Raw genomic sequence first — 72,089 nt, forward strand, 5'->3', positions numbered from 1 at the left:
CTTTGGAGACGTGAATGTAGAGGCCATGTAGACATCTGGGAGAAGAGCTCTTTGGGAGGAGTAGGCAGCACGGTCTTAAGACATGAACATGTCTAGAGTGCTTGGGGAGTAGCAGTGAGGCCAGGGTTGCTGAAGTGAGGGAAGGAAAGAACAGGACGTGAGACCAGAGAGTTAAACGGGGGCCAGATCATACTGAACCTTGAAAACTACTGTGTCAGTTTTTACCCAGAGAACAATGGAAGTTTGGTGGGATTGTGAGTTGAGGAATTGTGTGATCTGACTTAGCATTTTACCTGGGTTCCCCTGACCTGTGGGGTAAGAATAGACTGGAAGGGACTGAGGGTGGAATCACAGAGATGTTAGGAGGCTATGACAATCCAGGTAAGAAATGACGGTGGCTGGTTACCAGAATAGAATTAGAGGTGATCCTACCAACTTAGGCTGAGTTGTCTCAAAAAAGCAGAACCTCAGACAAGGGTTTACTGTGGCAGCTTATTTTGGGAAGTCATCCCAGGGAACAGGAAAGATCTTGGAAAAGGGAAAGGGGGAAGGAAGGTATATCAGTGGTGCATTCCAGAAAAACAAAATCAATCAATCAATCAATCAAACTATCCATAAAACACTAGATCTATTTACATCTATCTATAAAATATTAAGAGATTTATTTTAAAGGATTGGCTCATGCAATGATAGGAACTGGCAAGTCTGAAATCCACAGGACAGGCCAGCAGACTGGACACCCAAGGGTGAATTGATACTGTAGCCTCGAGGCAGAATTTCTTCTTCTTTGATAAATCTCAGTTCTTACTCTTAAGGTCTTTCAAATGATGGGATGAGGCCCAGCTGTTACAGGAAAGGGACCCTGTTCCAGACCCCAAGAGAGGGTTCTTGGATCTTTGCAAGAAAGAATTCAGGGCGAGTCCATAGAGTAAAGTGAAGGCAAGTTTATTAGGAAAGTAAAGGAATAAAGAATCACTACTCCATAAACAGAGCAGCCCCAAGGGTCACTGGTCGTCCATTTTTATGATTATTTCTTGATGATATGCTAAACAAGGGGTGGATTATTCATGCCTCCCCTTTTTAGACCATATAAGGTAACTTCCTGATGTTATCATGGCATCTGTAAACTGTCATGGCGCTGGTGGGAGTGTAGCAGTGAGGACGACCAGAGGTCACTCTTGTTGCATCTTGCTTCTGGTGGGTTTTGGCTGACTTCTTTATTGCAACCTGTTTTTTCAGCAAGGTCTTTATGACCTGTATCTTGTGCTGACCTCCTATCTCATCCTATGACTTAGAATGCCTTAACCGTCTGGGAATGCAGCCCAGTAGGTCTCAGCCTCATTTTACCCAGCTCCTATTCAAGATGGAGTTACTCTGGTTTACACACCTCTGGCAAAGTCACATTACTAAGGGTAATCCCCCTTACTTAAAGTGCAGTGGTTACAACTGTTAACCACATCTACAAAATACCTTCCCAGCAACACCTAGATTCCTCTTTGATTAAATAGCTGGGTGCAATAGCCTACCCAAGTTGACACATCACACTCACAGTCACAGAAAGTGTAGCCCAATATTGCAAAAACGGTTGCCATTATTCCCTTCACTGTGTAGAAGATTTTCTGCAGTGCAGCCTTGTGGCTCCTTTCATCCAGAGATAGAGTGTATTTGAACCCGGGCTAAACTTGTGATTTTCTGGGACAAATAGAATGTGTCAGAAGTGACATTGTTCCAGTTTCAGCCAAGACATCCACAGGCTTTGCACACTTCCTTTTGTTTGCTTGGGACTCTGCAACCTTCAATGTGAGGAAGCCCAGGCTACCCTGATGAAGAACAAGAAACCACAATGACATCCCTGCAGAGGCTGCCCTAGCCTATCCTGTGCCTATCTGACTCAGCACCTGCTCACAGAATGCATGAGCCAGCCCAGCTGAGATCAGCTAAGACTGGAATAGATAAGCAGAATGCCCATCTATCTGATGCACACATTTATGAGCAAATAAATGGTTGTTATGTTAAGCAACTAAGATTTGGAATGGTTTGTTATATAGCAAAAGCTATCTAATACAGAAGCAAAAATCAATACAAGGATGATTTATCAAGCTAGTCATTGCCAAGGGAAATTGGGGCTGGGCTATGAGCTTTAGGACTGTTCACCTGAGAGTCAGAAGAGAAAAGCATTAATTAACTGGTCCACTTCTTAGTTGGTCCAGGATTGCCCATGGGATGTTAATGTTTTCATACCTCCAGAATAAGCATGTGTAAGTGTCCACAGGATTCCTGTATGGGTCCCATGCTGCAACATCAAAGAAGCTCTTGATGGAAAATCAAGACCCCTGTAGTGCACCTGACTCAAAGTACTGTCAATTGATACATTGACAAATAAAACAAAAAGTGAACTAAGGGGATGTAACGTGGGGCACATGGAATACCCAGTATAGTTGAGTGACTATGAACTGCTCAAGCTCACCACTAAGTTCAGTCTGTCTCAGACCTTTTCAGGGTGGCAGGCAGCTGGCAGCAATCTGTATAAAACATTTAAAATAATGGGTTAATGGACTAAGCTACAATTCCTGCGACTGCAACTGGTCTTGAGAGTGCAATAGATCTATGTCTTCAATCGACCGTTCTTTGAGACCCTCTTCACTTCGGCCAGCAGCTCAGTAGGTCCTGAATACTTATTAAATGGGATGGCCTACAAGATCTTTTTGTGCAAAGGGTCTGAGACCTTCTTTGCTTTGCTCTTCCTGAACTGAGTTTGCTACAGTTGCACATTTCCAGCTATCTCTGAGCATAGAAGCACCAAGAGGAAACTTATTGCTTATTTTCTGCGCCCCTAGTGTGTAGCCATAGCCTCATTTCCTCATGGTAATCAGGAAAGTATTAATACAATATTTCTTCTAAAATCCAGATTTTTTTCTTTGCCTCCTGGTCCACACAAATGAAGAGCCCAGCATGCCCAGGTGAGAGCCGTGGTTTCAAGATTAGTGGAATTCTTACTGTGACCCCTAGTGGAAGAATTTCCTCCTTAGAAACCGGAACTTCTATTCCGGCAAGGACTAAGGTTTCAGGAAGAAGAGTCATAAACATTTTAAATGTGTCATTAAGAGTGATAGTGAGAGGATCTAAACCCAGTTTGTTTTGTTTTGTTTTGCTTTTGCTTTTGAGACAGAATTTTGCTCTTGTTGCCCAGGCTGGAGTGCAGTGGTGCGATCTCAGCTCACGGCAATCTCCTCTTTCCAGGTTCAAGTGATTATCCTGCCTCAGCCTCCCAAGTAGCAGGGACTATAGGCACATGCCACCATGATCAGCTAATTTTTGTATTTTTTAGTAGAGACAGGGTTTCACCCTTTTGGCCAGGATGGTCTTGATCTCTTGATCTGCCTGCCTCGGCTTCCCAAAGTGCTGGGATTACAGGCGTGGGCTACTGCACTGGGTCCCAAACCGCCCTTTACTGCTGGGTTTCTGAACCCTGGCATTGGAGTTTCTTGGGGACATAGCACCACATATTGGCTTCGCTGCATATTCTGCATTCTGGAGGACAAGTCTCCAACCCAACGGGATTTTTTTCCCTTGAGCCGGCATCTTCACCAAGACTTTAACAGATCATTTATGTATTGTATTAGAGTGGCTGCTTCAGGATGATGTCATTTATGATAGGAGCAGGGGATCCCATGGTCATGCACTCTTTGTCACAACTCCAAAAAATATTAGGTTGGTGCAAAAGTAATTGCTGTTTTTGCCATTAAAAATAGTAACCTGGGCCAGGTGCGGTGGCTCACATCTGTAATCCCAGCACTTTGGGAGGCTGAGGCAGGTGGATCATGAGGTCAGGAGTTTGAGACCAACCTGGCCAACATGGGGAAACGCCATCTCTACTAAAAATACAAAAAATTATCCAGGCGTGGTGGTCCACACCTGTAATCCCAACTACTCGAGAGGCTGAGGCAGGCGAATGGCTTGAACCCAGGAGGTGGAGGTTGCAGTGAGCGGAGATCACACCACCTTACTCCAGCCTGGGTGACAGAGCAAGACTCTGTCTCAAAAAATAAAAACAAAAATAAAAAATAGAAAAGTAGTGACCCATGTACTGCACCTGAGTCAAGGTACTGTCAATTTATACATTGGCAAATCAGACAAAAGATAAAATAAGGGAATGTAAAGTGGGGCACATGGAATACTTGAAAAGTAATGGCAAAACCTGCAGTTACCTTTGCTCAAACCTAATGGGTCTCTTGCTTTGAAGCAATGTGGTTGGTAATTCTGTATCAGTAAATCAGGCATTCCCTAGCCTTTGTATGGCAGTGTCAGCAGAGGCACCAAGGGCAGGGAAGACAGACCACGTTTGGAATAGGTAATAATTCAAGTAAACGCAAAAAGCTATCATCTCTAGGGTGGAGGAAGATCAGTTTAATCAACTTGCCACCTAATAACCACCTAGAGGGGTTTCTCATGGATGGCACTGTAATACATGCTCAGAGCCAATCTCGGCTGCTAGCAAGGTAAATATTCAGCAATAGCAACAACTAGATCAATCTTGGACTCATGTGTAACCTACCCCATGACCAACTCTTTAGCCAAGTGTAGAAGCACCAACATAGCCTATGAGAGAGAATGACTAACACCCATCATCACTGAGTCATCCCATCCATCTGGTCACTAACTAACCATCGTGGGGAAGATGTTCTCTGGTGAGCATTAAAATGAGGCATCGACCGGGCACGGTGGCTCATGCCTGTAATCCCAGTACTTTGGGAGACCGAGGTGGGCAGATCACAAGGTCAGGAGTTTGAGACCAGCCTGGCCAATGTAGTGAAACCCCGTCTCTACTAAAAATACGAAAAAATTAGCCGGGCATGGTGGCGCATGACTGTAATCCCAGCTACCTGAGTGGCTGAGACAGGAGAATTACTTGAATCCGGGAGGCGGAGGTTGCAGTGAGCGGAGATCATGCCACTGCGCTCTAGCCTGGGCGACACAGTAAGACTCCGTCTCAAAAAAACAAAAGAGGCGTAAAGATTAGCACACGTGTTCCCACCTCTGCCTTCCACTTTCTTTTCTCTGATCTTTCAGTCTTGCTTTTTTATCCCTCCAACCAGTCAGATAAACCATGAACCTCTGCCAGGAGTACAAGAACAGTTACAAAGTACACTGTTCAGCGTTTTCCCCACTGGTGGTAGCCTCTTCACCCTTGTCCTTCAGGGAAACTCAGCTGTCGAACTGTAGTACAGCAACAGTCCATTTTCATGAGGGGAAACATATTTAATATTATAATTAAATTATATATCAATTGCAATATTTATTATACTTATATATACATACGTAACTATTTAATAATACATAATTATATAAAATAATAATATATAATTGTAGGTTGGGTGCAATTATGCCTGCAGTCCTAGCACTTTGAGAGGCGGAGGCGGGCAGATCACTTGAGGTCAGGAGTTTGAGACCAGCGTGGCCAACATGGTGAAACCCTGTCTCTGCTAAAAGTACAAAAATTAGCTGGGCCTGGTGGCATGCACCTGTAATTCCAGCTTCTTGGGAGGCTGAGGCAGGAGAATCACTTGAGCTTGGGAGGCGGAGGTTGCACTGAGCTGAGATTGTGCCACTGCACTCCAGCCTGTCACTCTCCAGTGACAGATACTCCATCTCAAAAAATAATAATAATAAGATAATAATACACAATTATACATATGATTATATATGTTATAGTAACATGATTATATTATATATGCATATGTTACTATATATTACATTACACTATAATTATATTAACTATAATTATTAATTTATATAATTTATAATTACACAAATATAAATTGCATTATAATATAATATATTATAATATATAATTATAAATATACTAATATAAATATAGTGATATGATTATAATGTATTATATACATTTATGTTAATATGTAATACACAAGTATATACATAATATAACTGCTTCACAGTTCCCCCTTCCTCTTGGTCCCATTCAAACTGGCAGCCTTATGAGTTATTCTATAAACGGATCAGAGTGGTGTTTTCCCCTGCCCTATATGCTGCCTAATATTAAATAATACTGAGTATATGAACCTATCTGTGAGCCATGTCTCAATGTCTCCTCTGTCAGCTGATGGGATGGAATATCCACAATGCCATAAGCATAAGCTCAAGGAGAGGTACTTAGCATGGAAGTCTAGGCCATCAGTTCATGCTTCCTACGTGTGCTTTCTGGCCTTGTTCAGATCCAACTCTAAATGGACCATTTCCATCATACAATAAATTGTTGCTGTGCCTACCCAGGCTTATGACTCCAATGTGTTTCATAGTTTTTAGCTAATGATGGGCAACATTTTTCTGAGGTCCTGTGGTTGTTCAGTCTCTACTAAGGCACAATAACATGGCTGGAGGTGATTTTTTCAAACAGCAAGCAGTTCTCTGCCACAGAGTGCATGACCTTGCTCCAGAATGCTTCAGGATCCTAGGGGTCTACACTGTGACTCTCCCATGGGGATCTGTGGGGTACCTCTGGTACTATGACATCTGCTGGGGCATATGGCCTTCACAGCAGGATGTCTTTCATCATAGCTTCTGTCTGCTGCAGAGCTCCTGCTTCCTCTTGGCCCCACCCAAACTTTCAGCCTTATGAATTATCCTATAAATGTGTCACGGCAGTGCGTTCCCGTGTAGTACATGCTGCCTCCGCAATCTGTGGATGAACTACGCACAGTGCCTCTTTCTTAATGGTAGGAGCTACGTTGCTTGCTAACTTCACCCTTTATGCTCCAGACCCCTGATTGTATCCATAAATGCTTTACTAATATGGCAGAACTCTGAATGTCATAGAACTTATCTTCTGTCTTTTGGCAACATGTGTCATCTTAGTGAACCCAGAGTACTTGACATTTCCTGCTCAACAAATCCAGTGATCACAATGTCATTGATATAGTGGACCACTGTAATGTTCTGTGGAATGTCAGGAGGACCAGGGTCCCTATGGAAAATGTTATCACAAAGAGTAGGTAAGTTAACATAGGGCAAGTGGTATGTGTATTACTGTCCTTGCTCTGTAAAAGTTAATTGCCTTTGGCCTTCCTTAATGATAGGGATTGAAAAGAATGTATTAGCTATATTGAGTATCACATATCAAGTGTCAGATGCAGTTGTAATTGGGGCTATTACCTGGTGAAGGTGATAAAACAGCCCGTTGTCATCTGTCATAATCCAGATGATCCTTGTTGATGAGCTGATGGGATCTGGCAGGGATCACCGCACTTGCATCATTTAACTTCTTGAAAGTGGCATTTATTGTTTTAGTTCCTCTTGGAATACACTATTGCCTTGGTCTTTGTGGAGGAAAAGTTAAACGTTAAATTTGAACTCAATTGAACATGGACACAAACAATGGTCACCAAGTCCCAGAACAGGTTGCATGACCCCCTTGAGGTGTTCATCCAGCACTGTTTTGGAGAAATTTCTATTTCAATCTATTCCCACACATTAGTTCTTGAAAAACAACAGACAATCACAAAAAACAAGTTGACCTTCTTGTGTTCCTTGAGCCCAGCTGTGAAGGGCCCTTGTGACTGGGCCTCATGCCAAACAACTCGTTACAAAAAAAGCTTGGGCCCCAGACCGCAGCAAAGCTTCATGAGACCTCTCCTCAACTGTGCATGGATGGGTGGCCAACTCTGGAGCCCAGGCTGTTGCTTCCCGGTTTGGTGATGAATCCTCCATAGTCTAGTGAGTGTAAATACACACACACACACACACACACACACCACACACACACATATATATCCCTTCTCCTTTTCCCATTGCAATTTCCTTATTATATAATTCACTTACTGTATCTGCATTCCCATTACGTGGGATAAGGGTTGTTTATCCTTAAAAGTATTGTGTGTGCCTTTTCTTTTCACCTCATGCGTCTCCCGCACAGAATAGGCTTTTACTTCTTTTTTTTTTTTTTTTTTTTTTTTTGAGATGGAGTCTCGCACTGTTGCCCAAGTTGGAGTGCAGTGGTATGATCTCTGCTCACTGTAACCTCTGCCTCCTGGGTTCAAGCGATTCTCCTGCCTCAGGCTCCCGAGTAGCTGGGACTACAGGCACCTGCCACCAAGCCCAGCTAATTTTTTGAATTTTTAGCAGAGATGGAGTTTTACTGTGTTAGCCAGGATGGTCTCGTACTCCCGACCTCTTGATCCACCCACCTTGGCCTCCCAATACTAGTTTTTTTTTAAATAGAGGGCCTTACCATATGGGGCAGAAAACCAATGTGAGTATTCCATGTATCCATTAGATGACGCACTTGGAGATTAGGAGGATACCTACAGGGTAGTTCTGTCAATCCTTTGAACCCTCTGTGACACAGACTTGGGTCAAAGCTCTGTCACTCGGTTTCCATAAGCCACGGTACTAAACAAGGGATCTTGCGAATGTTTCAGGTCCTCTGCTATCAGTGTCACTTCACACTTCACACTACATCCCATAGCTCTTAAAAGGTCTAGCTACTTCCAGTGTACAATTACTCTGACTGAAGTTTCCTTTGGGAGCTCACATACTCTACATACTTGTGATGGGGTTGCAAAATCCTCTTGTCTTCCTCTTTAATAGAGCATCTAGCTTTGTTCTGAAAATTTAATCATCATTACTTCCATCATAGCAGCTGGCATCAGCTTTCTGGTTCACCAGCTACCAACTTTTTTCCTGGTTATCCACATCACATAACACCCTAGACAACTTTCTATCTTGTCTCTAGGAATGCCACGGTCATTGTGATGGATCCCTGTGGGTCAGGGTACACTGGCTGCCATGCCAGCTTTATTGCCCACTATATTAATTATCTCTGCCTTGCCCTGTCAGTTAAATGCCACCATCAGGCCTTTGCAGTTCTGAGATTCTATTACCCTTGCTCATACTAGGAAGCTCAGCTTCACAGCAGCATCTCCTAGTACCAACCCAAGCCAATAGAAAACAGCTAGCACTGAGCCTCTCAAGGAAGTCTGTGCTTCCTTTACCAGCATATTTCTTTACTGTCTTGGTGAAGACAGTGAGGTAAGAGAGAGTTTTTAGTAAAAGGATGGATTTTCTGGTTTTACATAATGAATCTTTCTAACATTCTCACCTCTCGCAGTCTTTTGACTGCTCACTCAATACTCGGCCAACACAAAGTTGGCAAAGCCACCTTATTTACTTCTATGGTTTGGCTGTGTCCCCACCCAAATCTCATCTTGAATTGTAGCTCCCATAATCCCCACATGTCATGGGAGGGACCCAGTGTGAAGTAATTAAATCACAAGTTTAGGTCTTTCCCATGCTGTTTTCATGATAGTGAGTAAGTCTCATGAGATCTCTCAGTTTTATAAATGGGAGTTCCCCTGCACACGCTCTTTCTTGCCTGCTGCCATGTAACATGTCCGTTTGCTGTTCCTTCTTCCACCATGATTGTGAGGCCTCCCCAGCCTTGTGGAACTGTGAGTCAGTTAAACCTCTTTCCAGTCTTTGATATGTCTTTATTAGCAGCATGAGAACAGACTAATCCATTTACTAAGAACCATCATCATGTGTAAGCTTCAAGGAGCCCATCCAGCAGGATAGGAGGACTGGCTCCACGTGACCTCGCCAAGATATTAACCCCTAAGTTATGGGAAAGTGTGCTTGTATTAATAAATTTTCCTTATTTACCTGTATATTCTGTCCCACCACTAGCAGAAGCACTCTTGGCCTAACACTACAAGTTTCTCTCCCATAAGTCCTCTAAACGTATATTTGCTGAGTCTTGCAATTCTTTTATCCTTTGTTCTTTTTTTTTTTTTTTCTTTTTTGAGATGGAGTTTCACTCTGTCATCCAGGCTGAAGTACAGTGGCATGATCTCAGCTCACTGCAGCCTCCACCTCCTTGGTTCAAGCGATTCTTCTGCCTCAGCCTCCCGAGTAGCTGGGACTACAGGTGCCCACCACCACACCTGGCTAATTTTTTGTGTTTTTAATAGAGACAGGGTTTCCCCATGTTGACCAGGCTGGTCTCGAACTCCTGACGTCAGGTGACCCGCCCACCTCGGCCTCCCAAAGTGCTGGGATTACAGGCGTGTGGCACCACCCCTGGCCAAGTCTTGCAATTCTTTGGGTGAGTACATTATTTTCTTCCAAAGCCCAAAGTGGCTGGGTTTGGCTATAGCCTGGCCATGTGAAGACAGAGGAATGGGTGATACGGTGAGCAAATATCGTCTTCCAGGGTGTCTTCATGTGAGCTTTTTGCAGACTTCCAGGCAAAGAGAAGCTGCTCTTCTCTATCAAGGGAGAGCACTGCTTCTGCTGGACTGAAGGATTCAGAAGAATCCAGGTTTCAGTACTCTCACGCTATCCAACAAATATCCTCATCTCTGTCTCAGGGTCTCAATCTTTTGACAAAGGATACCTATCAAGGCTATGCAATTAGTGTTCTTTTTCTGCTCTTACCATAAACTGCTGTGCCAAATTTTCAGCATGGTTTGTCCTAGAGCTAAGAGAGATGAAAGTCTCGGTAAATGTGTCCATGAAGGCTTTCTGAGTTGATGACTGACTAACCTGAGTCTTTTCATTTTATTTCTTCAACTCTTCCAAAGCTGTTGACAGAAGCCAGCCAACTCCAGAAGCGTTATCATGACCAACAACCTCATACTCATCAAATGTGCATGCTTGAAGTAAGCCGAAGCTTTGCCTTCTATTCAAATCTCAGCTTGATCCACCATCTATGAGAGGCTTAATTACTATGAGCCTTCTGCAGGCCAGAGGTTATCACTACCCCACTTTCCCAGTCAACGGGATCCAGGTTGCACCTAATTGAGGAGTGAGGGATCAGGTCTCTGAACCCCATCCCGAAGATCTGCTTTCTAGAGACTCTTCTATTGTAGCCGACATTCCTCCGGAGAGCACAACCTAAGAGAAAGACTGTGCCCAGGTAGTTTTTCATTGTTGTTTTATTTTTTGTTTAAGGGGATGAGGATTAGAGATCCAGGAAAAGTGTATCCAGAAAGGAGGGAAAAGCCAGGTGTGATGCTCACATCTGTAAGCCCAGTGCCTTGGGAGGCTGAAGTGGGAGAATCACTTGAGCCCAGGAGTTTGAGACCAGCCTGGACAACATAATAAGACCCTCTTTCTACATTTTTTAATAAATTAGCTGGGTTTGGTGGTGCACGCCTGTAAGATCAGATACTCAGGAGACTGAGGCAGGAGGATCACTTGAGCCCAGGAAGTCAAGGCTGCTGTGAGCTATGATCACGCCACTGCATTCTGGCCTGGGTGACAGAGCAAGACTCTGTCTGAAAAGATAATAAATAAATAAATAAATAAACAAATAAATAAATAAATAAGAAGGCGCAAAGGCAGACATAGGAGTATGCCTGTGGGCTGGTCCTCCCTTCAGCAGGCACCTGAGTCTTGGTCCCTCTGAGATCCTCTTAGTCAGTATGATGGTTAATAAAAGGTGTCAGCTTGATGGGACTGAGGGATATCTAGATGGCTGGTGAAGCATTGTTTCTGGATGTGTCTGTAAGAGTGGTTCCAGTGGAGACTGACATTTGAGTAGGCGGAATGGAAGAGGAAGACTTATCCACAATGTGGGTAGGGACTATCCAATTGGCTGCTGGAGAGGCTAGAACAAAGTATGCAGAAGAAGCTGAGCAGCTCAGGAAGTCTCTTGCTCTCTCTCTCTCTCTTCCCCTTCCAGACACTTTGCTTCCTTTCCTCTTGCCCTTGGACATCAGACTCCAGGTTCTTTGGCCTTTGGGCTCTGGGACTAGCACCAGCAGTCTCCCGGGGGTTCTCAGGCCTTCAGCCTCACCCTGGGGGTTGCCCTGTCAGCTTCCTTGCTTTTGCGGCTTTCAGGCTTGGACTGAGCCATGCTACTGGCTTCTCTCTTTCCCCAGCTTGCACAAGACCCATTGTGAGACTTTGCCCTGTAATCATGTAAGCCAATTCTCCCTAATAAACTCCTTTTTTTTTCTTTTTCTTTTTTTTTTTTTTTTTTTTTGAGATGGAGTTTCGCTCTTGTTGCCCAGGCTGGAGTGCAATGGTGCAATGGAGTGAACTCGGCTCACCACAACCTCTGCCTCCTGGATTCAAGCAATTCTCCTGCCTCAGCCTCCCGAGTAGCTGGGATTACAGGCATGTGCCACCACACCTAGCTAACTTTTTTGTATTTTTGGTAGAGACGAGGTTTCACCATATTGGTCAGGCTGGTCTCAAACTCCTGACCTTAGGTGATCCACCCGCCTCAGTCTCCCAAAGTTCTGGGATTACAGGTGTGAGCCACTGTGCCTGATCTAAACTCCCTTTTACATATACCTATAGCCTATTGGTTCTGTCCCTCTAGAGAAGCCTGATGAATACAGGCAGGTAGAATGTCCACGGTAGTGCAGAAAAGGGTAACATTTACCTCTAAAGCTTGGGCCAAGGGGCAATCGTTTCCCCACCTTTGGGATCTGGGCATGTTAGGTGCTAGGGGTTCCCACTCTGTAGACTCTCAGAAACTCTAAGACAGAATGAGAGCAATTCATGGTGCAGACTAAGGCAAATCTCATCAGAGAAGTGAAGACACTGGCGTGTTTACTCACCAGCTTCTGTCACTCATAGGTGGAAGGTCACTCCTGTGGAGTTAAATCCAGGCACATCCAACTTGTGCCCAACTCAAGAGGCAAGCACAGTTCTTTGACTAAAGAACCCCATTGGAGACTTAGGAGACCACCAACAGGTATGGAACTTGACAGGGTTTAACTGTGTCTCACCCAAATTTCATCTTGAATTGTAGCTCCCATAATTCCCACGTATTGTGGGAGGGACCTGGTGGGAGGTAATTGAATCATGGGGGCAGTTTCCTCCATACTGTTCTCTTGGTAGTGAATAAGTCTCATGAGATCTGATGGTTTGATAAGAGGAAACCCCTTTCACTTGGTTCTCATTCTCTCTCTTGCCTGCCACCATGTAAGACATGCCTTTCGCCTTCTGCCACGATTGTGAGGCCTCCCCAGTCACGTGGAACTGTGAGTCCATTAAACCTCTTTTTCTTTCTAAATTACCCAGTCTCGGGTATGTGTTTATCAGCAGTGTGAAATGGACTAATACAGAACTTCTGCAGGTGACTTCCATGGTAGGCCATGGGCACAAGAACTGGGCACCAATAAGGTTCCTACAATTACTTCTGCCTCTTCAACCAGTATTGGGCAGGGCAAGAGGCCAGGTCAATTGGAGACGTTGGTTCCAATAACTGAACATATCTCCCAAATCCTTTTTGTCATCCTCTACATTAGCAAGCTTCTGGCAAAACTCCCTTCCCATAAAAGGCACCTCCAAAGCACCCCTCTGATGTGTCAGAATTTTCTTTCTGAATAAATGCATGCATTTTTCATTTTCACATTCCCAGAGTTGTCAGTAGTTTTGAAATTCTCTTGTAAAACTACCGCTTTGAACCTTTGTGCAGGGAACAGCAAAATAAATGCTCTGATTACTGCAAAAGATCAGACATGCATGCCGTACAAGACATTATCTTAAAGCCACCACAAAAGACCTCTTCTCGTTTTATTAAAATTGGCAGGCAATGCCGGAGTGCTGGAGCGCAGGGCCAAGGAGCTTGCAAGGGCAATCCACACGCCGTTCAGCACTAATAGGCGACAAGTTCTGATATTCCAAGAAATTCTAATTCGTGGCTGCTTTCACTTTCCCAGAGCCGATATCCAAATTGATTCTGCCTACTTCAGTCTCAATGTGTGAAAACGCTGACAGACAGAAACACCTAAGGGTAAGACGTCTGCCGAGTGATTGGTTAAACAGCTATTCATTTTGAAATATATCTTCGAGAAGCAGAATAACAGAGGGCCACGGTAGCGTGCGGCCCATTAATTATACAGTTGACAAGAAAATTACCCTTCGGATCAACGTTAGTGGAGACTTGGCTGGAAGGGGGGTGTGAGGACGACTGGGGGAGAAACATTCAACAGGTTTATCTGCACAGCCTACAGTAAGCGAGGCCCTCCTAGCTCAGGAAGGAGTGAATTGGTGTATATGTCACCTATAACATGCTACCAAACCGCAGGACAAGCCAATACCCACCTAACAGATGTCCTTACCCTAAAACTCTAGCAAAGGATGCCCTGGTGTGCTTTCAAGGACTAGCTTAGTCCAGTGGAAACAGCACATGAGTGAGAATCATTCTGCACAAGGAACGAGTTCCTGTTCGTGTGATCTGGGGATATTTCGCGGCCTGTCATAAGCCTCGTGTCTCTTATTCATAAAACAGGGATGGAAAAAGCAGCCTTAAGGGTAGTTATGAAGAATAAACGGGAACACGGGTAAAGCACCTGTCACATATAGATGCATGTTCAATGCACACGTGCCTGTGTTCCACTTTGGGGTTTTCCTGTGCTCTGTGGCAAAATCCTGGGCACCTGGTTGTAACGATGAGAACTCCTGGCTGTGTATCTGCTCCTACAGCCCTCTCCAGTAGGTCGGAGTGCCTGCCTCTCTAGAAAAGGAGGAGGGGAGTCTAGACGTGGTGTGCTGCTTCTCAGCCCAGGTCTAAATTTCTGGAGGGGCCAGGTGCAGTGGCTCATGCCTGTAATCCCAGCACTTTGGGAGGCTGAGGTGGGTGGATTGCTTGAGGTCAGGAGTTTGAGACCAGCCTGGTCAAAGTAGTGAAATTCCATCTTTACTGAAAACATAAAAATTATCCAGGTGTGGTGGTGCATCCCTGTAATCCCAACTATTTGGGAGTTTGAGGCACAAGAATCACTGGAACCCGGGAGGTGGAGGTTGCAGTGAGCTGAGATCACACCACTGCATCTAGCCTGGGCAACAGAGAGAGACTCTGACTTAAATAAATAAATAAATAAATAAATAAATAAATAAATAAATAAATTTCTGGAGGAAACGAAGCCTCCAATGCTTCTCTGACATCAGGTTGCAACCTCCTTATCTCCCCCTGCTGAGGACAGCCCCTCAGGCTGGCTGGTTCCCCCAAGTGCACTGCTGCGTCTTGGATCCCACCTCAACTCTCCCCCAGAATTGATCCTGATTGAGAAACCTAGTCCATCCCACAGAGGCCCTGGATCTAGATGGCACGTTCCAACTGGGTCATTGCAGGAAAGTTGAAAAGAGGAGCCATAGACACAGCTGTGGCCTTCAGGGACACAAGGGAGGGAGGGCTTAGCGGAGCTCAGAGAGGAAGGGTTTACTCAGCTGTAGCGTTTCATGGAGGGATGCAGCCAGGCCATGGCAGTCTTGCAGGAGTGGAGACTGGAGGATAAAGCCCCTGACTCCGCTCTGCCTTCTCCCATGGCCTGTGTCCAAATCAGAAGCTGGAGAATGAAGAAGCCCATTGCTGTGGCCCGAGCCCAGGTCACTCTTCTGGGGCACAGACAGAGAACAGAGAATAGGGAAGGAGTCAATATACAGCAACAAATACTCAGCCCCACACCAGCCCTGGTGGTACTGTTGAACTGGAACTAGGTGGCAATGAAATGAAACGGACTGGCCTCACAGAACATGAGACTCTCAGGACTCCTTGAAAACACTGGACCAATCTTAGGTGTAAGTTTTTTCAGCTCCATCTCTGACTCCAGTGGCTAATCTTTTTTTTTTTTTTTTTTTTTTTTTTGAGACAGAGTCTTGCTCTGTTACACAGGTTAAAGTGCAGTGGCTCACCGCATCTCAGCTCACCACAATCTCCACCTCCTGGGTTCAAGCGATTTTCCTGCCTCAGCCTCCTGAGTAGCTGGGATTACAGGTGCCTGCCACCTCGCCTGGCTTATTTTTGTATTTTTAGTAGAGACGGGGTTTTACCATCTTGGCCAGGCTGGTCTCAAACTCCTGACCTCGTGATCTGCCTGCCTCAGCCTCCCAAAGTGCTGGGATTACAGGCATGAGCCATCACACCCAGCCTCTGGTGAGCTATTTTAAGCAGCCTTCCTCCAGCTTTAAGTGGGTGACACGGCAACTCTTTGCCCTAGACCAGTCCAAGGACACAGCAGATATTCCTACAGAAATCTCCTCATCTTTTATCCATACACAACCTGAAGTGTGGGGAGTTCATGGTGTGGGGCTACACTTGACTCACAGGCGCCAGGAGCCAGGGACCCCCATCAGTAGTTCAGAAGTGTATTTCATAAGCTGCCTTAAAAGGTCTGAATTCGGCCAGGCACAGCGGCTCACGCTTGTAATCCCAGCACTTTGGGAGGCATAGGCAGGTGGATCACCTGAGGTCAGGAGTTCGAGATCAGCGTGACCAACATGGAGAAACCCCGTCTCTACTAAAAATACAAAATTAGCCGGGCGTGGTGGCGCATGCCTGTAATCCCAGCTAATCGGGAGGCTGAGGAAGAAGAATCACTAGAACTCAGAAAGCAGGCGTTGTGGTGAGCCAAGATCATGCCATTGCACTCCAGCCTGGGCAACAAGAGCAAAACTCCATCTCAGAAAAAACAAAGGTCTGAATTCTTTTTTTATTTTATTTTTAAAAATCTGTATAAAGTGGCCAGGCACGGTGGCTCATGCCTATAGTCCCAACATGTTGGGAGGCTGAGGCTGGAGGGTTGCTTGAGACCAAGAGTTTGAGACCAGCCTGGACAACAGAGTGAGACCTCATCTCTTCCAATAAAAATATAAATTAAAAAATTAGCAGAGCAAGGTGACCTGTGCTTGTATTCCCCACTACTCCAGAGGCTGAGACAGGAGAATTGCTTCAGCCCAGGAGTTTGAGGCTACAGTGAGCTACGATCATGCCACTGCACTCCAACCTGGGCTACAGAGTAAGACCCTGTCTCAAAAAAAAAAAAAAAAAATGTCTGGGGTACAAGTGTAATTTATGGATAGATTGCATAATGGTGAATCCAGGCTTTTAGAGTATCCATCACTCAAATAACGTATGTTGTACTCATTAGGTAAATTTTTATTATCCACCTCCCTCTTACCCACTCTCACGCTTCTAAGTCTCCATTTTGTATCATTCCACAGTCTACATTCAAAAGGTCTGAATTCTGCTTTTTGACTTTAACACTCTGGGACCTGAACCCATTAATTTTCACCTAGTTCCTACAATCCCTTTGCCTGAGCAGGTGATATTGTTTCCAGAATCTCTCTCATTGACCTGGATTTAACTCCCTGCTCTAGATTTCAGACTCTTAGGAAGCTAAATTTCCTGCCCAATCCACTGAATCATACCCAGGATCCTGGCTGCAAACAGATGAAAAACTAAACCTGGGGTATTTGAGAATTACATACAAGGTTTATTTACACGGTACAAGTTGTTATTGGTTCTAGGCCCAGGGAGAAAGCTCCAGTCTTCCACAGTGGTAGGTGACTCTGTCACTTATCTTTGTTTTCTTTTTTTTTCTTCATGAGATGGAGTTTCACTCTGTCACGCAGGCAGGAGTGTAGTGGTGCAATCTTGGCCCACTGCAACCTCCACCTCCAGGGTTCAAGCAATTCTCCTGGCTTAGCCTCCTGGGTAGCTGGGATTACAGGCAAGCGCCACCACGCCCTCTGTATTTTTAGTAGACACAGGGTTTCACCATTGTGGTCAGGCTGGTCTCGAACTCCTGACCTCATGATCTGCCAGCCTCAGCCTCCCAAAGTGCTGGGATTACAGGTGTGAGCCACCACGCCTGGCCTCTGTGACTTATCTTTGAGTTGGTTTTCCATCCTTCTCCTCTGGTCCCTCACTCTAATTCCCTGCCACCATTTTGCAGATAAACTCCCTGCACTCCTCCAGCCTCTGTCTCAATACCTGCTTCCCAGGTGCCTGGCTACCTAAACTAAAAGGGATTCTTTCTCAAGTACAATTTTAGGACTTCTGGAAGGTCCAGCCATTTCAGAGCCAATTTGTTCCTTCTAATTCACACTCAAAGCCCATCTCTCTCTTCCTCCATGCTGTTGAGAGCACCTAGGATGTCTGGCCATTCTCTGACCACTGTGCTCTGGGAATGGCTTCTCCGTCCCTTTCTGTCTTCTCTCCAGCCCTTAGATCCATCCTTCTGAACAGGCCCCTGGAGACCTCCATGCATATGGTTTCTTTGTACCTTGGAACAAGAGAGGATCTCTCTAGATTGGAGGCATCAGAAGCAGTTAGGAAACTGTGGACCTGACAAAAGACCATATAGCAGGGGAGATGAAGAGAGGTGGATGGAGCTGAGAAAATCAAGGGATGTGTAAGATTTAATGTGGAAGTATAGGATTTAATGGCTGTGGGAAGGCATGGGAAAAAACAAAGGCAAGGCTAGGTCCAAGCTTCTCCCTTGGGTGCTGTTGGTTAGACCACAGTCTCTGAGAATATTTGCTAGTGGAAAGATCATAGTAATTCCAGTCATCCTAGCTTCTCTCCCTACCAAATGTTGACCTCTTCTACACATGTTCAGCCAGGTTCCATCTGATACTTTGGGTCTAGAACTCTACATGTCTCTAAAAGGCATTATTTTTTGGTTGAACTAACACAAGGTAGAATTTTTAAAATTCAATTTTGCCAAGAAATCTGAAGAAAACCAAATTATGCTAAAGATGTGGTGGCTCATGCCTGTAATCCTAGCACTTTGGGAGGCCGAGGCGGGTGGATAGCTTGAGGTCAGAAGTTTGAGACCAGCCTGGACAACACGGTGAAACCCTGTCACTCTAAAAATACAAAAATTAGCCAGGCATGGTGGTGCGCACCTGTAGTCCCAGCTACTAGGCAGGCTGAGACAAGAGAAACACATGAATCCAGGAGGTAGAGGTTGTAGTGAGCTGAGATCATGCCACTGCACTCCAGCCTAGGCAACAGAGCAAGACTCTGTCTCAAAAAAAAGAAAAAAAAAAAGACTTGGAGGGGTGACACACTAGTTTGCCTGGCAATTTGCAAGGCATGGAGTTTCTTACTTCCTGTTCTCAGTGCTACAGAGGACTTCCTCTGTCCTTTCCTGGCCTTAGCAATTACCCCATCATCTGCATGCTATTTCCTAAGGAGATGGAGGACATCTTTTTTATTCATAGCCCTGCTTGAGCCACGGAGAGTGCTTGCACTGAGACCTGTTGCGACAGCCAGAGTCTGGGAGGGAGAAAAGTCAGTCTGGCTACATAAGAATATACAGTCCAAAACCACTTATGGGGAAGACTCAGGTCAAAAAGGGACAGGGGACAGGGGCCAAACCACAAAGACAAAATTCTAGATAATCATTCCAAACAATGGTGACATGACACAGAAGCACCACCCCACCCCTGCCCAGCCCCCACTGCGAGGCTGGAAAAGCAAGATCTCAATGCTAGTCAGAAAACTGAGGCTGGACAATTTGCAAGTGCAAAAATATGGAACCAACCCAAATGCCCATCAATCAGTGAGTGAATAAAGAAATGTGGTATGTATAGATAGAATGGAATATTACTCAGCCATAAAAAGGAATGAATTAATGGCATTTGCAGTGACCTGGATGAGATTGGAGACTATTATTCTAAGTGAAATAACTCAGGAATGGAAAACCAAACATCGTGTGTTCTCACTCATAAGTGGGAACCGAGCTATGAGGATGCAAATGCATAAGAATGATACAATGGACTTTGGGGACTCGGGGACAGGAAGGGAAGGGGATGAGGGATAAAAGACTACAAATTGAGTGCAGTGTATACTCCTCGGGTGACAGGTACACCAAATCTCACGAATCACCACTAAAGAACTTACTCATGTAACCAAACACCACCTGTTCTCCAACAATGTATGGAAATAAAAAAAGGAAAAATAAAGAAAAAAAGAAAACTGAGGCTGAGAAGTGTGAGTAAAGGCAGTGAGTGAAGGAAGGTGTCAGAGAATAAAGGACAGGCTGGGGAAAGTCTTGCTCTTGGCATGGACGTCAGTTTCCAGTTGCAAATGTCTTTCCCATGCAATGCATTGGAAGAGGGCACAAGAGGCTGGACACAGTGGCTCACACCGGTAATCCCAGCACTTTGGGAGGCTGAGGTGGGCGGATCACCCAAAGTCAGGAGTTCAAGACCAGCCTGACCAATATGGTGAAACCCCATCTCTACTAAAAATACAAAAATTAGCTGGGCGTGGTGGCACATGCCTGTAGTCTCAGCTACTTGGGAGGCTGAGGGGGGAAAGCCGCTGGAACCCAGAAGGCGGAGGTTGCAGTGAGCCGAGATTGCGCCACTGCACTCCAGCCTGGCAACAGAGCAAGACTCTGTCTCACACACACACAAAAAAAAGCACAAGTTTAAGGTCATAGATTCTGTCCTAGGAGAATGCAGCCTTCCATCATAACCAAGACAGGCTTGTTTACTGAGAGTGGATGTGGTGAGCCAGGCACTGTTGCAAGGCCCTTGACTCACACATTTTGTGAATGCTTTCCAGTCTTAAGGTGGAGATTATTTCCCTGACCTATCAAATTAGATACATAGAAATTAAGAAATTAGAACCTGGAGAAGTCAAATTACTTGCTAGCTGTGCTGAGATTTGAATATAGGTATATTGGTTTCCAAAGCCCCTGGTTGGTTGGTTGGTTGGTTTGAGACAGAGTCTTGCTTTGTCATCCAGACTGGAGTGCAGTGGTGCGATCTCAGCTCATTGCAACCACCGCCTCCGAGCCTCAAGCAATTTTCCCACCTCAGCCTCCTGGGTAGCTGGGATTACAGGCATGTGTCATGACACATGGCTAATTTTTGTACTTTTAGTAGAGATGGGGTTTCACCATATTAGCCAGGCTGGTCTCAAACTCCTAACCTCAAGTGATCCACCCACCTTGGCCTCCCAGAGTTCTGGGATTACAGGCCCAAGATTATACCACGTCCGGCCCAAGTCCCTATTATTTTTATTAGAATATTCTAATTTCTCTGAATATACTTGGCTTCTCTCCCTCCTGAAGTGCTATTTATATCACGCTTTGGCTCAACCATGGTATGAGACATATGGCATCTCAAGAACATGAGCAAGCAGGAATGAAGAAATCAGGGGCCGATGAGTCAAGAACTAGCCCAAGCCTAACTCTAAATTCTGTGGTGTCTGGAGTAAGGGTACGAATGGAGGCCTGCACAGCACACCCCAAAATATTGACAAGTTGTAAGTCAAGTCAACAGACTGATCAATCCAATATGATCTATCCATCATCCTCGACAAATAGATTTTCATGATAACCCAACAAGCCAAGTTAGAGTTGAGAGTTCTTGGGGTATCTCTAGGTTCTGTGCTTGTGGCATTATGGTGCCTCTCAGCCCCCAGGCTGATACTTCTTTTTTTTTTATTTTGAGATGGAGTCTCACTCTGTCACCCAGACTGGAGTGCAGTGGCGCAATCTCGGCTCACTGCAGCCTCTGCCTCCCAGGTCAAGCGATTCTCCTCCCTCAGCCTCCTGAGCAGCTGGGATTACAGGCACCCACCACCACGCCTGACTAACTTTTGAATTTTTAGTAGAGACGAGGTTTTGCCTTATTGGCCAGGCTGGTCTCGAACTCCTGACCTCAGGTGATCCTCCCACCTTGGCCTCCCAAAGTGCTAGGATTACAGGCATGAACCACTGTGTCCAGACTAGAACCCTCACTTATTTCTGGAGAGAACAACAGAGCCAGATTAGCAACAAGTGGCACCAGGAGGACAGGTAACAGTAGGTAACAGTAGGGAGGAAGAGAAGTTCCAGGCTTCTCTCCTCCTGGCAGGGCAGAGACTGCTGATCAACTTCTGCCCAGGGCAGGTCTGGCTCAGGAACACACTGAATCTGACAGCTGTAATGAAGGGTACCAGTGATTCTAATCAGAAGAGACTAGGGAAGGCAGGGGCTGATCATTTCCCTATTAGGAGTGACAATATAAACAGTGAGAAGGGCAGGGAGGCTTCCCTGCTTGCTAACCATAACTCCACCCAAAGTCAGCTTAAACCACTTACAGCCAGTTTAGAGATCTACCAGGGAAGCTTCAAGACGCTCTGTTACAGGCCGGGAGCAGTGGCTCATGCCTGTAATCCCAGCACTTTGGAAGCCTAAGGCATGAGAATCACTTGAGTCCAGGAGTTCGAGACCAGCCTGGGAAACATAGTGAGATTTCCATGCCTACAACAAATTTTAAAAGTTAGCCAAGCATGGTGGCGTGCACCTATAGTCTCAGCTACTCAGGAGGCTGAGACAGGACTACAGGGGAAGTGAGATATGATCATGCCACTGCCCTGCAGCCTGGGCAACAGAGCAAGACACTATCTCTTAAAAAAAGAAAAAGAGGCTGAGTGCAGTGGCTCACGCCTGTAATCCCAGCACTCTGGGAGGCTGAGGCAGGTGGATCACTTGAGGTCAGGAGTTTGAGACCAGCCTGGCCAACATGGTGAAACCCCATCTCTACTAAAAATACAAAATATTAGCCAGGCGTGGTGGTGGGTGCCTGTAATCCCAGGTACTTGGGAGGCTGAGGCAGGAGAATCGCTTGAACCTGGGAGGCAGAGGGTGCAGTGAGCCGAGATTGTGCCACTGCACTCCAGCCTGGGTGACAGGAGTGAAACTCCGTCTCAAAAAAAAAAAAAAAAAAGAAAAGGAAAGAAAAGAAAAAGAGATGCTCTGTTAGATCTGAAACTACTGATTGGTGACTGGGGTTGGTGGGTAGGAAGTAGGAACTGTTGTTAACATGTTAAGGCTCCACAGCTCTCCAGTGCCTTCCACTGCATAAATCCTCTTTCTAAACGCATACTCTTTTATTTTTCTTTTCTTTCCTTTTTTTTTAGACAAGCTCTTGCTCTGTCACCCAGGGGCTGGAGTGCAGTGTCGTAATCTCAGTTCACAGCAGCCTCAACCTCCCAAACTCAAACGATCCTCCCTCCTCAGCCTTCTGAGTAGCTGGGACCACAGGCATGCACCTCCATGCCTGCCTAATTTTTGTTTGTTTGGTAGAGACGGGGTCTCTCTATGTCGCCCAGGCTGGTCTTGAACTCCTGGGCTCAAGCAATCCTCCCACCTCGGCCTCCCAAAGTGCAGGTGTGCACCACCTCAACTGGCCTAATGCATACTCATTTTTAAAAAGAAAACATACTTTCTATTATCATTCCATTCCATCTGTATTTACATTTGGCTGTTTATTTGGAATAAGTAAGTCTGTTTTGAATTTTCACACAATTTTTAAAAAATTGGATGACATCACTACTTTGGCTGCCCTGAAACCTATCATTACAGTACTGTCAGAGATAAACAGTGGAATTTAGACAGCGGAAGTTCAGCAGACCCTCTGATTTTGTCAATTAACTACTTCATACGTTGAGAATGTTATTTAACTTTTTCAGCCTCAGCTTCCTCTTGTCTCATGCAACTTAAAGGATGTTTCAGGTTCCCATGGGATAAAGCAGAAGCTAAAGCACTTTCCAGGTAACATGATGCTACACAAAGAGCATTGCTTTAGAATGAGATGGGGGAGGATTTAACTGTGGTTCCACCATTTACTAATCGTGTAATCTTGGGCATGTTTCTTAAGCAACTTGACTTTGAGTTTTTTCATTTGTAACGCAGTGGACACAATACTTTTTTCTTCTTCTTCTTATTTTTGAGACAGAATCTCACTCTGTTGCCCAGGCTGGAGCGCAGTGAGGCAGTCACCATTCACTGCAGGCTGGACCTCACAGGCTCAAGCAATTCTCCCACCTCAACCCCCAGAGTAGCTGGGACTGCAGGTGTGCACCATCATGCCTGGCTAACATTTTTAGTTTTTGTAGAGACAAGGTCTCACTCTGTTTCCCAGGCTAGTCTCAAATTCCTGGCCACAAGTGATCCTCTTGCCTTGGCCTCCCAACGTGCTGGGACTACAAACATGAGGCACTACATCTGGCTACAATACTTTTTACTATTGTAAAGATTTGAATGAAATAATAGTAAAGGAAATGAATACAGTTGCTTCCATATGGTAGATAGTTACAAATACTAATTTCCTTCAATTTTCCTAGAATAAAATATTACAAGAGTTCTGATTAAACCCAATTGATTGACCTGGATATTTTTTTCTAATTCTTCTCAAAATAAAGGAAATCAAAGTTATAAAACCAAAGGATACTATAATAATTCTAGGGGACTTTAATACTCCACTTTCAATAATGAATAGACCATCTAGACAAAAGAAGATCAACAATGCCTTAAACCAACTAGATCTAACAAATATCTACAAAACATCCATCCACCAACAACGAGATACAGATTCTTCTCAATTGCACATGGAACATTCTCCAAGATGGACCATACATTAGTCCACAAAATAAGTCTTAATAAACTTAAGGTAGACTGGGCACGGTGGCTTATGCCTGCAATCCCAGCACTTTGGGAGGCCAAGGCGGGTGGATCACCTGAGGTCGGGAGTTCAAGACCAGCCTAACCAACAGGGAGGAAACCCGTCTGTACAAAAACAAACAGACAAACAAAAAACAAAAAAATTAACCTGGCATGGTGGCGCGTGCCTGTAATCCCAGCTACTCAGGAGGCTGAGACAGAATCACTTGAATCCGGGAGGCAGAGGTTGCCGTGAGCTGAGATTGCACCATTGCACTCCAGCCCGAGCAACAAAAGCAAAATTCCATCTGAAAAAAAAAATTTAAAAAGGTAGAAGTCATACAAAGTTATCTGCTCTAATCACAATGAATAAAATCAGAAATCTAGACCAAGACGAAAATGAAAATTCACAAATACATGAAAATTAACCAACACACTCTTAATCAATGGGTCAAAGAAGAAATCACAAGGGAAATTAGAAAATATCAGAGATGAATAAAAATTTTTTTAAACTTTCAATTAAAAAGTAAACTTTAATGTTGAAAATGCAAGCTTGAGGACGACAGAAAAGATCACAGGCAAGGCTATCACCTCACACTTGGAAGGTTGCACAGTAGCCAGGCAGAGGCACTCCTCACTTCCCAGACGGTGGGCAGCTGGGCAGAGGTGCTCCTCACTTCCCCGACCGGGAGGCCGCTGGGTAAAGGCGCTCCTCACTTCTCGGACGGGGCGGCGACCCGAGTAGAGGTGCTCCTCACTTCCCAGATGACGCGCAGCTGGGCAGAGGCGATCCTCACATCCCAGAGGGTTGGCGACCAAGCAGAGGTGCTCCTCACTTCCCAGACGGTGGGCGGCCGGGCAGAGGCGCCCCTCACTTCCCAGACGGTGGGCGGCCTGGCAGAGGTGCTCCTCACTTCCCAGATGGGATGGCAGACAGGCAGAGGCGCTCCTCACTTCCCAGACGGTTCGCAGCTGGGCAGAGGCGCTCCTCACTTCCCAGATGGGGTGGCCGGGCAGAGGCGCTCCTCACTTTCCAGACAGGGCGGCAGGGCAGAGGCACTCCTCACTTCCCAGATGGTGGGCTGCTGGGCAGAGGCCTCCTCATTTCCCGGAAGGTTGGTAGCTGGGCAGAGGCGCTCCTCACTTCCCAGATGGTTGGCAGCTGGGCAGAGGCGCTCCTCATTTCCCAGATGGGGTGGTGACCAAGCAGAGGTGCTCCTCACTTCCCGGATGGGGCGGCGGCCAGGGCCAGGCAGAGGCGCTCCTCACTTCCCACAGTGGGAGGCCAGGCAGAGGCGCTCCTCACTTACCGGATGACGGGCAGCTAGGCAGAGGCACTCCTCACTTTCTGGACTGTGGGCAGCTGGTCAGAGGCGCTCCTCACTTTCTGGACTGTGGGCAGCTGGGCAGAGGCGCTCCTCACTTCCCGGACGATGGGCAGCTGGGCAGAGGCGCTCCTCACTTTCCGGATGGTTGGGTTGGCAGCTGGGCAGATGTGCTCCTCACTTCCCGGACTGTGCTCAGCTGGACAGAGGCGCTCCGCACTTTGCGGACGGTTGGAAGCTGGACAGAGGCGCTCCTCACTTCCCGGACTGTGGGCAGCTGGGCAGAGGCGCTCCTCACTTCCCAGACAGGGCAGTGGCTGGGCAGAGGTGCTCCTCACTTCCCAGGCAGGTCGGCGGCTGGGCAGAGGCGCTCTTCACTTCCCAGACAGGGCGGCGGCCAGGCAGAGGCGCTCCTCACTTCTCAGACGGTGGGTGGCTGGGCAGAGGCGCTCCTCACTTCCTGGACTGTTGGAGGCTGGGTACAGGCGCTCCTAACATCCCAGACGGTGTGGCCGCCGGGCAGAGGCCCTCATCACTTCCCAGACGGTTGGCGGCCGAGCAGAGGCGCTCCTCACTTCCCAGTCAGTTGGGCAGCCGGGCAGAGTCGCTCCTCACTTCCCAGAAGGTTGGAGGCCAGGCAGGGGCCTCCTCACTTCCCAGTCAGTTGGGCGGCCAGGGAGAGGCGCTCCTCACTTACGGGACTGTGGGCAGGTGGGCAGAGGGACTCCTCACGTCTCGGACAGTTGGCAGCTGGGCAGAGGCGCTCCTAACTTCCTGGAGGGTTGGCAGCTGGGCAGAGGCGCTCCTCACTGCCTCCTCATTTCCCAGATGGTTGGCAGCTGGGCAGAGGTGCGCCTCACTTCCCAAAAGTGTTGGCTGGGCAGAGGCGCTCCTCACTTCCCAGAAAGTTGGTGACTGGGCAGAAGTACTCCTCACTGTGCTCCCCACTTCCCGGAAGGTTGGCGGCAGGGCAGAGGCGCTCCTCACTTCCGGGATGGTTGGTGGCTGGGCAGAGGCGCTCCTCACTTCCGGGATGGTTGGTGGCTGGGCAGAGGCGCTCCTCACTTCCGGGATGGTTGGTGGCCGGGCAGAGGAGCTCTTCACTTCCCGGACGGTTGGCAGCCGGGCAGAGGCGCTCCTCCCTTCCCAGAAGGTTGGTGGCTGGGCAGAGGCCTCCTCACTGTGCTCCTCATTTCCTGGACAATGGGTGGCCTGGCAGAGGCGCTCCTCACTTCCCTGACAGTGGGCAGCAGGGCAGAGGCCCTCCTCACTTCCTGGAAGGTTGGCGGCCGGGCAGAGGCGCTCCTCGCTTCCGGGATGGCGGGCGGTGGGGCAGAGGAGCTCCTCACTTCCCGGACTGTGGGCAGCTAGGCAGAGGAGCTCCTCACTTCCCGGACTGTGGGCATCTGGGCAGAGGCTCTCCTCGCTTCCCAGACAGGGCGGCGGCTAGGCAGAGGTGCTCCTTACTTCCCAGACAGGGAAGTGGCCGGGCAGAGGTGCTCCTCACTTCCCAGACAGGGCAGTGGCTGGGCAGAGGCGCTCCTCACTTCCCAGACAGGGCGGCGGCTGGGCAGAGGTGCTCCTTGCTTCCCAGACAGACGGTTGGCGGCCAGGCAGGGGCACTCCTCACTTCCCAGTCAGTTGGGCGGCCGGGGAGAGGCGCTCCTCACTTCCCAGACCGTTGGCAGCTGGGCAGAGGTGCTCATCCCTTCCCAGACGGTTGGCAGCTGGGCAGAGGCGCTCCTCACTTCCCAGACAGGGCGGCGGCCGGGCAGAGGCGCTCCTCACTTCCCAGATGATTGGCAGCTGGGCAGAGGCGCTCCTCACTTCCCGGACTGTCAGCAACCGGGCAAAGGCGCTCCTCACTTCCTAGACAGGGCGGCGGCTGGGCAGAGGCACTCCTCATTTCCCAGATGGGTTGGCAGCTGGGCAGAGGCGCTCCTCGCTTCCCGGATGGTTGGCAGCTGGGCAGAGGCGCTCCTCTGTTCCCGAACGGTTGAAAGCTGGGCAGAAGCGCTCCTCACTTCCCAGTCAGTTGGGCGGCCAGGGAGAGGCGCTCCTCACTTCCCGGACAGGTTGGCGGCCGGGCAGAGGCGCTCCTCACTTCCCGGACGGGTTGGCGGCCGGGCAGAGGAGCTCCTCACTTCCTGGAAGGTTGGCAGCTGGGCAGAGACGCTTCCTCACTTCCCAGAAGGTTGGTGGCTGGGCAGAGGCCTCCTCACTGTGCTCCTCACTTCCCGGACGGTGGACAGCCGGGCAGAGGCGCTCCTCACTTCCGGGACGGCTGGCGGCCGGGCAGAGGCATTCCTCACTTCCTGGACGGGTTGGCGGCCGGGCAGAGGCGCTCCTCACTTCCCAGAAGGTTGGTGACTGGGCAGAGGCCTCCTCACTGTGCTCCTCATTTCCTGGACGGTGGGCGGCCTGGCAGAGGAGCTCCTCATTTCCGGGACGGTTGGCGGCCGGGCAGAGGCTCTCCTCACTTCCCGGAAGGTTGGCGGCCGGGCAGAGGTGCTCCTCACTTCCGGGACGGGTTGGCGGCCGGACAGAGGAGCTCTTCACTTCCCGGACGGTTGGCAGCCGGGCAGAGGCGCTCCTCACTTCCCAGAAGGTTGGTGGTTGGGCAGAAGCCTCCTCACTGTGCTCCTCATTTTCCCGACGGTGGGCGGCCGGGCAGAGGCGCTCCTCAATTCTCTAACAGTGGGCAGCTGGGCAGAGGCGCTCCTCATTTCCCTGACGGTGGGCGGCCGGGCAGAGGCGCTCCTCACTTCTCTAACAGTGGGCAGCCGGGCAGAGGCGCTCTTCACTTCCGGGACGGTGGGCGGCCGAACAGAGGCGCTCCTCACTTCCGGGACGGTGTGCGGCTGGACAGAGGCGCTCCTCACTTCCGGGATGGTTAGCGGCCAGGCAGAAGCGTCTCTCACTTCCCGGGCAGCAGAAGCGCGTCTCACTTCCCAGACAGTTGGCGGCCAGGCAGAGGTGCTCCTTACTTCCCAGACAGTGGGCAGCTGGGCAGAGGCGCTCCTTACTTCCCAGACTGGGCGGCGGGCGGGCAGAGGCGGTCCTCACTTCCCAGACGGTTGGCTGCAGGGCAGAAGCGCTCCTCATTTCCCAGAGGGGGCGAAATAAAAATTTTTTTAAAAGACACAACATACCGGCTGGTTGCTGTGATTCAAGCCTGTAATCCTAGCACTTTGGGAGGCCAAGGAGGAGGGATCACCTGAGGTCAGGAATTCAAGATGAGCCTGACCAATATGGTTAAATCCTGTCTGTACTAAAAATACAAAAATTAGCCGGCCATGGTGGTGGGTACCTGTAATCTCAGCTGCTCCGGAGGCTGAGGCAGGAGAATCGCTTGAACCCGGGAGGCAGAGGTTGCAGTGAGCTGAGAACGAGCTGCTGCGCTCTAGCTTGGGCGACAGTGAGATTCTGTCTCAAAACAAAACAAAACAAAAAACCAAAAAACACAACATATCAAAACGTATGGTATACAGCAAAGGCAGTGTGCAGAAGGAAATGTTTAATTGTAAATGTTACATTAAAAATGAAGGAAGATCTCAAATAAATAAGCTAACTCTCCAACATAAGCAACTAGGAAAAGCAGAAAAAATTAAACACAAAGCTAGCAGAATGAAGGAAATCATAAAGATTAGCACAGAGAAAAATAAAATAGAGAATATAAAAAACAGTAGAGAAAATAAAAAACAGAGAAAATCAATAAACTAAAATTTATTTCTTTCAAAATTGGCAAACCTTTAGCTAGACTGACAAAAAAGAGAGAAAAGATAAGCAACTTAAATCAGAAATGAAAAAGAAGATATATCACTACAGATCTTACGTAAATAAGAATTGTAAAGGAATACTAAGAAGAATTGCAAACCAAAAAATTAGATAACATAAGTGAAATAATGAAGTTTCTAGAAATACACAAATTATCTAAACTGACTCAAGTCTTAAGAAATAGAGACTCTCAATAGATCCATAACGTTAAAGGGATTGAATAATCAAAATCCCCCAAGAAGGAAAAGTTTACAACCCGATGCCTTCAACAGTGAATTCTAACGTTTAAAGAATTAGCGTCAATCCTGCTGGAATTACAAAGTGTAATCCCAGCACTTTGGGAGTCCGAGGCAGGCAGATCACGAGGTCAGGAGTTCGAGACCAGCCTGGCCAACATGGTGAAACCTCGTCTCTATTAATAATACAAAAATTAGCGGGGCTTGGTGGTACCTGCCTGTAGTCCCAGCTACTTGAGAAGCTGAGGCATGAGAATCACTTGAACCCTGGAGGCAGAGGTTGCAGTGAGCCGAGATTGGGTGACAGAGTGACACCCCATCTCAAAAAAAAAAAAAAAAAAAAAAAAGGAAGAAGAAAAAGAAAAAGGAAGAGGAAACAGAATTAACATCAATCCTTGTCAAATTCTTCTAAAAATTGAAGAGGATGAAACATTTCCTTTAAAATGGTACATTTCAACATCATTAATTGCATTCACAATAATGCATAATCTTCATCTATTTCCAAAATTTTTCATCACTCCCAAACAAAAATTCTTACCATTCAGCAATAACTCCGATGAATTTGCTGATTTTGATATATTTGTCTCTGTGAATTTGTTCACTCCAGATTGTATTAGTCAGTTTTCACACTGCTGAATAAAGATATACCCAAGACAGGGCACTTCTTACATGGCGGCAGACAAGAGAGAATTGAGAACCAAGTGAAAGGGGTTTCCCCTTATAAAACCATCAGATCTCATGAGACTTATTCACTACCAGGAGAACAGTATGGGGGAACCGCCCCCATGATTCAGTTACCTCCTTTTGGGTCCCTCCCACAACATGTGGGAATTATGGGAGCAACAATTCAAGATAAGATTTGGGTGGGGACACAACCAAACTAAATCACAGATGTTTCGTATAAGTGGAATCACATAATGTTTACCATTTTGTGTTTTGCCTTTCACTCAGCATATTTTCAAGGTTCATCCACATTGTAGCATGCATCCAAACTTTGCTTTTTTATGCCTGAATAATATTCCATTATATAGATACATCATAATTTGATTATACATTGGTTTTCACCTTTTGTTTCCTTGTTTTTACCTCTTGGTTATTATGAATAATCTTGCAATGAATGTTGGCATACAGGTTGTTTGAGTCCCTGTTGTCAGCTTTTCTGGGTATATATCTAGGAGTGGAGTTGCTGGGTCATTTTGTAATTCTTTCAAGGAACTGCCAAACTGTTTCAATAATGGTTGCACAGTCCAGGTGCAGTGGCTCACTCCTGTAATCCCAGCACTTTGGGAGACTGAGATGGGTGGATCACTTGAGGCCATGAGTTTGACACAATGGTTGCACAATTTTACATTCCCACCAACAGTGTACACAGTTCCAATTTCTTAACATACTTGCCAACACTTTTTATTTTCCTTACATATTTTCAGTTGCAGACATCTTAGAAACTGGTATCTCATTGCAGCTGTTATTTGCATTTCTCTAATGATTAGTGATGTTGAGCATCTTTTCATGCACTTATTGGCCATCTGTCTGCTTTATTTGAAAAAAAAGTCTATCAAGTCATTTGCCTACCTTTAAAGTAAAATTGTCTTTTTGTTTTTGAGGTATAGAAGTTCTTTGTATATTTGGATATTAAACTCTTATCAGATATATGATTTGCAAATATTTCCCCCTTTCTGTAGGTTTTTTATTTTCTTGATTTTCTTGATAGTGTCTTTTGAAATATAAAATTTTAAAATGTTGATGAAGTCTTTTTTTTTCTTTTTTTTTTTTTTTCGCCACTTGTGCTTTTGGTGTTAAGGACATAAAGATATAACTTTATGTCTTCTTCTAAGAACGTTATAATTTGAGCAAGTACATTTAGGTTTGATCCATTTTGAGTTAACTTTTTTGGTTTTTTTGACAGAGTCTCGCTCTTGTCACCCAGACTGGAGTGCAGTGGCACAATCTCGGCTCACTGCAACCTCCGCCTCCCGGGTTCAAGTAATTTTCCTGCCTCAGCCTCCTGAGTACCTGGGATTATAGGCACACGCCACCATGCCTGGCCAATTTTTGTACTTTTAGTAGAGACGGGGTTTAGCCATGTTGGCCAGGCTGGTCTCCAGCTCCTGACCTCAGGTAATCTGCCCTCCTTGGCCTCCCAGAATCCTGGGATTACAGGCGTGAATCACTGAGTCCGGCCGAGTTAACTTTTTTTTATAATGTAGGGTAAGAATTCAACTTCAGTCTTCTGCGCATAGATACCCGGTTGTCCCAGCATCATTTGTAGAAGAAAGTACTCTTTATCCATTGAATGTACTTGGCACCCTTATCAAACATCAGTTGGCCAGAGATGTACAGGTCTATTTCTGAACTCCCAATTCTATTTCTTTGATCTATATGTTTGTCATTATGCCAGCACCACAATATTTTGATGAGTGTAGTTTTAGTCAGTTTTAAGGGGAAAATGAGCTCGTTTGTCATCCTTTGGTTGACAACAAGTGGATAATCAAATTGTGGTATTCTGTACAATAGGATATTATTCAGCTATGGGTATAGCACCAGGTGCAAGAAAAAGCAGCTCTCAGATGTGGGGTTGATAACAGGTGAGTTGACTGAAAGTCAGTGCACAGAGCAGGTGCCTCCCCAGTCTCCGTGCAGAAAAGTAACTACTTTTTTGCAACAGAAAATAAGGAGTTTATTCTCTAGAGAAACCAAACCAGAATAAATCTAAATACCGGGAATGGGATAGGATGAAGAGCATGGGTAAAGTGCTAAACTAAAAGCAGGAAATAAAGTGAAAGTCTGCAAAGTGAATTGGTCACCTAAGCCTCTAGCTTATGACCTACTCACAGCACTTCTACAACTAAAATTTTGGTGAATGGTGAGGGAAATCTAGAATGGATGAAGTAGAGGGGAGATAATAAATATTAATAAATATAGAATAATACATTAATAAATATAGAATTAATACATAGAATAAATATCAACTATGATCTTTGATCAGATACAGCAGTGGGATCTACAGGTTGTTCCAAGAGTATACTTGCATCAATTTTTTCAGGTTTATGTCTGGCTCCCGTATTGAAGAGGACTCTGATGAATGGGGTGTCATGAAGGACTTGAATAAATCTGGATGTTGCAAGGGGTGAGCTATCTCAGACACCTCTTGTACACCATTGCCTAACCTCAGTCCTGTGTCTTACTCCAGCTGCTGTTGTAGCCACCAATTCTGAGGAGCAGACTTCCACCAGTTCTGCCCACTGCAACCAGACAGCACCTCACTCCAAGTTCACACTACACAACTCTTACTTCCTATCTTGGAGCTTCTCTGATGTCACGGCATGGATGCCTGTGAGAAATGTGGCACTCTTATGTGGAAACCAGGAAATAATGAGGAATAGAATCTACGAGACCACCTTGACCAGTGGAAGATGGGATCTGATGATTAAATGCTTCCCCCTTTTGTCTTCCACATGAGATCCACAGAATGTTCTGCTGAGATGGAGCACCATCACTTGTAGCAATGGCCAACTTCATAGCTCATCTTTGTATTTTTCCCCCCTCTGTCTTTACTCTACTACCCCAGTTCCTCATTCCTGTCCCCTGGAACACTCCCGATAACTACTTAAATGCATGTTCTTGTCTAATTCTCTGCATTTTTAGAGGGGTCCAAATTAAGACAAATCTGAAATATTTTACCCAACTGTATGGGCAAAAGATATGAAATTATAATAAAGATATTTTCAGACACACAGTGACAGAAAGGAAAAGGATAGAAGGTAGGAAGAAAACGAAGAAGGAAGGAAGGAGAAGGCAAGGCAAGGAAGGAAGGAGGGAAGGAAAGGAAGGGGAGGGAGAGAGGGAGGGAGACAGGAAGGGAGGAAGGAAGGAAAGAAGAAAGGAAGGAAAGAAGGAAGGGAGGGAGGGAGGTGGAAAGGGGGAAGGAAGGAAGAGAAAGAGGAAGGGAGGAAGGTGGAAAGGGGAAGGAAGGAAGGAAAGAAGGAAGAAAGGATAGAAGGAAGGAGAAGGGAAGGGATGGAGGTAAGGAAGGGGAGGGAGAGAGAGAGGGAGGGAGGAAGGAAGGAAGGAGAAAGGAAGAAAAAAGGAAGGAAGGAAGACAAGAAAAAAGGAAGGAAGGAAAGAAAAGAAGAAGGAAGAAAGAAAAGAAAGGAAGGAAGGAGGGAGGGAGGGAAAGAAAGAGAAAGAAAAAGAAAAAAGAAAGAAAGAGAAAGAAAGGAGGAAGGGAGGGAAAGGAAAGAAAAGAAAGAGAAAAAGAAGAGAAAGAGAAAAAGGAGAGAGAGAAAGAAGAGAGAGAAAAAGAGAAATACATGCGGATGAGGAAAACTAGTACTAATCCAATTCACGAAATTGGCCAAGTTTCAGAATAACAGCTGTGCAGCAGATTCAAAGAAGAAGCACTGCAGATTAAACTTTCAGGAGGGATAACTCTAGGCATTAGGGTGAGGTTGGGGGTAGGGGAAATAACATAAAGAAGATTTTATGTGTGTGAGCCTTTGGGGAGAAAATCACCACATATAGGAAACTGACAGGTCTGGTGGTAAAATTTCATGATATGTATATTGAAACAATGCAAGTGAAAGATAAAGTAATTATTTACTCCCCCACATTTCCCAGAGAGGAAATGTAATCATAAAAAAGTATGGCCCACTAGTGAACAATATTTAGACAGCCATAATAATATAAATTTTTGTGATTGATTTTTCTAAACATATAGCTGGATGGGTAGGATAAGGGAGGAAAAGTGTGTGTGTGTAGGGGGAACCGTGAAAAAGAGCTAATTCATCACTTATCATGCAGAAAAAGACAATAGAAAATATTTAAACTGATATATCAACAAGAAGTAGTAAAAAACTGCTTTTCAGTATTTTTAAGGTTTTCAGTTAATGCAGCAGTCTGCAACTGAGAGAAGTATATTCTCAGTCTAAGAATGAGGGTAGAAACATGAGATTATTTTATTTTCTCCTCTGACCTCTACCTTCAACTGTGTTATATTGAATTTCATTTTCACTTTACTTCATAACCTCTTGACCAGATCTCATAGCTCTCTAGTCTTTTTTTTTTTCCTTGAGATGAAATTTTTCTCTTGTTGCCCAGGATGGAGTGCAGTGGTGTGATCTTGGCTCACCGCAACCTCCGCCTCCCGGGTTCAAACGATTCTCCTGCCTCGGCCTTCTGAGTAGCTGGGATTACAGGCATGCGCCACTACGCCCGGCTAATTTTGTATTTTTAGTAGAGACAGGGTTTCTCCATGTTGGTCAGGCTGGTCTCAAACTCCTGACCTCAGGTGATCCACCCACGTCGACCTCCCAAAGTGCTGGGATTACAGGCATGAGCCACCCACCTGGCCCTCGAGTCATTTTTCAAAAGGTATGAAATGTCCAGTCCACCTTCCTTGATTTTAAAACTTCAGTCATAGGCCAGGTGCAGTGGCCTGTAATCTCAGCACTTTGGGAGGCCAAGGCAGGAGGAACACTTGAGGCCAGGAGTTTGAGGCCAGCCTGGGCAGCATAGCAAGACCCCATCACTACAAAAAATTGTAAAAATTAACTGGACATGGTGGCATGCACCTATAGTCCCAGCTACTCAGGAGGCTGAGTTGGAAGGATTGCTTGAACCCAGGAGTTCGAGGCTGCAGTGAGCTATGGTTGCACCCCTGCACTCCAGCCTGGGCAGCACACTGAGGTTTCTAAAAATAAAATGAAATAAAATAAAATAAAATACTTCAATCTTAGAAGCCATGAATACTCTCCTTCCTTCCCATCCTTCCCATCCATTCATGCTTCCCCCTACACACACACACCTTTCCTCCCTTATCCTACCTATCCAGCTATGTTTTTAGAAAAATCAGTCACAAAAGTTTATATTATTATGGCTGTCTAAATACTCTTCCATGCCTCAGGCAAGGAACCCAGCGAAAGCAGGAGACGTGCTGGCAATTTCACCCCCGTATACTTGGTCAGGAATTGGGGTCACAGTAAAGGAGTAAACATCTTTTTTATTTATTTATTTACTATTATTATTATCATTATTATTATTATTATTTGAGATGGAGTCTTGCTCTTGTCACCCAGGCTGGAGTACAGTGGTGCAATCTCAGTTCACTGCAACCTCCACCTCCAGGGTTCATGCAATTCTCCTGCCTCAGCCTCCGGAGTAGCTGGGATTACAGGCACCCGGCACCACGCCTGACTAATCATTGTATTTTTAGTAGACATGGGATTTCACCGTGTTGGCCAGGCTAGTCTCAAATTCCTGACCTCAGGTGATCCGCCCACCTCAGCCTCCCAAAGTGCTGGTATTACAGGCGTGAGCTACCACACCCTGGTAAAGGAGTAAACATCTGAATGTATACCTGGTACTGTTATCGCAGCCTCCCAGCCAACGCTGGCCACAGACATCGACCATGCGGCTAGAACCTCAGTGTTTATCTGCTCATAGGACACTTGCAGAAATCTTTTGAAGGGTGCTCAGGAAAGTTTCCACCATCAGGTTTACCTCTTCCAACCCCATCCACCCTGACACATGGCCTCTTGCTGCTGCTGTTCTGTCCAACAGAGTGCCAAAAAGATGGCTCCATGCTGGCCAACTTCCCCAGGACCTCTTTGATCCACAAGCAACCCTGCATCCTTGCCATGCCGCTCCTCCCACCTGGCTCCCATCTCTTCCTCCTCTGCTGAAATAGACATCAAGGGCAATCAGTCAGCATGTTGCAAAGCAAACACCCAAGAGGGGAATGAGGTGCCAGTCTCTTCTTCTTTGGGGTATCCTTAATCTCCTCTTGAAATCCCCTCTCTTATTTCTTGGTGTGGAGCTGCCACGGGAAGCATGCAAATGAAATAGAATGGAAGCAGGGCGTGGTGGGTTCACACCTCTAATCCAGCACTTAGGGAGGCTGAAGTGGGCGGATCACTTCAGGTCAGAAGTTCGAGACCAGCCTGGTCAACATAATGAAACCCTGTCTCTACAAAAATATAAAATTAGCCGGGCGTGGTGGTGCGCTCCTGCAATCCTAGCTACTCGGGAGGCTGAGGTGGGAGCATCAGTTGAACCCGGGAGGCAGAGGTTGCAGTGAGCTGAGATCACGCCACTGCACTCCAGCTCTGTCTCAAAAAGAAAAAGAAAAAAAGTGAATGAAGGAGACATCAATTTCTCCCCCTAGGCATATAGTTCCCAAGATCTTCCCAGAGTTTTGGGTGTTCTGCTTATTAAGTTTGGAGAAGGAGTAGGTCATGGCAACAAAGCTATGAGAGTCAATATCGTGCAAGTATCCAGAGCCAGACTACCCAAAATAGAAACCTGTTCCTGCTTTTGGGCAGAATGATTAATAACTAATCTCGCCAAGTCTCAGTTCCTTCATCTGTAAAATAGAAACACTTCAAAGGGTCATTATAATAGTTAAATGAATAAATCTAAGGAGTTTAGAGTAAGATCTGGGACGTGGTAAACACTACATAAGTGTTATCTGTTCTTATTATTTCTGCCACACATTAGAAAGATCTTGAGAGATGAGTCTTGTCATCTTGTCAATTCTCTTTAGACTGTGGGAGTACTTAGCACCTATTATTTTTAGCTTTGAGGCTATAGCTACAATTCTGAAACCAAAGCAAAAATCTATTTAATGTCTTGCTACACATATTATTTAGAAATATGGAAATAAATGCTAGAAGAAATAGCTAAAAGAGTAGACAGTGATTGCCTCTAGAGATTAAGACTTGAGAGATACAGCTCCTGGGCGGACTACTACTACTCATTATCAACCCTTTAAGTGCTATTCAATTTTTTAAAATTAGATGCATGCATTACTTTGATAAAATTAATTCTTAATTTTTAAAGAAGAAAATACTTTTTGAGAATATAAAACAGAATTCTACATGTTCATTAGCATCTATTTTGTTTTGGTCATATTTTAAAGGTGTCATGACAAGCCTGGAAAACATAGATAGGACCCAAAGCTATCACCCAATTGGGACTGGAAAACTTGTATACAGACAATGCAGAAACCCTTAAGTAATTCTTTAATCCTCCGTTTTTTCTTTCCTTCCTTTTCCTCTCATAACAACAACAACAACAAAAATGCCCTTTTTTTGTTAAACAAAGCATTCTAAAACTCACTCAGGTAATTGAGTGCACTGTTTCTTGATGGGCTCTCACACTTAATGTGATTTAGAATTATTTTACAGTAGTATTGTTTTTTCAGGATGTTCACTGTTTCCGGAGTTACCTACCGCCTTCCTGGTGGCATTTTTTTCTGCATGACAGTGTATTCCGCACATTTAATTCTACACTTTTGGGAAACGGTGAATGTGAAGCCATGTCGTTGTCTGGGGTAAATGCTCAAGGTTCATTGTCTCACACCAGGGGAACTGAGGATGTGGGCACACAAGAAGTGAGTTTAAGAGTGGAGGTTTAATCGATGAAAGAAAGAGAAAAGAGAATAGTTATCACTCCTACAGAGAGAGAGGGGTGCCCCAGTGGGTCTTTGGTCTGCAGTGAAGTGCACGGGTTTTTTTGTTTGCTTGTTTGTTTGTTTGTTTTTGAGACGGAGTCTCGCTCTGTCGCCCAGGCTGGAGTGCAGTGGTGTGATCTCGGCTCACTGCAAGCTCCGCCTCCCAGGTTCAAACGATTCTCCTGCCTCAGCCTCCTGAGTAGCTGGGACTACAGGTGCCCGCCACCACACCCAGCTAATTTTTTGTGTTTTTAGTAGAGATGGGGTTTCACTGTGTTAGTCAGAATGGTCTGGATCTCCTGACCTCGTGATCCGGCGGCCTCAGCCTCCCAAGGTGCTGGGATTACAGGCGGGAGCCACCGCGCCCTGCTGTGCCGGGGGGGAGGGCCGGGGGGGAGGGCGGGGGGGGGGGGTACTGTTTATATACTGGCTTGAGGAGGCGGTGTCTGATTTACATAGGCCTTAAAGATTGGTTGGACCAGGTGCGTCATTTACATAGCACTGGAAGAAGCTGAGTGCCCCACCCTAATCTTTTATTATGCAGATGAAATCTCTACCTGATTGGCACCATGTTATCTGTTCTTTACTGTGCACATGGTTGACAAAGAAAAGGGAATATGGAGCCGCCATGATGAACATGGCTGTCCCCCGGTAGACTTTTCCTATTGGCACAACTGCCAGCCTTAATGCCTACAAGCTTCCAGCTTGCTTATCTGTGTCTGCAGCTTGATTTTACAGGCTGCTCTTTGTTAGAAAAGAAATGATTTTGGGCTGCTTTTCATTAAAAGGAAAACTTTACCGAAGACTCTTTACCCTCACTATCTGCCTAAATAATTTCTTTTTAACTCCTATATGAACTGTATCCTATGCCAAGGTTCAAGTGATTCTCCTGCCTCAACCTCCCAAGTAGCTGGGATTACAGGTGTCTGCCACCATGCATAGCTAATTTTTGTATTTTTAGTAGAAATGGAGTTTCACCATGTTGGCCAGGCTGGTCTCGAACTCCTGACCTCAAGTGATCCGCCCGCCTTGGACTCCCAGAATGCTGGGATTACAGGTGTGAGTCATCATGCCCAGGCCAAATGTTTTTAGTATGATAGGCAGCAATCAGTAATATGATTTGTTTTTTGTTTTTCTCAACACTGTTTCAAATACGCTTGTTTTGCTGTCTGTATTCCAAGACGATTGTATTAGTCAAGGTTCTTCAGAGAAATATAGCATATATATACATACATACATATATATAGAGAGAGTGTGAAAGAGAGAGAGACAGAGAGAAGAAGAAAAAGAGGAAGAAGAAGAAGGAGGAGGAGGGAGGAGGAGGAGGAAGAAGAGGAGGGGGGAGGAAGAGGAAGAGGAGGAGGAAGAGGAGGGGAGAGGAGGGGGGAGGAGGAGGAGGAGGAATAATTTATTATGGGAATCAGCTCATATATTTATGGAGGACAAGGGGTCCCATGATCTCTTGACAATCAATGAAATCAGTGGCATAATTTAGCATAAGGCTGAAGACTTGAGGACCAAGATCTCCCATGTCCGAGGGCAGGAGAAGATGGATGTCTCAGCTTAAGAAGAAAGAGAGCAATTCACTCTCCCGCTGCCTTTTTGTCCTATTTGGGCCCTCAGCAGATTGGATGATGCCACATTGGTCAGGGCAGACCTTCTTTACGCAGCCTGTTGATTCAAATGCTAATCTCTTGCAGAAACACCCTCACAGACATTCCCAGAAATAAGGTTTTACCAGTTATCTGGGCATCCCTTATCCCAGTCAAACTGACACATAAAATTAACCATCACAACAACCCAATATGGCTCCCTGCAGAGGTATGCACTTGGACTACAGGAAAACATGCATCTCGTCCTGCCCACAACCAGAAATACAGATCATTCTCACTGCGACTCTTTTTCCTTACCTAAATATTACAAGCAAATCAAGTCAGCCTCTGACCTTCAGATTTCTCCATTCATCATCCAGTTCCTGACCAAATTCTTCATTGAAAGAACAATTCCGCACACACTTCATTTGCTCTGCACTGTAAACTAGAATCAAATGACATAAAGAAGTCAAGAAATTGTAAATGAGTTCAACCATTATGGAAAGCAGTGTGACAATTCCTCAAAGAACTAAAAGCAGAACTACTATTCCACCTGGCAATCCCACTACTAGATATATACCCAGAGGAATATAAATTGTTCTATCATAAAGACACATGCACACATATGTTCATTGCAGCACTATTCACAATAACAAAGACGTGGAATCAACCTAAATGTCCATCAATGGTAGACTGGATCAAGAAAATGTGGTACATATACACCATGGAATACTACACAGCCATGAAAAATGAGATCATGTCCTTTGTAGGAACACGGATGGAGCTGGAGGCCATTATCCTTAGCAAACTAACACAGGAATGGAAAACCAAATACTACATGTTATTACTTACAACTAGAACTAAATAATGAGAACACATGAACGTAAAGAGAGGAACAATAGGGACTGGGGTCTACTTGAGGGAGGAGGGTAGGGGTGGGGTGAGGATTGAAAACCACCTATCGGGTACTATGTTTATTACCTGCGTGATGAAATAATCTGTACACCAAACCCCTAAGTCTTAGGTTTACCTATATACCAAACCTGTGCATGTATCCCTGAACCTAAATTAAAAGTTTAAAAAAAATAATAAAGGAGGCTGGGCATACTGGCTCACGCCTGTAATCCCAGCACTTAGGGAGGCAAAGGCGGGCAGATCACCTGAGATCGGGAGTTCAAGACCAGCCTGACCAACATAGAGAAACCCCATCTCGACTAAAAATGCAAAATTAGCCAGGTGTGGTGGTGCATGCCTGTAATCCCAGCTACTCCGGAGACTGAGGCAGGAGAATCGCTTGAACCCGGGAGGTAGAAGTTGCCATGAGCCGAGATCACTGCACTCCAGCCTGGGCAACAAGAGCAAAACTCAGTCTCAAAATCAATCAATCAATGAAATAATAATAATAAAAGAAAAAAATGAGGCAACCATTTAAAGTAACCCGCTTCCCTCGATTGAGAAGCCCCTTACATATTAAAAAAAGTAATTTTGTTCAGCAATTTTGGGTTGCTAACATATGTTAACATGCTTTGTAAAATGGAAAGTCCTTAAGGTTTTGTGTAACCAGCTGCATCTCTGAAGATGTGACGCATCTGTTCCCTCACAGCTAAGGAGAGGATTTCAGTGAGGAGTAATCATACCATCGGGAATGTGGCAGGGCAGCAGGGAGCCGGCCCATGCTAGGTAGGGGTTCCTTTGTGCAGCTTGCTAAATTAATATGGAAGACAGGAAAGCTAGGCTTTTCACCAACGCTAATCCCTGTATGTTCCAAATCAGAGCTATTAATTCTGCTTGCCTGGGATCAGCAATGGAATTTTGCATCTGTTTCAGTAGCTAGGAACGTGGCAGACAATGCCTTCATGTTTCAAGCACTTTACAGTTTCTTTTTATTTTAAAAATTATAAGACTGGGCATGGTGCCTCACCCCTGTAATCCCAACACTTTGGGAGGCCGAGGTGGGAGAATTGCTTGGGACCAGGAGTTCAAGACCAGCCTGGGCAACATAGGGAGACCTCATCTCTACCAAAAAAAAAAAAAGTTTTAATTAGCTAGACGTGGTGGTGTGTGCCTGTAGTCCTAGCTGAGGCTGAGGCAGGTCTTTAAAGTAAAGATAATAATACTTTTTATTTTATTGTTATTAGGATTAAATGAGATAATATGTGTAAAAAACTTGGAACAGTGTTAAGAGACTCTTCCAAAAACCATAGTTATTTTTGTGGTGTCATTTGTTGTCACACAGACATTTAAAGTTTTGATGAAGCCAAATGTTTTATTGCCTCCTTTTATGATGTGCTTCTTTTCCATCAAATTTAAGATATCCTCTCTTACCCCAGTGATATAAAGAAATGTTCAGTTCAGTTCTTAAAGGAGTAAGCCATGACACCAACATGTCCCAAATCCCCCTCCATGCCTGAGCAGGAGCTAACATCATAGCTTCCATATGAAGCATAATATCTATACATGCACATTGTCTAAGCAACTCCAATACCCATCATGGCAGAATGGATGAATTACTTAGAATGTATTCATGAAAGAGAATATTATAAAGCAAGGAAAATGAGCAAACTACAGTATACACATGATCATGGAAGACTCTTTCTTTCTTTCTTTCTTTCTTCTTTCTTTTTCTTCTTTTTTTTTATCTTTTTGAAATGGAGTCTAGCTCTGTTGCCCAGGTTGGAGTGCAGTGGTGGGATCTCAGCTCATTGTAACCTCTGTCTCCTGGGATCAAGTGATTCTCCTGCCGCAGCCTCCCAAGTAGCTGGGACTACAGGCATGAGCCACCACACCTGGCTAATTTTTATATTTTTAGGAGAGGTGGGGTTTCACCACGTTGGCCAGGCTGGTTTTGAACTCCCGACCTCAGGTGATCGGCCTGCCTCGGCCTCCCAAAGTGTTGGGATTACAGGCATGAGCCACCAACCCCAGCCCATGGAAAACTATTTCAAGCAAGGAAAATAAAGCTTAAAGGAGGATCACTTGAGACTGGGAGGTCGAGGCAGCAGTGAGCTGTGACTGTGCCACTGCACTCCAGCCTGGGTAACAGAGCAAGGCCCTGTCAAAGAAAGAAAAGGAATGGAAGGAAGGAAGGAAAGAAGGAAGGGAAGGAGAGAAAAAGGGAAGGAAAGGAGGGAAGGAAGGAAGGAAGGAAGGAAGGAAGGAAGGAGGGAGGGAGGGAGGGAAGGGAGGGAGGGAGGGACGGAGGGAGGGAGGGAGGGAGGGAGGATGATGTAAAAGGTAGGATGTAGTTGAATTGTATTTTAATAAAGCTTATAGACCAGGAAAACTAACTTGTTATTTAGGGTTATATAAACAGAAAGTCAAGCTAATGTAGGGTGGAGGGGCCATGCCAAATTTAAAATAGTACACAGGATCTTCTGGGGCACTGGCTGTTTTCTTGCATAGGGGTTCATTTTATAATAATCAAATTATATTTAAATATGTATTTGGTGTACTTTTCACAATGCACATTTCACAATAAAAGAATCTAAAACATACTACCTTTGCGAGGTTTAAAATTATATAATGAGGATATTAAATTCAACATAAACTTTTGCATTCTGATTTCTTTCAAGTCAAATTTATGACTTTTTGTTTCATCTGTTTCATACCTGACCAATTCACTCATTTTAACCACTCTCTAGCATTGTAGACATAAGCCACCATTTGCTCTTTCATTTCCTTAGTGAGCAAGAGTGATTTCATACCCGTGTTTTGTAATTAAAACGGTATGCTAGAGAAAACTTTGTATTTTCCTCCTTATGCACAAGGGTGAGAGTTTCTGTTAGAGTCACATGGGCTTAAATTGCTGCATCACAAGATATATACATCTTCAACTCCATTGGGTTCTATCAAATTGCCCTTGGAAGTATGGTTGATCCTTGAACAACATGGCTTGAACTGTATGGGTTCCATTATACATGCATATTTTTCAACCAAACCCAGATTGAAAATACAGTATTCAGAGGCAGGGTGCAGTGGCTCATGCCTGTAATCCCAGCACTTTGGGAGACTGAGGCTGGAGGATTTCTTTAGCCCGGGAGTTTGAGGTCAGTCTGGGCAACATCTCAAATAATTTAAAAAAAAAAGAAAATGCAAACCTTTGTATATAGAGAATGGACTTTTTTTCTTTTAAGAGAGAAATTCTTATTCTGTTGCCCAGGCTGGAGTGCAGTGGGCGATCATAGCTCCTCACTGTAACCTTGAACTCAGGCAATTCTTTGACTTTTCACATATGCTGGTTCTGCAGCACTGACTGCAAAGACTCGTGTGCAAGTTTTCAAATATACGGGGATCCTGAAACTAATCCCCTCAATATACCCAGGGATGACTGTAATTGCAACACTTTATGCTCTCATAAGAATTCCTGTCCCTGGCCAGGCACGGTGGCTCACGCCTGTAATCTCAGCACTTTGGGAGGCCGAGGCAGGTGGATCACAAGGTCAGGAGATCGAGACCATGCTAGCTAACACAGTGAAACCCCATCCCTACTAAAAATACAAAAAAATTAGCCAGGTGTGGTGGTGGATGCCTGTAGTCCCAGTTACTCAGGAGGCTGAGGCAGGAGAATGGTGTGAACCCAAGAGGTGGAGCTTGCAGTGAGTCGGGATTGCGCCACTGCACTCCAGCCTGGGTGACAGAGTGAGACTCTGTCTTAAAAAAAAAAAAAAAAAAAAAAGAATTCCTGATCCCGTATCATCTCCAACACTTTATTAGACTTTCCAGCTTTGGCTCACAGGCTGCATGTAAGACAGAACTCCTTGTTGTTTTAATTTCTATTTCCTTGGTTATGAGTGACATTGAGCATCTTTTCATGTGTGTCTTGGCATTTCTGGTGCACTCATTTGTGAATGATCTGTCCTTATTCCTTGCCTATTTTCTATGGAGCTGTTTGTCTTTTGGCAACTGATATATTACAGTTTTTTTATATATTCTGAATACTAATTCATTGATGGTGATATAGGCTATATAAATTGCAAAAATGTCTTAGTTTGGCATGTCTTATCACCTTGTTACAGATAACATGGCAAGAAGGTGAGATGGGATAAGACATTTGGTTAAGAGAGCAAGATTGAGAGTCAAAATACCTGTGTTCTTAACTGGTCTCAGCTGCTTATAAATTAGTCACGTGGCTTTTGACAAATTATCAAATTTCTCTAGACCTAATCTTCCTGGTCTTTAAGGTGAAGATAACAATACTCTTGATTTTATTGTTATTAGGATTAAAAGAGATAATATGTGTAAAACACTTGTAACAGTGTTAAGAGACTCTTCCAAAAACCATAGTTATTTTCACGGTGTCATTTGTTGTCACACAGACATTTAAAGTTTTGATGAAGCCAAATGTTTTATTGCCTTCTTTTATGATGTGCTTCTTTTCCATCAAATTTAAGATATCCTCTCTTACCCCCGTGATATAAAGAAATTCTCCTAGGTGTTGCTCTAAGTGTTTTATGATTTTGTTTTTTGCATATAGGTCTTTAATCTATGTGGACTTCATTTGGGGTACTTGTGTGCAGTAGAGAAATTATATGATCTTTCCTTTAAGAATGGTCATTTGTCCAAATACAACTTATTGAATAGCCGTGTCCAGCCAAGGGGCAGTGGAGACAGACACATTTGGGTTAGGTTCAATGGGATATGTATACATGGTTTATGGTCACCTGTTCTAACCATCCTGACTTTTAGGAATATCCCCACTGTGCACCATCAGCTCACCTGGAGGCTGACACAGCATGGACAGTGTGTGGGCAATGGAACAGAAACGGGGTGTGAAATATATGGGTACAAGTTTCATCTTACATCAGACAGATAATGGTGCAAGCTGAGAGTTCAGTTCTCATTAATGCACAGTCAAACATGTAAATTCTTTTGTTCTAGGAGTTCATTCAGCACTACAGTATGTAGAATTGAGAGTTCAGTTCTCAATGATACAGTCAAAAATGTAAACCCTCTTGCTCTAGGAATTCACTCAGGGAGACAATGCAGAGAACTGCAAACACATGCCACACTCATGTTTCTTTTCTGATGGGACTCAAGCCAAATAGAATATATCAGAATCCCTGTTTTTACAGGATATAGACCTATAACGAGAATACAAACAAGAGCAGCTATGGAGGAGTCACACCACATATTTCCTGTCATCCAATTGTCCATCATCAAAGACATGCCTCAATCTGAAAGGCTGAGTTACCTATCCATCTTCTCTTTAGAAAATGTATTACAAGGCCAGGCACAGTGGCTCACATCTGTAATCCCAGCACTTTAGGAGGCCAAGGCAGGTGAACCACTTGAGGCCACAAGTTTGAGACCAGCCTGGCCAACATGGTGAAACCCCATCTCTACTGAAAATACAAAAATTAGCTGGGTGTGGTGGTACACACCTGTAATCCCAGCTACTTGGGAGGCTGAGGCAGGAGAATCACTTGAACCCAAGAGGTGGAGGTTATAATGAGTCAAGATGGCACCGCTGCACTCCAGCCTGGGTGACAGAGCTAGACTCTGTCTCAAAAAAAAAAAAAAAGAAAGAAAGAAAAGAAAATGTAATACAAGCAGTGTCCCATGAAGAGGTGATCAGAAAGTATGCAGTCAAAAAGTGTAGAAAAAACAATTGATGGGATTTGTCAAACAGTTCAATAATAATCCTTTTATTTTTTTTTTATTTTTATTTTTATTTTTTTTGTGGTGTCCATAGCATTTCGGGCTCTTTAAAAAAATGTGTGATTTGTTGCATTTCTCATCTCCTTCTAAATAAATTTTAAATCTCTCATCCAATTTTGTTTTCCTTAAAGAGGGATCCACAATAGTTTCAACTTCATGTCTCCCAAAATCTGAATCTTTCCCTGCTAGTATGTTAAATGGTTTCAGTAACATTCATCTCATTGGAAAGAGTTCTATTCCTCAGCGACATTATAGATGATAGTACAGAAAGACGGATCTATTTGCCTCAGGTCACATGGCAAGTTAGTGGTGGAGTCAGGACTAGAACCTGTGGCTTCCGAACTGGAGTGCTCTATGTTCTCTCCTGAGGTCTCCCATGTAGTAATCTCCTTATCACCATCCTAGCTCAAGGACCACTGCATGGCACACAGTTCTCAGTGCCCATTTTAATAGGGTTATTCTGAATGTATTTCTCCAATGTAATCCCCTAGCTCATCCTCTAGAGCTGGTTCTTCCTGGGCTCTTCCCTTTCAGGGAGAAAAGGTTAAGGACAGAGCAGCTGGATAACTTTCCCAGTCTGTTTTCCTGCTCTCTTTCAGGAGACATTTTGTTCCTTTTCCTTTTCAATCAAATGACCTTTCTGCTCTAGCCAGCCATGAAATACCATGTTATCGCTTTCAAATGCAAATGTCACCATGTCATTCTCTGCAGCTCCCCATGACTGCAGAATAAAGCCACAACTATTTGGTATAATATGGGCCAGTTTGCCTTCCCAGCTTCACTTTAACCATTCCCTACCCACCCACCCATCCAACCAGACAGACATCCATCCATCCATCCATGCATCCATCAATCCATCCGTCCATCCATCCATCCATCCATCCATCCATCCATCCATCCATCCACCTATCCACCTATCCATTTATGCATCTATCCATCCATCCATTCATCCATCCCTCCCTCCATCCATTCATCCATCCATCCATTCCCATCCATCTATCCACCCAGCCAGACAGCCAGCCATCCACTCACCCTTCCATCCATTCACCCATCCATCCATCCACCCATCTATCCATCCATCCATCCATCCATTCACCTAACCATCTAGCCATCCATTTATTCATCCATCCATCAATCCATCCATCTATCCACGCATTCATCCATCCATCCATCCAGCCAGCCAGCCAGCCAGCCATCTCATGAATCTGCCAATCAGTTATATCTACATGCATTCTCCTGAATTCTCAACAATTTCCCATTATATATATTTTGCTATACCTCACAACTGTAGATGGGAAAACTGAATCTCAGAGAAGTCTCATGTGTAGTGAACAGCATTGACTTCCTATACTGTGTTAATTCCCCCTTTCTTGCTTCCTAATAAAATGCTGATCTTGTTAAAATATCTGCCCCTCGTCCACACAGCCCTCATTTCCAATTCTAGGTATACGTGGACAGCAACAAATCAAAGCCAAGCATAGACAAACATTTTCTGTAAAGGAGCAGACAGTAAATATTTTAGATTTGTGAGCCATATGGTCTCTGTTTTCTATGGTTTGAATGTGTACCCTAAAAAACATGTGTTGAAAAGTTAATCCCCGATCAACAGTGATGGGAGGTGTTTAAGTTATGAAGGTTCCACTCTTATGAATGGATTAATGCTGATTATGAAAGGGCTTGAGGCATATGAAAGGGCTTGAGGCTCTGAATTGTACCTCTTGCTCTCTCTCACTCTTTTTCTTTTTTTCTTTTTTCTTTTTGAGACAGAGTCTCACTCTATCTCCCAGGCTGGAGTGCAGTGGCGCAATCTTGGCTCACTGCAAGTTCTGCCTCCCGGGTTCATGCCATTCTCCTGCCTCAGCCTCCCGAGTAGCTGGGACTACAGGTGCCTGCCACCACACCTGGCTACTTTTTTGTATTTTTAGTAGAGACAGGATTTCACTGTGTTAGCCAGGATGGTCTCAATCTCCTGACCTCATGATCTGCCAGCCTCAGCCTCCCAAAGTGCTGGGATTACAGGCGTGAGCCACCACGCCCAGCCCTGCTCTCTCTCACTCTTTTTGCTCCTTTGCTATGGGAAGATGCAGCAAGAAGAGCCTCCTTGCCAGATGCCAGCCCGTTGATCTTGGACTTCCCAGCCTCTGAAACCCTGAGCCATTAAATTTCTATTCATGCTAGGTGCAGTAACTCATTCCTATAATCCCAGTGACTCAGGAAGCTGAGGCAGGAGAATCATTTGAGGCCAAGATTTTCCAGACCAGTTTAGGCAACACAGGGAGATCCCCACCTGTAAATAAAATTTAAAAATTAGCTTGGTGTGGTGATGCATTCCTATAGTTCCAGCTACTAAGAAGGCCAAAGTGGGAGGTTCCCTTACATCCAAGAGTTCGAGGCTGCAGTGAGTCATGATCACGCCATTGCACTTCAGCCTAGGTGACAGAGCAAGACTCTATCTCTTAAAAAAAAGAAAAAATTTATACGTTCATTATAAATTATCCAGTATCAGTTATTCTGTTATAACAGCCAAAAAGCGATGAAGACACTGTTGCAAGTATTCAACTCTGCCATTGTATCAAGAAAGCAGCCACATGGCTAGGTACGGTGGCTCACACCTGTAATCCCAACACTTTGGGAGGCCAAGGTGGGTGGATCACCTGAGGTCAGGAGTTTGAGACCAGCCTGACCAATATGGTGAGCCCCCATCTCAACCAAAAATACAAAAATTAGCTGGGCTTGGTGGCGGGCACCTGTAGTCCCAGCTACTTAGGAGTATGAGACAGGAAATTGCTTGAACCTGGGAGGCGGAGGCTGCAGTGAGCTGAGATCGTGCCACTGCACTCCAGCCTGGGTGACAGAGCGAGACTCCATCTCAAAAAAAAAAAAAGAAAAAAGAAAAGAAAAAGAAAAAGAAAAAGAAAAAGAAAAAGAAAAAGAAAGCAGCCACAGAGGATACACAAGCTAATGGGTGTGATTGTGTTCCAATAAAATTTATTTATGAGCACTCAAAATTAATTTGATATAATTTCACGTCATAAAATATTATTCTCCTTCCCATTTTTTTTCAACTGTTTACAATATAACAACCATTTGTTGCTCATTGGCCATGAAAAAGCAGATGGTGAATTGGATATTGTCCCACAGGCTATACTTTTCCTATTTCTGTCTAAGCCACTTAGTTGCATGGGGTCCTCCTGGCAAGGTCAGGGGAGACATATGACCTAGGGGGACCCAGTCACACTCTAGGGAAGAATCTATAGTGTCCATTGTAGATTTGAGAGTAATTCCTTCTATTCCCAAGTCAGTAATAGTTATCTTGACTGCAATTCCATGGATAGTCAAGATGACGATGGAAGCCATCAACCTACTGACTTGGGAATAGAAGGGATTACTCTACCCTCAAGAAGACTATGGAAGCCACTACTCTCAAGATGACTATGGAAGGGATTACTCTCAAGGTGGCTATGGAAGCCATTGACCTATTGACTAAGGAAGCCATTGACCAAGGAAGCCATTGACCCAGGCACTATTGTCATTTCTTGTCACTGAAAATGGTCTCAGACTCTCCTGGCTGGTGGCCTCAGGAGGTGGAACCTCATGGGCCTCCCTTGAGACAGTCAGGACAAGTGAGGCCCCGAAATCTTAAGTAGAGTATTAATCAAGGTTTCCCAAGAAACAGAGCCAATAGGAGGTTCCATTTCATTCTATTTCCTTCCAATTTCATTCAGACACACACACACATTGGGGGTAGAGGAGAGAGAAAGAGAAAGACTTTAAGAAATTGGCTCATGCAATCACAGAAGCCAGTTCAAAATCTGCAGAGTAACCTGGTAGACTGGAGACCCAGGGAAGAGTTGATGTTGTAGTCTGAGTCCAAAAGCAGTGTATGGGCAGAACTGCCTTTTTCCTCAGGGGGAATTAAATCTTTATCTGAAGTTAAGGCCAAGGCAGGAGGATCACTAAACACCAAGAGTTCCAGACCAGCCTGGGAACATAGTGAGACTTCATCTCTACAAAAATTAGAAAATTAGCGTGGTGGCATGCACCTGTAGCCCCAGCTACTTGGGAGGCTGAGGTGGGAGGATTGCTTGAGCCCAAGAGTTTAAGGCTGCAGTGAGCTGTGATTGCACCACTGCTCTCCAGCTTGGGTGATAGAGTGAGACCCTCCTTCAATACCCTTCAACTGATTGGACAAGGCCCACCCACATTATAGAGATTAATCTGTTTTGTTCAATGTCTACTGATTTAAATGTCAACTTCATGTTTAAAAAACAAACAAAAGCCTTCACAGCAAAACCCAAATAGAGTTGACTAAGTCCCTGAGTATGTTGGCCTAGCCAGTTATATATCACAGGCAATATATAATAGTGATAGAATTATTATAAATAATAATTAATAGAACTAAAGGAATTAAGAATCCACAGTATATCTGAGATCAGGATTGATGGGAAGAATAGAAACAGGTGCTTCCCAGTCACCAATACCATAAACCTGAGGTCCCCCATGGAAAGTCCTGCCTGGGATTCTTTTTTTTTTTTTTTTTTTTTGAGACAGATTCTGGCTCTGTCTCCCAGGCTGGAGTGCAGTGATCTCAGCTCACTGCAGCCCTCCACCTCCTGGGTTCAAGGGATCCTCATGCCTCACTCTCCCAAATAGTTGGGACTACAGGCATGAGCCACCATGCCTAGCTAATTTTTGTATTTTTAGTAGAGACAGAGTTTTCTCATGTTGGCTGGGCTGGTCTCGAACTCCTGGCCTCAAGTGATCTGCCCGCCTTGGCCTCCCAAAGTATGGGGATTACATGTGTGAGCCACTGCACCCAACCCACAGCTGAGATTCTTAAATTCTCTCCCTAAGCTGAACTTGGTGCAGAGCAAGGTTAGCACTCAGATTTTGCAATACATCTCTGGAGTGTTTACTTTAAGAAGATCAATTGGGGCACTCTTGGGTTTCAGGATTAATTAGCCGCCCTCTCTGCAGGAACAAAGGGTGATCTGACATCCCATCTCCCTCCTGGTACACTGAGTCTGACCTCCAGGAGAAAGAGTTTGAGATTCATGCCAGAAATGGTCCAAATATTAACGGGAGGAAATGAATATACTTCTGATGTGCTGTATGATGTTCATTATTGATTTTTTATTCAATTAGATTAATTAAAATGATCTATTCCAATCAGTTACCAAACGTACCTGCTCTAAATTCATTAACTATTTTGTTTTAACAATATTTCATTTTAAAGTTTTATTTTGTACACATATTAACTTCATTTTACTTATGCAAATAAGAGCTTGATGGTGATATTGCCAGTAACTCATGATCATCCTTTGCTAAGCCAGGAGGGAATTTGCCACTTTGCAGAATAGCCAGTGCTTTTAATAGGAGAGTTTATGTAAAAGCTATGTTGTCTTGAAATAATTTGCGCTCGCAAATTAAGCGGCAAGCATAACTCTGATAGATTAACTGTATCCAGTAAAAAGTTTACCTTTAAAAGTGCTACTTCTGTCCTCTTCGAGACTGAGTCGAGGCTAACTAGGCTTAGCAAACCCTGGTGACAAAAGGAAATCATTTTTGGAATGTTTTCTTCAGTCCATCATTGACATTTCCTGTTCATCTGGTAGTAAAGTTAAAATATTTAGTGGCACCGGAAGGGTGTTCAGGATACAATAAATATCGAACATCTCTAAGGGAGGTCCAGCTGCCAAGATCCATCCTTAAATCAATCTGAGCATCTCTGCTGAGAACAGTTTTCTGGTGCTTTTCTTTCTTTCTTTCTTTCTTTCTTTCTTTCTTTCTTTCTTTCTTTCTTTCTTTCTTTCTTTCTTTCTTTCTCTTTCTTTCTTTCTTTCTTTCTTTCTTTTCTTTCTTTCTTTCTTCTTCCTTCCTTCCTTCCTTCCTTTCTTCTTTCTTTCTTTTTTTTCTTTTTGAAACAGGGTTTGTCTCTGTTGCCCAAGTTGGAGTGCAGTGATGCAATCATGGCTCACTGCAACCTTTGCCTCCTGGGTTAAATCAATCCTCCCACCTCAGCCTCCCATGTCGCTGCGACTACAGGCATGCACCACCATGCCCAGCTAATTTTTGTATTTCTTGTGGAGTCAAGGGTTTTGCCATGTTGGCCAGGCTGGTCTTGAACTCCTGACCTCAAGTGATCCACCCGCCTTGGCCTCCCAAAGTGCTGGAATTACAGGCGTGAGCCACAGTGCTAGACCTTCTGGTGCTTTGGGGTTAGTTATTGAAAAACTAGTCAGTCTTTCCCCACATGCAAAGAGATTTGCAAAAATATTCTCAGGTAGAGAGGGAGAGGTTGGAAGAGACATTATTTGGATCATGTACTCCATATGGCCAGAGGGACTAACCAAAATAGCAGTCTCATCTCCCTGAGATTTTCAAAAAGTCTCAGGGAGATGAAGTTCACTCTACCGAAAAGAGTGCATCTAGGCAGCTGGTCTCCCGGGTCGAAGAAAAGGTTGTAGAGTCTCTCATTCAAGGCTGGGGTTGGACGGGGACGTCCAGAAATTTTTGGTGTAGCTTCAGGCTGAAGTGGAAAGGTTAACAGCAGAGTTCCTACACAGCGGAGAGCTACTGTGAAAACTTCCCAGAGTCTGCTTCAGGGTTACCACTGCCTTTCTAGCAGAAACACTGCATTACCCACTTACCCTCTTAAAGCTTAGCCTAAAGGGCCCTTGTCACTCAGATGCCCTCATTATTAGCTCCCTCTGGGTAGAGCTCGAAGAGATAGAGATGTCCACCCTGCAGACTCAGGACCTATTTAGAGGAACTTGATTGCAAGTGAGAGAAACTCATTGTGAACTGGTGTAGGCAAAGGAAGAAATTGATTGGTCCATGGGGTCCAAGGAACAGTTGTATGAACGGTAATAGCCCTGCAGGATTCATCTTACCCACTGTCCAGAAAACCTAATGCACCGAAAACAGCAAAGAAAGAGTTTAATTTTTGCAAGGCAGCCGAGCAGAATGATGGGAGATGTTTCTCAAATCTGCCTCCCTGAAAGCTCAGCAGCTAGGGTTTTTAAGGATAATTTGGTAAGCAAGGGGCTAGGGAATGGAAACTGCTGATTGGCTGGGGATGAAATCATAGGAGTCCAATCAAACTGTCTTCACACACTCATCCATTTCTGGGTGGAGGTTTCTGGTGGGAGTCAGTTCCTGGGTGTGAGTCACAGGTCCAGGTGGTGTCAGTCAGTCTCCAGAATGCAAAAATCTGAAAAACATCTCAAAGACTAATCTAAGGGCCCAGCACAGTGGCTCACACCTGTAATCCCAGCATTTCTGGGTACCAAGGCAGGTGGATCACTTGAGACCAGGAGTTTGAGACCAGCCTGGCCAACATGGCAAAACCTCGCTCTATTAAAAATACAAAAATTAGCAAGGCATGGTGGCATGCACCTGTAGTCCCAGCTACTTGGGAGGCTGAGACAGGAGAATCATTTCAGCCCAGGAGGTGAAGGTTGCAGTGAACCAAGATGGTGCCACTGCACTCCAGCCTGGGCAACAGAGCAAGACTCTGTCTCAAAAAAAAAAAAAAAATGACTAATCTTAGGTTTTGACAGTAGTGATGTTAGCTACAGGAGTAATTGGGGAAGTTACAAGTCTTGTGTCTCTGATTACAAAGTCTTGAGCAATACGGGGCTTATAGAAAATCAAGCTAAAGAATAATGGTTGGTTAACATTAACTATGCCTACATTTTAGCAGAATTCCGGCCCCTCCCTTTATCCTAACCTTGTAGCCTTTCATTAGTCTTACAAAGGTGGTTTCAGCCCCCCAGCAAGGAGGGGGATATTTTTGTGATGGGGCTGTTATCACCTTTGTTTTAAAGATAACAAAGGCAGTTAGCTTGGAGGATTAGAGGCAAATGGAGTCAGCTATGTCAGATTTCTCTGACTGTCATAATTTTTGCAAAGGCAGTTTCAGAAACAGCCTTGAAATAGGCAGGATGGAAATGGACGTCCAAATTCTCTAGAACCAGAGACTGGGCTTCCCCTTTCTTGTCCTTGCTTTCTCTGTATTTTTACTTCCCCCAGGCTCCCAGATGCCTGGATTTCCATACATGGTTAAAATATACATGCCAACAGCCCCCCAAACATCAAAGTTTTCGTTACTATTAAGGAACTACGGTCAAGTGGTACCATAGTTCCACTGTGGTGGTAAAGGTATCATGCATTCAAGTATTTCAGGGAAGGAAATGATAACCTTGTTTGGGTGAAGTGCTTAGCCCTAAATGAATAAGCTGTAGCATGAGAGAGGGGAAAGGGATGAATAATGTCATAAATGAACATGGCAGCTCCATTAGGGATGGGAGAGAGTAGTTATTGCCCCACAGGAAATTCTCAACAGACAATCCCATAGAGCTCCACTGTAAGGCCCCACCTCTACTTCCCTTGCACTGTTGTCATCCTCCAACCCTTACACAGGGCCAAGCACTTGCTGCCTTGGTGTATTAGTCTGTTCTCATGCTGCTAATAAAGACTGGGTAATTTATAAAGGAAAGAGGTTTAATGGACTCACAGTTCCACATGGCTAAGGAAGCCTCACAATTTTAGCAGAAGGTAAAGGAGAAGCAAAGGCACATCTTACAAGGCAGAAGGCAAGAGAGAGTGTACAGGGGAACTCCCCTTTATAAAACCATCAGATCTCATAAGACTTATTCATTATCATGAGAACAGTATGGAAAAACCTGCCCCCATGATTCAATTACCTCCACTGGGTCCCTCCTATGACATGTGGAAATTATGGGAGCTATGATTCAAGATGAGATTTGGGTAGGGACACAGCAAAACCATATCACTTGATGTCCCTTAGAAGCCAAAGAGGCAGTATCTTGAGCGTGTGTGTGTCCTGAGTGTAAGAGCTGTAACTACCATGGATACAAAGATGAGAATAAAGACATTCTCCAACAAAAATGTTCCTATGAAACCATCCCAATTGTCCCCTAGAAATGATGTTTATGGTTTCTTTTGAATACATGTATAAATTGACCCTCCCAGTCTTAAAACTCAAGAAAGTTACTTTTGTCTTATCTGAGTTCCTTTCTCAGGAAACCACCATCAGGCCTCCCAGATAGAATCAAGGAGCTAAAACTCATAAGACCATCACATCTGGATAATGAGATGCCAGACCCCTCATCCATCATTATTGCCTAAGCAACTACCTGCTTCCCATTGGCCAACTTCTCTTCCTTACTCCTCCCTAATTCCTGTTTTCCACACATGATTAAATTTCTTCTCTGCTATATAAACCCCTAATTTTAGTTGGTTGGGGAGATGGATTTGAGGCTGATCTCCCATCTCCTTAACTGCAGCACCCATCATTGGCACTACTCATTGTCTCAGTGATTGGCTTTCTGTGTGGTGAATAGCAGGACCTAGACTGAACCCCTGACATTTTGGTAACACCTCACTGTAATGTAAACTAACTTAACATAGTGAATAGAAAAGCAGCTTGGGTGGTGGGTGAGCTTAGGTGTTTGTGAGATGCTAACCTTATGGTGCAGGGCATGACTTTCATCTTATTTCAAATGTACAGTATAGCATCTTGCAAAATGCTTCAGTTTCTCAGTCTGACACTGTGTTGGGTCACACATACATACATGTCTCCTTAACATACACAGGTGCACATACACATACAGTTTTCTATGGAAATAACTTTGTTTATTTTTTTTTCTGCATGAACATCTCAATGGAAAGAGCTTTGGATTAAGGACTTCAAGATCTCATTCCACCCCTGCCAATGTGTGGGTGAGTTCAAACACATCTCTTTCCTTCACCCACTCAATGAGTTAGCCTCAAACAGGGACATTTGGAAATGTGTGAGGAGGCATTGAGTTGCTCCTATAACTTTAGGGAAGACTAAAGAAGCTCTAACTTTAGGGAAGAGCAAAGGAGCTCTAAGGACATTGAATGGGTCAAGGATGCCAATTTTCCAGCCACAGATAATGGGGGATGCTTTTTACCCCCAATGATAATCGTGCCCAGATTGAGAAACACTGGCTGATGGCCCATAAGTTCTCTCTATGTGAGAGAAAACAAGGTCAATGCTTCTTTGTCTTTCTCAAAGGTCAGAGCAGAGGAGCCTTCACCAGGAGAGGGCGGAGTGTCCAACCAGACCCATGGCATCTCAAGAGCCCAAGTCTCCAGAGTAGTCTTATTGGGGTCCTCCCAACTGTGCCCCTCAGTGCTGGCCCCTCAGATCTACTCAGGTCTGGCTTCTGCAGGGAGCTCCTGATTCCAAGCAAACCCTCACCTCAACTGGTTCCCTCTCAGTTTTCCCCCTTCTTAATAAGGACTGCAGATCCTACGGAACACGTGCTTCCTTTGACATTCTCTAATTATGTGAATTTTACAAATTTAGTTTCTATAAAAATCTGCATGGTTACTGCTGAAATGAGAATAGTAAGAAGTTCTGGATAGTGCCCCAAGGGGCGGATGCACATTCCAGTCCATTTGACTTTTCACTGCAGTACTGTAAAGGCCTTTCTCTCTCCCCGTTATAATATGGTAGGTGTTTTGTTTGGTTTTCTTGTTTATTTTATTTTTAATTTTGGAGACAGGGTCTTGCTTGGTCACCCAGGCTGGAGTGTAGTGGCGTTATCATGGCTCACGGCAGCCTCAAGCTCCTGGGCTCAAGCGATCTTCCCACCTCAGCCTCCCAAAGTGCTGAGATTACAGATGTGAGCCACCGTGCCCAACCCGTTAAGTGTTTAAGGTAAGGCGATGGGGCAGAGATAGGGAGGAGATTTGATTGTCTGTGCTGACATTAAACTACTAGAGGTTGATGCTAGGAGTGTAGTGTTGAGCAGACCCCGAGACCATATTCAGGCTTGGCAGGATGATATGCTCTGCCCAATTAATGTGACATTTCATGGAACAAATGGAAAGTGTTGACCATTCCTGCTCTAGGTGATCAATGCTTTCCAGCCTTGAAAGCCACGTCCAGGTGGAGTCTGGTGTAGATGTAGTCTAAAGCAAAAGGAAGGTCAGGAGGAAAGGGTGGGAGAGCCAGCCAAGGTACCCCACATCTGTAATCTCAGCAATTTGTGAGGCCGAGAGGGGCAGATTGCTTGAACTCAGGAGTTCAAGACCAGCCTGGGAAACACAGGGAGACCCCCACCTCTACAAAAAGTAAAAATTAGCTGGTCATGGTAGTACACACTTGAGGTTCCAACTCCTCAGGGGCTAAGGCAGGAGGATTGCTTGAGCCAGAGAGATCGAGGATACAGTGAGCCAAGATCGCACCACCGGACTCCAGCCTAAGTGATAGATGATACCTGTCTAAAAAAAAAAAAAAAAAAAAAAAAAAGGAAAAGGTAGGAAAAGGGTGAAGGGTAGATTGCCCACGTAGAGTGCAGAGTATTCTCATCAACTGACAAGACTCCTCCTCTCCTGCAAATGGCTCAACCACAGACCACTCCAAGGCCAGCCTGGAGCCTCCAGATGTTACTGTCTTGGCACAACCCTGCCTTCAAAGCAAGCAGGTTGTCTAGCATTGCCTGGTGGGCTGTCTCAGTAGAGGTTCTTATTGGCAAAACCACACTTAGTTCCGGTATAAAAGGCAGCCTGAGGCCAAGGCAGGTAGATCACCTGAGGTCAGGAGTTCGAGACCAGTCTGGCTAACATGGTAAAACCCCGTCTCTACTAAAAATACAAAAATTAGCCAGGCGTGGTGGTGTATGTCTATAATCCCAGGTACTCGGGAGGCTGAGACAGGAGAATCACTTGAACTTGGGAAGCAGAGGTTACCATGAGCCGAGATCACGCCACTGTACTCCAGACTAGGCAACAGACTATACTCCAGATGGGCAACTCCATCTCAAAAAAAGAAAAGAAAAAAAAAAAGGCAGCCTGAGAATCACCACAAGGGCTCACAGAAGCAAGGCTGGAGGCTTCAGTGCCAAATGCCCATGCCATATTGAATTCCAGAACCCCTTTCACAACACAAAAAGCCCTCCCCCATGGTGCAGTGTGGGACCTCAATCCTGAGCCCTGTTCAGGTGCCCCTGGATGCTGGATACCCTTTGTCACCCTCATCAGGAATCAGTTATGCAAAGAACCCCCTTCCTCATGTCACTGCCTGCTAAATTGTTCTCAGGCATTCACACTGGATCTGTGTCACTGTGTCCTAGTTACAAGGACGCCTGGAAACGAGTTCCTGGCTTCCGTCTTGAAGAGGCAAGACTCAAAAGCTTGGAAATTTTCCAATGCAGAAAGGGGATTCAAAAAATGCCAAAGCAGCCCAAGAAATACATCTGCTGCAGAGATTCATCCAGATTCCAAGGAGGGCGCTGGGGCAGGTGTTTTCTTACGTGAGGCCCAGCACAATTACAGATGCTCTTTGACTTACAAAGGAGTCACATTTGGATAAATCCATTATAAACCAAAAATATCCTACTTTGAAAGTGCATTCAGTATGCCAGACCTACCAAACATCATAACTTAGCCTAGCCTGTCTTAGCCTAGAGTTCTGTCTAGCTCAGAATGCTTATATTAGCTTACAGCAAAATCATCTAACACCAAGCCTGTTTTATAATAGTTATTATAAATCATTTTGAATCAAAATTCAAAATTCAAAGTATGGCTTGTACTAAATAAATATCACATTTGCACCATCCTAGAGTCAAAAAATCATAAGCCGATCCATCATAAGTCAAACCATTGTAAGCCAAACCATCATAAATTGAACTATCTTAAGTCAGGGACAACAGAAGAAGGGGTCAAGTGGTTTCCTGCCCACTTAATTCTGCAATGTCAAGTCCAACACCTATGGCCACTTGGCCACTTCAAAAAGACTAGTTTCAGCCAAGCATGGTGGCTCATGCCTGTAATCCCAGCACTTTAGGAGGCTGAAGCAGACTGATACCTGAGGTTAGGAGTTTGAGACCAGCCTGGCCAACATGGTGAAACCCCACCTCTACTAAAAATACAAAAGAAAAATTAGCCGAATGTGTGGTGGTGGGAGCCTATAATCCCAGCTACTTGAGAGGCTGAGACAAGAGAATCGCTTGAACCAGGGACGCAGAGGTTGCAGTGAGCTGAGATCATGCCATTGCACTCCAGCCTGGGCAACAGAGCAAGACTCCGTCTAAAAAAAATTAAATTATTTAAAAAAAAAAAAAAGACTAGTTTCCAGTGCCTTTTCTTCTTTCCCACTGGTCCCAGAGGTTTTATGTACTTCTGCTTCCTTTCAAAGGCAGCCTCTATCTACTCAATAAAGGTAAGCTACAAAATGGAACACGGACTCTTCAGGTCACCCCTTCTCGCCAGCAGCTCTTATCTGCAAGTGGTGCACACCATCCATCTTCTTCTTTTGTTTTAATTGAGGTGAAATCTATATAATAGAAAATGACTCATTTTAAAGTGTACAATGGAGGGGTGTTTAGTACATTCACAGAATTGCGCAACCATCCTAGGCAGCTGGTTATGGGACATTTGCATCACTTTCCAAGGAGATCCTGTAACCATTAAGTTGTCACATCTCGTTCCCTCCTTCTCCCAGTCCCTGGCCACCATCAGTCGGCTTTCTCCCATGAAGAAAGCTGTCTGCTTTCTCCATAGATCCCTGTGGATCTGTGAATTCTGGATACTTCATATGTATGGTCTCACATAGAATGTGGCCTTTCATGTCGGCTTCTTGCACTTCATGTAATGTTGTTGAGGTCCATTCATGTTGCAGGAATGTTTTCTGTTATTGTTGTTGTTGTTTGTTTTTTGTTTTTTTGAGACAGGATTTTGCTCTTGTTGCCTAGGCTGGAGTGCAATGGCACGATCTCGGCTCACTGCAACCTCCGCCTCCTGGGTTCAAGTGATTCTTCTGCCTCAACCTCCTGAGTAGCTGGGACTACAGGTGCCCCCAACACGCCTGGCTAATTTTTTGTATTTTTAGTAGACATGGGGTTTCACTGTGTTAGCCAGGATGGTCTTGATCTCCTGACCTTGTGATCCACCCACCTCAGCCTCCTAAAGTGCAGGGATTGCAGGCGTGACCACCGCACCCGGCCACAGCAGTCATTTTTATTTTGATTTACTGTATTCATTTGCTCAGACTGCCATAACAGAGGAACCCAGCCTGGATGGCTTGAACAACAGAAATGTATGATCTCACAGTTCTGAAGTCCAGAAGTCTGAGATCAAGGTGTCAGCAGGGTTGGGTCCTTCTGAGACCTCTTTCTTTGGCTTGTAGACAGCCATCTTCTCCCTGCATCTCTTCTCAACATCTTCACTCTACGTGCGTCTGTCCAAATTTCACTTTTGCACATGGACACCAGTCATACTGGATTAGGGCTCACCCAACTGATGTCATTTTAACTTGATAACCTCAGGAAAGATCCTATCTCTAAATAAGGTCATATTCTGAAATATTGGTGGTTAGGACTTTAACAAATGAATTTTTTTTTGGGGGGGCACAATTACACATAGCACATATCATTTCACTAAAGATTATAGGAAATAAACATGGGCTCTCAAAATATTTCTGGCACAAAGAGGCCTAGTAGGTGTTCATCCTATAATTGCTTCAACTTGCATTGAGTTGTTATCAGAAGCCCAAATATTTCTTCTTCTTTTTTTTTTTTTTTTCCTTTGGTGGGGTCTTGCTCTGTCATCCAGACTTGGAATGCAGTGGCACAATGACAGCCTCCACCTCCCTAGGCTCAAGCAATCCTCCCGCCTCAGCCTCCCAAGTAGCTGGGACCACAGGAATACACCACCACACCCAGGTGGTTTTGTTTATTTATTTATTTTTCTTAGAGAAGGGGGTCTCACTATGTTGCCAAGGCTGGTCTCGAACTCCTAGACTCAAAGGATCTTCCTGCCTCAGCCTCCCAAAGCGCTAGGATTACAGGCACAAGCCACCATGCCTGATTAGCTTCTGTGTTCTTGAAGTCCATTACCTATCCCCTTCCTGTGGTCCCTTTTCAGATCACACAGGTCTCCTTCTCCTGGAAAGCCTCATTCCCAGGAATTTCCTGATGAGACTCTTCTAACTCTTGTGTGCAACTTCCTTGCATACAAATACCCACCCCCACACACACTGTTACTGTTATGTCTCCCCAGAGAAGGTCAAAGGTTAGGCATAGGGAAAGGTCCCAGGGCTAAAGGGCTGCAGTGGACGTCCCAGTTCAGCAGGGGTCTGAAGGTCCCTGACCTGCAGAGGTGTTTTATTTGTATGCAAGGAAGTTGCACATAAGAGTTGGAAGAGTCTCATCAGGAAAGACTTGAAGAGCTTCTCTCTCTCCCAATCCTCAGGGGCCTGATCTCCCACTGAAGGGAGCTGGGCACATTCCTCAGCCCCGGGCTCAAAACTCCCTGAGCCCAGTACAAACACCACCTGGAAAGTCTCTGATAAGGAGACAGCCGTTCAAGGTTACTGAAAGCGCGGGAGCCAAAAGAATTTCTTTGTTCCCCTGCAACTTTCGGGCTATAAAAAGCAAACGCTCGCATTGTTCGGGGCCCTCTTGTATACTGTGTAAAGGAGGGACCAGGTTCGAACTTGTAGTAAAGATCCTTGCTGCTTGGCTTTGACTCTGGACTCTGGTGGTCTTCTTTGAGGAACAAACAGTCTGGGCATAACATCTGGGGGCTCGTCCGGGATTCCCCAAGCCCACCAGACCCCTGGTCAACGGATCTGCTAAGATCGATCTACTGATAAGTGAGCTGGCTCGTCTCCGTTTGTCTGTCTGTGTCTGTATGTCTGTTCTGAATCTGAATCTGTGACTCGCGAGGTCTGAAACTGAAGCTGGCACAGTCCTGGCGGACGCGCTATAGGACAACCAGTGGAGACCTGTGGGAGACGTCCCCTGGCTCTCTTCTGATTTAAATTCCGATCTGAGCTGCCGGAGCGCGTTTGCAATCCGGGCAGCAGCTGCGCTGGCGATCTGAGTTGCCGGAGCGCGTTCGCGATCCGGGCAACAGCTGACTCTGAATTGCCCCGGTCCCCGGGTGCACGCTTGCGGTCTGAATTGCCCCGGTCCCCGGGTGCGTGCTTGCGGTCTGAATTGCCCCATCCCCGGGTGCGTGCTTGCGGTCTGAATTGCCCTGGTCCCCGGGTGCGTGCTTACGGTCTGAATTGCCCCGTTCCCCGGGTGCGCGCTTGCGGTCTGAATTGCTCCGGTCCCTGGGCTCCCGGCTTCCGGCGCCGTGCGCGCTCCCGGCCCCGGTCCCCCGGCTCCCGGCTTCTGGCACGCACTCCCGGCCCCGGTCCCCGGGCTCCCAGCTTCCGGCACCACGCGCCTCCGGCCCCGGTCCCCGGGCTCCTGGCTTCCAGCGCGGATTTCTTTTACAGGGATTCTAACCCACATTCCTTTACAGGAAGAGACACAGAAAGTGAGACTGGGGAGAGGGAGAGAATAAGTGAGAGAGAGACCATAAGAGACGGGAGAGGGAAAAAGAGAGAAAGTGAGAAGGGAAATCGGAAAGAGAAAGGGGAGGAAATGGCAGACGTGGAGAGTCAGAGAGAGAGAGACAGAAAGAGAAAGAGACTGAGTGTGAAGGAGAAAGGACACGGGATGACAGAGAGAGAGAGAGCGTGTACGAATGAGATAGAGACTTAAAGAAGAGACCCTGTGAGTCTGTCAATCAAAGATTTGGACAGAAACGGAAAGATTAGAGAGAAGGATAGAGGGAGGGAGCAGGCGGAGGGGAGGCGGCCGGCACTCACGGGCCCGCTGAAAAGGAAAGTAACTTTGAAGGGCCGGCGGGGCGGACGCGAGGGCACACTTCACGAACTAGCCCCCCCCCAGCCGCCTGACTCCACGGTGGCTTTACCCCTTCGGGAAATAGGACCCCCAGATGACACAGGAATCCCCAGGCTCCAGTACTAGCCATTCTCCACCAGTGATCTGTATAACTGGAAGACGCAGAGTGCTCGGTTTTCAGACAACCCCAAAGATTTACTGGCTTTACTGGATAGTGTCATGTTAACCCACCAGCCCACTTGGGATGATTATCAGCAGCTCCTCCGAATCTTGTTTACCACGGAAGAGCGAGAGAGAATACAGGCCGGCGTGGGACTTCAACACGGCAGAAGGTAGGGGACGGCTACACCTTTATCGCCAGACTCTAATGGCAGGTCTCCGGGCAGCTGCTCGCAAGCCCACTAATTTGGCCAAAGTATATTCTATTCTATAGGGAAAGACAGAGAGCCCAGCCACCTACTTAAAAAGATTAATGGAAGCTTTTAGACAGTACACCCCCATAGATCCAGAGACTCCAGGAATTCAGGCAGCTGTTGTAATGTCTTTCGTAAATCAGGCAGCCCCAAATATTAAAAAAACTCCAAAAATTAAAAGACTCGGAAGGAAAGCGGATTCAGGACCTCCTTCAGATAGCCCAGCAGGTTTATAATAACAGAGATACTCCAGAGGAAAGGCAATTTAAGGCCACTGAACCAAGGTCCTGGCAGCAGTAGTACAGAAAAAACATCTACAGCCAGAGTACACCCAACCTAGGCGGCCCCCCCAGGCATAATAATCTGAAAAAAGACCAATGTGCCTACTGCAAGGAGGCTAGCCACTGGGTAAGAGACTGCCTCACTGCTGCCCAACCCGGACCTGGATGCCCCACTCCATGACTGCACCGAGATACTAACTCAGTTGCATGGAGTTCGAGAAGACCTGCAGGACCGCCCACTTCCTGACGCTGACCTCGTCTGGTTCACTGATGGGAGCAGCTTCATGCATCAGGGCCAGAGGTACGCTGGAGCGGCAGTGACTTCAGAGACTAAGGTAATCTGGGCGGAACCCCTGCCCCCGGGGACATCGGCCCAGAAGGCCGAACTGATAACGCTCACCCAAGCTCTTACCTTAGGGGCGGGGAAAAAGCTGACGGTATATACAGACAGCCGATATGCTTTTGCAACGGCACCTATACATGGGGCCATTTACAGGGAGCCGGGGTTACTGATGGCTAAAAAAAAAAGAGATAAAAAAACAAGCAAGAAATCCTAGCCCTGCTAACAGCCCTATGGAGGCCAGAAAAGTTAGCCATTGTGCATTGCCCAGGGCATCAGAAACTAACTACTCCAACTGCTCAAGGCAACTTTCTGGCGGATCAAACTGCAAGAAAGATGGCGAAGGCTCCCAGCCAACTCCTTGCACTCCGGCTCCCTGACCCGGGCCCCCAAGACTTGCCATATTTCCCTGATTATTCAGAACAAGATCTCCAGTGAACTGACAAACTTCCCCTGAAACAGATCCAGAATGGGTGGTGGATTGATACTAATGACCAAACCATCCTACCAGAAAAATTAGGACAACAAGTGTTAAAACACATCCACCGAACCACCCACCTGGGTGCTCAGCGGATGATAGACCTGATCAGACGCTCTAAGCTCAAATTCAGACATACAGCCGAGATGGCCAGCAACATCGTGACAAGTTGCAAAGTCTGCCAGCTTAACAATGCCTACCCCCAATCCCAGGCTGCAATGGGAACAAGGCTCAGGGGAACCAGGCCCAGTATCTACTGAGAAATAGATTTTACTGAGATAAAGCCAGGAAAATACGGGTATCGGTACTTACTTGTCTTTGTAGATACTTTTTCAGGGTGGACTAAAACATTCCCCACCAAGAAGGAAACTGCTCAGGTTGTAGCAAAGAAAATCCTGGAAAATATCCTCCCCAGGTATGGCTTCCCCGTCCAGATAAGGTCAGATAATGGGCCGGCCTTCGTCGCTAAGGTAAGTCAGGATTTGGCTTCCATCCTTAGGGCAAATTGGAAACTACATTGCGCTTACAGGCCCCAGAGTTCAGGACAGGTAGAGAGAATGAATCAGACCTTAAAGGAGACCTTAACTAAATTAGCTATGGAGACTGGCGCTAATTAGGTGGTCCTTCTCCCCTACGCTCTGTTCCGGGCCCGTAATACCCCTTATAGACTGGGCCTCACCCCTTATAAAATTATGTATGGCAGACCCCCACCCTTAGTTCCCAGCCTAAAAGATGATCTGCTCAAGTCTGAAACAGAAAATGTCTCTGAACTCTTATTTTCCCTACAAGCCTTGCAGAAAATTCATCAAGAAATCTGGCCCAAGCTGAAGGAACTATATGAGACCGGTCCCCCGCCGACACCCCATCTGTACCAGCCTGGAGACTAGGTCCTAGTCAAGCGACACTGACAAGAGACCCTAGAACCCAGGTGGAAAGGACCACTCCAGGTACTCTTAACCACACCCACCGCCCTGAAGGTAGAAGGCATCGCATCGTGGATCCACTACACCCACGTCAAGCCAGTGGACCCAACCTCCGATCTTCTAGGACCAATCACGGCGGCGGCTAAAGCACCGGATGCGTGGACTGTGGACAGAGCTAGGAACAACCCCTTAAAACTCACCCTGCGCCGGCAGCATAGCTCACTGCAAACATGCAGTTAGGTAGTCTAACCCTAACGTTAGTCGCCCTAGTGGCCGCTAGAGAAATCACAAAACCAGCTCATAATCCCTTTGTCTGGAGATTCTGGCTTTATGAAAACCGAACCCACCCTGGGCAACCTCATAAGCCCGGAAAATTATTGGCCAGTGCTGATTGCCCTTCCTCAGGGTGCAACAGCCCAATTCTACTAAATTTTACTGGTTTTCGAATAGCCAAACCTATGACACCAATAATATGCTTTGAGTTTGATCAGACTAAATACAATTGTAAACACTATTGGTGACACCAAAATGCCGGCTGTCCTTATAACTACTGTAACATCCATAGACCCCGTTATTAGGGAGAAAGAAAACAGTTAGACCCTAAGTGGCCCTTCCATCATAGACGGGTTAGAGACTTTTCATATACATGGATAGTTAGAGACCCCTGGAACTCCCGCTGGACCACGCCTCAACATAGGGCTGTATACTACTCCCCCTCCTCCACATGGCCTAGCAGTCACCTCTATCTGTGGCGAGGCCTAGTGCAAGTACTGCCCCTGGTCCACGGAAATATCCAACGACAGGAAAACAGACTAACACAAGACTTGCGTCCTTTCTCCTGGTTAAAGTTATTACAAGAAGGACTAGAACTTGCTAACCTTACAGGACTTCATAGCCTGTCTGGCTGCTTTCTGTGCACCACTCTAGGGCGTCCACCGCTAACCGCTGTCCCTCTGCCATGAGGATCCTCTACTTTTGCCCAAGCTAACAACCTCCGAAACCTCTCGTATGCTCCTATCCTGAACGTGCCCCTATACCTAAACCCCAGTCAGGAGAAGTTTCCCTACTGTTTCTCAGGAACCAATTCCAGCCTCTGCAGCATCACTGCAACGCCCCCTAATATCACCTTAAGGGCTCCAGCAGGCATATTCTTCTGGTGTAATGGAACCTTATCTAAGAACCTACCTAGTCCCTCTGTTAATAACCTACTGTGTCTCCCTGTCACATTAGTTCCCCGGTTGACTCTACTAACTGCTGGCGAGTTCCTAAGGTATACCGGTAACTGGGCTAGTGCTGTTATTCACCCAGACCCTAGACCGAGACCTGCACGAGCCATATTTCTCCCCCTCATTGCAGGAATCTCCCTCACCGCATCCTTCATTGCGGCCGGACTGGCGGGGGGGAGCCCCTAGGTCACACCCTCATAGAAAGTAACAAGTTGTACCAACAATTTGCCGTTGCTATGGAGGAGTCGGCTGAGTCCCTTGCCTCCCTTCAGCGACAGCTCACGTCCCTAGCTCAGGTAACCTTGCAGAACCGGAGAGCCCTAGACCTACTCACTGCAGAAAAAGGTGGTACATGTATATTTCTAAAAGAAGACTGTTGTTTCTACATAAATGAATCAGGACTTGTAGAGGACCGGGTCCAACAGTTACGCAAGTTAAACACTGAAGTAAAAACACGGCAGTTTGCTTCAGCTGCAGACCAATGGTGGAATTCTTCTATGTTTTCTCTGTTAGCCCCCTTCCTTAGACCCCTGCTAAGTTTACTATTTCTGCTTACCGTAGGACCTTGTGTTGTAAACAGAATTTTACAATTTGTTAAGGAGAGATTTGACACCATACAACTCATGGTCCTCAGAGCCCAATACCAACCTGTAAACGCTGAAACAGAATCAGACTTATAAGACCCAAGATTGGCTCTAAAGATACCTGAAAAGAAGGGGGGAATGAAGGGAGCCGGGCACATTCCTCAGCCCCGGGCTCAAAACTCCCTGAGCCCAGTACAAACACCACCTGGAAAGTCTCCGATAAGGAGACAGCCGTTCAAGGTTACTGAAAGCGCGGGAGCCAAAAGAATTTCTTTGTTCCCCTGCAACTTTCAGGCTATAAAAAGCAAACGCTCGCATTGTTCGGGGCCCTCTTGTATACTGTGTAAAGGAGGGACCAGGTTTGAACTTGTAGTAAAGATCCTTGCCGCTTGGCTTTGACTCTGGACTCTGGTGGTCTTCTTTGAGGAACAAACAGTCTGGGCATAACACCACCAAGTCAAAAATGTAGGATAACAAGTTCCATCAAATCAGTTAGTCCTTGCTTTCTGGGAGGACCTTCCAAGAGAACTGTTCCCAGGTAAAATATCGCCAAGGAACATGGTTAAGATAGGGGATCCTGAGACCAGGAGGCAGGCAGAATACCTCATCCCAGCGGCTGAGAGACATCTGTACAGTTTAGTGCGATATTTCTCATCACAAATGTCTTTCCTTTTTCTTTCCCTCCTGCAAGCACTTGGATTCAAACCTACTGAATGAAGACTGGGCATGGTGGCTCCTGCTTATAATCCCTGGATTTGGGGAGGCCAAGGCAGGAGGACTGCTTGAGCCTAGGAGTTGGAGGCTGCCGTGAGCTATGATCACACCACTGTACTCCAGGCTTGGCGACAGAGTGAGACACTGTCTCAAAAAAAAAAAAAAAAAAGAAAGAAAAAAAATCAAAACAGATCTATGAAATGAGAAGGGGGCACAGCACAGGGAAAGAAACCACGCCCCCTCCTTGTAAAGCATTACTTGATGTGTGATGAGTGGTAAGCCATGTGCAGCTATCTGGGCCTCAGTCTACCCATCTGCCAGTTGGGACTAATTCTATCCTTTCCACATTTCTCAATGGCAATCACTCAAAACGCAAAAGGCTATGCAGAAATCACTCAAAACACAAAAGGCAATGCAGAAATCACTCAAAACGCAAAAGCAATGCAGAAATGAAGATTTTGTTCCCCCCCACTCTCCAGGCCCCATTTTTACTCACTTAGCCTTGCAATAAATGTTCAATAGAACCTCATCCTGGGGTGGAGCCCCAGGGAAAGTCCCCTGAGCTTGCCTTGCCTTTGCTAACCTCATCCAAACAATTTTTCTTCCTTCCACGAAAAAAATATCCAACGCTTCATTTACCGAATTAACCTCAGATGTTAGGAATGATTTCTTCATAGCTACAGGGAGGCTGTACGGGTTAAGTCAAAGTACTGTTCCACAGGAGAGGCCAAAAGCCAATCTATTGAAAAAGCAATCAGGATTTATCTGAAAAAGAGACTTATCCCTCAGAGAGCAGGGAGCAGAGCGAGAGATTGGCGAAAGCTCACAGATCAATTCTCTTTTAACCTTTGAACTGTGAGTCAGTGTCACGTTGATCCGAGTTCAGAGGCGCCAAAGCCTCTTTTAAGCAAAACAATAATGCTCTTACATACAGTAAAACAGATGAAGTGGAAGAAATATGTTAACCAACACCGTAATGGGCAATTACCTGCGTTCACAAGACGTCCGAGCCCTGTTTCCACACAGCTCCGCATGCTACATTAACTTTACCCTCCGAGTAAGATTTTTACTCAGACGTGAAATAATTGCTCCTCTAACAACAAATGACAACAGGGAAATGCCCGGTATTAATACTGACACATTCTAATCCATCCCGATGTGGAGAGTGAGTGATTTCCCTCAATGACAAAACAAATTTTAAAGGTGCAATCCCTCCCCAGTCCAGAGTCAAATTTAATCTATGTTACAAATTAGTGTTCCTAGTGCTAGAGGAATAATTTATGCTTGCCTGCAAGCAGGAGCTGTGTGTGCTTCCAATTATATTTATTACACTGACTAAGTGAAAGGAGGAAGGTGCTTGGGGGAAGACGATTGGAGAGGAAGAGATCTATTCTGGTTACCCCAACCGCTCCTGAGAGCCTCCTCCTGCCGCCTCGCCATCTGGTTAGACTAGAAAATATCTGACCGACTTTCCCTTTTCTGAAAGCGCTGTGCCAGCTGTAGGACTTTGGTGATCTCATTTGCAGCCTCATCCGGATTTGGCCATGCAATTCCATCTAAGCCAGGATATTTGAACTCGTGCTAAAAGCAAATGGTTTCAAGATGGCTTACAGCATGCAAGGAGAGTGTTTCCGACACAGTCCCTGTTTCAGCATCCTAATAACCAGGAAATAAAGACCAAACTCTCAAAACCAAGCAGGCGTTGGAAGCTCTGGAGGACCTGTTAACAAAGCATCCTGGGCACCACCTTCAGATTTCCTGATTCTGTAGGTCGAGCGTGGATCCCAAAATATGCATTTGTACTGAGTTCTCAGGGGATGTGGATGCTGCTGTCTGGGGACCATGCTGTGACAGCCACTGATGCAGATTAGTATCTTCATTTTATATAGGAGGAGTTTGAGGTATATTTTCTTTTTTTTTTTTTGAGACAGAGTCTCGCTCTGTTGCCCAGGCTGGAGTGCAGTGGCCAGATCTCGGCTCACTGCAAGCTCCGCCTCCCGGGTCCATGCCATTCTCCTGCCTCAGCCTCCCAAGTAACTGGGACTACAGGCACCCGCCACCACGCCAGGCTAATTTTTTGAATTTTTAGTAGAGACGAGTTTTCACTGTGTTAGCCAGGATGGTCTCGATCTCCTGACCTCGTGATCCGCCCGTCTCGGCCTCCCAAAATGCTGGGATTACAGGCTTGAGCCACCGCGCCCAGCAGAGGTATATTTTCTTTTTGCTTTTGAGACCAAGTCTCGCTCTGTCACCCAGGCTGGAGTACAGTGTTGTGATCTCGGCTCACTGCAACCTCCACCTCCCGGGTTCAAGCCATTCTCTTGCCTCCCTCTTGAGTAGATGAGATTACAGGTGTGCACCACCTCGCCTGACTAATTTTTGTATTTTTAGTAGAGACAGGGTTTCTCCATATTAGTCAGGATGGTCTCGAACTCCTGACCTCAGGTGATCCGCCTACCTCAGGCCTCCCAAAGTGCTGAGATTACAAGCATGAGCTACCATGCCCGGCCATAAAGCACATTTTCTACCTCTGCCTCTCCTCATTCTCCTCCTCCTCCTGTTTCTCCTCCCCACTTCCTCCCCCTCCTATTCCTCTTCATCTTCCCCCTCTTCCTTCTCTTCCTCCTCTTCCTTCTTCTTCTCTTTCCCCTTTTCTTCTTTTTCCCCTCCTGGTCTTCTTCCTTCTCCTCTCCCTCCCCATCTCAGAAACTCCTCTGAGATCACACAGAGCATGAGGGCTCCATCCTAAGCTTCTGAACTTGAACCCCTGCTACCTGCTTATCATGATGCTTCTCAAACACAGCGTCTGCCTTTACCTCTGTGAGGGGCCCCAGATGATTCCTTGGCAATGCCTGAGTTCTTGTCTTCAGTCCAAAATCCATTCTTCTAGATGGAGGAGACAGAAGTCAAACAGGGGTTACTGCATCACCCATCCATCTTCATCATCCCACCAGGGCAGGCAGGGGTCCTGTGCACACCTGACCCTTCTTCTGCTCCGACTATCATCAGAAAACCATCGCTTCATTTTTCTCAGCCTTTATGGCAGCTCCAGATGTGCAGGTCTTTAGCTTTTGCGACGCTTCTCTTGCAGACCCATCCTGGGCCACGTGTTCTTATTTCCCTCTTTTGGATGAGCTGTTTTTATATCTGGGCTCAGGGCACGATTGTTTTTAGTTTTTTTTTGTTTGTTTTGTTGGTTGGTTGGTTGGTTTTTCTTTTTTCCTTTTTATTTAGAGACAGGGTCTCACTCTGTTGTCCAGACTGAAGTGCAGTGGTGTCTCTGCTCACTGCAACCTCAGCCTCCCAGGTTCAAGTGATTCTTTGTGATTCTTTTATTTTTTTCTTCGAGACAGAGTCTTGCTCTGTCACCCAGGCTGGAGTGCAGTGGCTCCATCCTGGCTCACTGCAACCTCTGCCTCCCGGGTTTAAGTGATTCTCTTTATTTTATTTTATTTTATTTTTTATTTTTTTCAGATGGAGTCTCACTCTGTCACCCAGGCTGGAGTGCAGTGGCATGATCTCAGCTCACTGCAACCTCCACCTCCCAGGTTCAAGTGATTCTCTCTCTCTCTCTCTCTCTTTTTTTTTTTTGAGACGGAGTCCCACTGTGTCATCAGGCTGGAGTGCAGTGGCACAATCTCGGCTCACTGAAACCTCTGCCTCCCAGGTTCAAGTGATTCTCCTGCCCCAGCCTCCTGAGTAGCTAGGATTACAGGTGCCTGCCACCAAGCCTGGCTAATTTTTGTATTCTTAGTAGAAATGGGGTTTTGCCATGTTGGCCAGGCTGGTCTTGAACTCCTGACCTCAGGTGATCTGCCCACCTCGGCCTCCCAAATTGCTGGGATTACAGTCATGAGCCACAACACCTGGCCCTTTTTTTTTTTTTTTTTTTTTTTTTTTTTTTTCTTGAAGAATTTTCTCCTTTCCTCTTCAGGGACTCATAAAATGGTGTGTTCAGTGTTGGGGCATCTTAAGCTGCTCCACCTCCTGGAATGATGCCATTTGCTTTTCTGAGCCTTTTGATACTATGGAGGGCCAACCAACAGCATCTCTCTCTATGGAGACCCTTCCTCACCTTGCTTCCCACAAACGCTATGTTTGTTTATTCTCAGGACTCCATTCCCTTCCACTTTGCCAACCAGGCTGACTCTGTTGGCTGGAGTCAAGCTCAGAGTAGCAGTTTTCTCTTTCTGCTTT

Source organism: Theropithecus gelada, chromosome 3, assembly GCF_003255815.1.
Source record: "Theropithecus gelada isolate Dixy chromosome 3, Tgel_1.0, whole genome shotgun sequence".
Taxonomy (NCBI): domain Eukaryota; kingdom Metazoa; phylum Chordata; class Mammalia; order Primates; family Cercopithecidae; genus Theropithecus; species Theropithecus gelada.